The following is a 69,356-nucleotide window of genomic DNA, read 5'->3' as shown; positions in this document are numbered from 1 at the left end:
CTCAGTGCTCACTTTGGCAGCCCATATACTAAAACTGGAATGATACAGAGAAGATGAGCAGGGCCCCCACACAAGGATGACATGCAAATTCATGAGGCATTTCATATTTTTAAAGAAAGAAGAAGAGAACTGTGGCTACTAGAGGAGGGAAAGGGGAAGGGGGAGAGGGTAGTGAAAGGCTGGTTAACAGATACGAACAGCTAGATAGGAAAAATAAGTTCTACGGGTGTACAGTTGAGCTAGGCAGCTACAATTAATAATAGTTTACTGCATGGTATCAAATTGCTAGAAAAGAGAAAATCGAATATCCTCATCACAAAGAAATGATTACTTTGCAATAAATGTGCTAATTACCCTGATTTGATCATCACACATTGTAAACATGTATTGATATTCAACCCTATGCCTCACAAAAATGTATAATCAATATTCTTCAATAATTAAATAAAACACCTTTTAGAACTTTTCTAGGCCCAGATGGTTATACTGTCTAATTCTATCAAACATTTAAAGATAAAATGATACCAATTCTACACAAACACTTTCCAGAAAATAGAAGAGGAGGGACACTTACCAATACATTTTTATAAAACCAGCATTACCCTGATACCAGAGCCAGACAAAGATTTTACAAGAAAAGAAAACTACAGGCAAATATCTGTCATGAACATTGATACAAAAGTCCTCAGCGAGGGCCGGCCCGTGGCTCACTCGGGAGAGTGCGGTGCTGATAGCGCCAAGGCCCCGGGTTCGGATCCCATATACGGATGGCCGGTTCGCTCGCTGGCTGAGCGTGGTGCTGACAACGCCAAGTCAAGGGTTATGATCCCCTTACCGGTCAAAAAAAAAAAAAAAAAATCCTCAGTGAAATATTAACAAACTGAATCCAGCAGGATATTAAAAAAAAAAATTGTACACCACAATCAAGTGGGGTTTATTCTGAAAATGCAAAATTCAATATTCAAAAAAATCAATGAATATAATCCATATTAATAGACTGAAGAAATTATAACACCAAGGTAAAGAAGTTGGATCCCTATACCGGCCAGCCACCTCCCCGCCCCAAAAAAAGACTAAAGAAAAAAAAACTACATAATCATGTCAAATTACGCAGAAAAAGAATTTGACAGAATTTATCGTCTATTCAGATTTTTAAAATTCTCAGCAAACTAGGATAAAAGGGATCTTCCACAATCTCATAAAGTTCATGTACAAAAAGCCACCATCTAATATCATATTTAGTGGTGAAAAACTAAGTGCTTTCCCTCTAAGATCAGGAACAAGGTAAGGATGTCTTCTCTCACCATTGCTATTTGACATTATGCTGGAATTCCTACCCAGTGTAACAAGGCAAGAAGATAAAAGACATACATATTAGAAAAGAAGAAATAAAAATATCCCTACTTAGAGATGACACAATTGTCTACATAGAAACCCAAAGAACTCTTCTAGGACTGAGTTCAGGTCCCAGGACATAAGGTAAACACACAAAAATAATCTTACATCTGTTTCGTGTGTGTGTGTGTGTGTGTGTGTGTGTGTGTGTGTGTGTGTGTGTGTGTGTGTGTGTGTGTATGTATACCAGCAATGAATAACTAGAAAGTAATATTTTTTAAACAATACAATTTACAATTGCTCCAAAAATATTAAAATACTTAGGTATAAATTTAACAAAACACGGACAGAATGTGTATGCCGAAAACTACAAAACATTAATGAAAGAACTCAAAGAAGACCTACAGAAACGGAGAGATGTATCCTATTCAAGTACTAAAAGACTCAACTCCCTAAATTGATCTATAGATTTAATTCAGTTCCATTGAATATCCCAGCAGAATTTTTGTAGATATAGGCAAGCTGATTCTAAAATTAATAAAGAAACTTTAAAAACTAGAAAAGCCAAAATAAGTTTGAAAAAGAAGAATAAAGTTGAGGAATCACACTAACCAATTTTAAGTTGTACTATAAACCTAGATTAATCAAGACAGTGTGGTATTGGTGAAGGGACAGACACTAAGATAAATGGAACAGAATAAACAGCCTAGAAACAGACCCACACAAATATAACCAACTGATTTTTCACAAAGGTCCAAAGGATAATATAGCTCTGTACCCCCATACATATGTATAATTATTACATGTTAATTAAAAATAATAATAAAAAACTTTTTAAAGGGGATAGTCTTTTCAACAAATGCTGTTGTGCCAATTGGACATTCATAAACTAAAAATGGAACCTTAATCTTACACCTTATGCAAAAATTAACTCAAAATTTATCATAGATCTAAATGTTAAATCTACAACTATACAACTTTCGGAAGAAAACTTGAGAGAAAATATTCATGACCTGGGGCTAGGCAAAGAGTTCTTACAGGCACAAAAAGAAAAAAATTGATAAACTGAACTTTATCAACACTTAAAACTTTGCAAAAGACACTGGTAACAGAATAAAAAGACATTAAAGACTAGAAGAAAATATTTGCAAATCACATATCTGACAAAGGCCTTGTATATAGAATACATAAAGAATTCTCAAAACTCAGCAGTAAGAGAACAAACAGCCCAATATAAAAATGGGCAAAAGATGGGGGACAGGTAATTCAGTTGGTTAGGGTGTGGTGTTGTAACACCAAGGTCAAAGGGACCAAGGGGGTCAAGGGTTTGGATACCCATGCCATAGCCACCAAAAAATATTTTTTTAATAAAATACAAAAATAAAAATAAAAACAGGCAAAAGACTTGAACAGGTATTTCACCAAAGTGGGTAAGCGGATGGGAAATAAGCTCATTAAAAGATGTGAATATCATCTAGTCATTAGGGAAATGCCAATTAAAACCACAATGAGATGCCTAATAGAATAACAAATAAGAAGGAATAAAAATATATATATTAAAAAAAATTGATAATACCAAGTACTGGTGAGGATGAAGAATAAATAGAATGCTCATACATTCTCATAGAAATGCAAAATGATACAGCTACTGTGGAAAAGGGTTTGGCAGTTTCTTACAAAGTTAAAAATATCCTTGTCATATGGCCTAGCAATTTCACTCTTGGGTATCTACCCTAAGGAAATAAAAACCCTGTTCACACAAAAACCTGCACTCAAATGTTTATAGCTGCCTTCGTCACAATTACCCAAAACTGGAAACAACCCAAATGTCCTTCAATGAATGAATGGGTAAACTGTGGTATGTCTATTCAGTAGAATACTACTCAGCAATAAAAAGGAATGAGCTATTGATGTATGCAGCATCTTGGATCAACGTCAAAGGAATTACACTAGTAAAAGAGGCCAGTTTTGAAAGCTTACATATTAAGGTTCTGGCCAGTTAACTTGGTTGGTTAGAGCACAGATTGTAACACCAAGGTCAAGGGTTTGGACCACTGTACTGGCCAGCTGCCAAAAAAAACAAAACAAAATGCTTACGTACTATGTGATTTCATTTACATGACATTCTCAAAAAGACAAAAATATAGTGATGGAGAACAGATCAGTGGTTGCCACATGCTGGGGTGGAGGAGAGAGAGTAACTACAAAGGGGTAACTCAAGTGAGTTTTTTTGGAGCAATGGAACTGTTCTGTGTCTGATTGTGTTGGTGTTTATATGAATCTATTCTTGTATTAAAATTTGGGCTGTCCAGTTAACTCAGTTGGTTAGAGTACCACCTTGTAACATAAAGGACAAGGGTTTGAATCTCCATACCAGCCAGCTGCCAAAAAGAAATAAAATAAATTTTGTACATAGTCCATTTTAGTGTATGTTAATTAAAAAATAAAATTAAAATATAATGTATTACTATTTTAATATTTGAAAACAATTTTTATCAGAATAAGTACATATCAAAAGATCAAAATTCAGAGGCATTCATTAATTCCTTCTCAACTGTATAAACTGTATAGTTGAAATATAAAATGCAACATTATTAGAAATCTAGTCTTACTCCACTCATACTGCTTCACCTGACCCAGACTAAAAAAAAAAAAAAAAGGCTAGTCTTGCTTAGAATGGAGCTAGATATTGTTTTCAGTCAATATTTTGTATTCTTGTAAATCAAATTCATAATAACTGAAAAGATATTTTCTAATACTCTCTGTCATAAAGCTTAGAGGTTGTGGATCCAACAGTACTAATTCATCGTGCTTCTCCTGCTTTTAAGGAGCCATAACAGTACTTACAACAGAATTTTTTTAAAATGTTGATAGATTTGGGAACAGAGAATAATGAGTATGAACACAATCTCTGGAACTAGATGGCCGGTTCAAATCCTGACTCTACCACTTGCTATTTGACCTTGGACAAGTTGCTTAACTTCTCTGTGCCTCAGTTTTCCCATCTGAACAGTAAGTGCTACCTAGAGTTGTTAGGAGAATTAGGTGAGTTAATATATGGAAAGCACTTAGAATGGTAGCTGGCACATATTAAATGTTATACAAGTGTTTGTTAAATAAAATGTGTTAGGTTCTCTTCCATTTATCAGTCACATTACAGGTATGACACATGACACTGTAACTGATTAAATACCTAAATTATGTTTGCATGACTCACATGGAATTTTGCCAGTTTATTAATTAATATGATAAACATCTAATTTTAAGGTTCTGCACTTGAGTTGCTCCCTCAAAACTGCAACAGGTATAGAAGGTAGGACCCAAGCTTTGGCTACAGCTATAGAGAAGAAGATGAATAGGCTTTAATGAACAGCAAATTCAATAAGTATCAAAAGCATTGGCGCCAGCGAAAGGAAGCTAGTTTAATCCTAAATCGTGTTGATAAATCTATAGTATCCATACTGGCCACACCACTCAGAAGCATATACTACATTCTAGATTCACACTTAATCTAGCTACACAGAGTTAATCTGTGCAGCTCCGCTGGCAAGAATGAGAATAGTGGGGCCGGCCCCATGGCTCACTCGGTAGAGTGCGGCGCTGGTAGCCCTGAGGCCGCGGGTTCGGATCCTATATAGGGATGGCCGGTGTGCTAGCTGGCTGAGCGTGGTGCAGACCACACCGGGCCGAGGGCTGCGATACCCTTACTGGTCAAAAAAAAAAAAAAAAAAAGAATAGTGAATAAAAGTTTTAGGGGAAAAGATTTAGGCTCTGTAAAAAGAACTAACACTGAAGAGTCCTCTGAACATGGAATGGGCTACTTACTAGAGCATTTAGTGAATTCTATGTCACGGGAATGTAGATAAACTCCATGACCACTTGGTGGGACAATTGTGATCACAATGACCACAATCGTTTCCTAAATGCTTATTACATTTAAGTCTGTCCCACTTCCTTTACATACATTATACTCCATCCTGTCGTCAACCCTATAAGGCAGACAACTATCCCCATTTTATAGGTAAGGAATCTAGGGCTCAGAAAGTTTAAATAAATTGCCAAAAATGTACAGTTATTAGGGAGCAAGGCTGTGATTTGATCCAGGTCCTCTAATTCCATAGCATACATTCTTTCTACAATCCACACTGTCTTTGATTGAAGATTCAATGACATTTAATATTCCTTTCAATCCTGAGAGTCCGTGATTTGTTGAAATTATATTTGTCTAGATATATATCTAAAAAAAAAGTATATATCTAGATCTTCCCTATCCATTTCTATAACTCTGGAGCAGGTGTCTTTCTCAAGGGAAAAGATGGCATTTGTCTTACATTTATTTTGCTGTTGTTGTTCTGGTGTCTGGCTGGTATGGGAATCCAAACCCTTGACCTTGGTGTTGTCAGCACCACACTCTACAAACTGAGCTAACCAGCCAGCCCCATGTCTTACCTTTCTTAATGCTGGTTTGTTACTTCTATGAGAGAGATATGTTCCAAGCCAACACACCATTCAGTATATTAATAAACAATAGAATTAACAATAAATTGGACTATGCAGAATAGGTATGTAGTTTCTTACTCCTGGATTTATTTTCTAGAGAGTGAGATTTAAAAACAAACAAGCAAAAAAGAGGTAAATTTTTTTTTCTCTTGATAGAAGGAGTAAATGAACACATACATAGAAATCTCTCTCTACCTCTCTCTTCTTTCTCTTTAGCTAACTCAACTAAAACATGATTCATAAAAATTTATGTGAGTATTTTCAGGATTTGTTACAGTAATCTCTCACCAGCTGAGAGTGGAGATAGATACATTCCTGAAAAATGCCATGTTAGGTAAGACCTTCATTGGCATGTTCAAGAAAATAGGGAATTTACAAGAGAATAAAACAAGAAAATTTGTAATAAAGCAGAAAAGAATCTTCTCTCTCAGTTGTTCACAAGCTCATATTCTGAAAGCCATGATCCACTGTGAAAGATGGAGCTTATTTTATACTAATTACACTTCTTTAAAGTTTTTGATCCAGCCCTTATTATATTAATATTTAATGCTTCTTGCATTTGCTTTCTCACTGGTATCATTTTCACAAGCTGTGTTAGTCTCTGTTGCTTATAACAAAATACCTGGAACTGGGTAATTTATTTAATTTTTAGTAAATTTAGGAAATGAAATTTATTGCTTACAGTTTTGGAGGGTGGGAAGTCCAAAGTCCAGGGAACACATCTGGTGAAGGTTTTCTTTGGTGGTGGCGTCATAGCAACTCAGGGTGTCACATGGCAAGAATGGCGGAAAAGAGACAGAGAGACTCTCATGTGCTCTCCTTTTAAAGTCCTCAGAATCATGCCCTTGACCACCATTATTAATCCATTCATTAAAGCATGGTCCTCAGAATCTAATCAGTTCCTCAAGGCCCCACCTTTCAATTGCCATAATAGGATTTCCCACTCTCTAAACTGTCACAGTGGGGATCAAGCTTCTAGTACATAAAACTTGGGGGACACAATTTCACAAGTCTTGGTAACATTCTTAGTAGCTGGCTGGTCCTTCCACAAATGAAGGGCATGATTTTTCTAGGCCCAGTCTCCTACTGTTATTCTCTACTCATCATATGTGGAGGTTGGAGAATAACAGACATCCTCTCTCCACACCATCCCACCAATGTGACCATTGGACTAGGGGTAGGGAAGAGGGCAGGGATAACTGTAATTAAGGTCTTATAAATACTGTATAAATACTGAATAAAACAGTATTTCATTAATTAAATAAATCATTAAATATTTAGCATATAATAATATAATACAAAAGTATTATAATACATAATATCATGTTATAATATTTAGAAATAGTAAATAATATAATATATTAAACACTGAATAAAACAGCAGTAATCTGCATCTTGCATGCTTCAAACTATTTTGGCAGAGGCCTTATTTGTTCTTCCTCTTCCTGACACTCTGTGCTTGGTGATACTTTCCTGTGTTGGGTACAGAAAGAGAATTGGGAATGATCGTTGATCATTAAAATGAAGTGTCACACAAAGGCACCAAGCCTATTCACTGGGGAAGGCACTGCCTCTTCAGCAAATGGTGCTGGGATAACTGGATATACATATGTAGGAGAATGAAACTAGATCCACACCTCTCACCGTATACTAAAATCAACTCAAAATGGATTAAGGATTTAAATATACACCCTGAAACAATAAAACTTCTTAAAGAAAACATAGGAGAAACACTTCAGGAAATAGGACTGGGCACAGACTTCATGAATACGACCCCAAAAGCACGGGCAACCAAAGGAAAAATAAACAAATGGGATTATATCAAACTAAAAAGCTTCTGCACAGCAAAAGAAACAATTAACAGAGTTAAAAGACAAGCAACAGAGTGGGAGAAAATATTTGCAAAATATATATCTGACAAAGGATTAATATCCAGAATATATAAGGAACTCAAACAACTTTACAAGAAGAAAACAAGCAACCCAATTAAAAAATGGGCAGAAGAGCTAAGCAGGCATTTCTCTAAGGAAGATATACAAATGGCCAACAGACATATGAAAAAATGCTCAACATCACTCAGCATCCGGGAAATGCAAATCAAAACCACATTGAGATACCATCTAACCCCAGTTAGGATGGCTAAAATCCAAAAGACTCTGAACGATAAATGCTGGCGAGGCTGTGGAGAAAAAGGAACTCTCATACATTGTTGGTGGGACTGCAAAATGGTGCAGCCTCTATGGAAAATGGTATGGAGGTTCCTCAAACAATTGCAGATAGATCTACCATACTACCCAGCTATCCCACTGTTGGGAATATACCCAGAGGAATGGAAATCATCAAGTCGAAGGTATACCTGTTCCCCAATGTTCATCGCAGCACTCTTTACAATAGCCAAGAGTTGGAACCAGCCCAAATGTCCATCATCAGATGAGTGGATACGGAAAATGTGGTACATCTACACAATGGAATACTACTCAGCTATAAAAACGAATGAAACACTGCCATTTGCAACAACATGGATGGACCTTGAGAGAATTATATTAAGTGAAACGAGTCAGGCACAGAAAGAGAAATACCACATGTTCTCACTTATTGGTGGGAGCTAAAAATTAATATATAAATTCACACACACACACACACACACACACACACACACACACACACACACGGGGGGGGAGAAGATATAACAACCACAACTACTTGAAGTTGATACGACAAGCAAACAGAAAGGACATTATTGGGGGGGAGGGGGGAGGGAGGAGGGAGGGAGGTTTTGGTGATGGGGAGCAATAATCAGCCACAATGTATATCGATAAAATAAAAATTTTTTAAAAAAAAGAAAAAAAAAGTGTCACGGACCTCTCCTTCCTGTGAAATGAGTATATCCCTGCAGAGACCTTTGTCTTTTCTTTTTGGCCTATGAGTGTGGGTTCAAGTACTAAAAATTTTTATGATTCACTCAACTGAAGAAATGTGATTATTCATCAAAGTGAAAAACACAATCATTGTATTTCATGGCTTTAGACATGATTCGCTTAAAGTGTTTTTACCTGTTTATTTCCAAGAGTCCCAAGGAAGAGGTGGAGGAGGGAGGGAAGAGGCTTCTTGAATTCTAGCCTGTAAGGACACTATGATGACAGACTATGGAAAGCCAGTTTATCTAGCATAAGTAGGATTTAGTGATGGATGGGTTGGAATGTGGAAGGGGGACACAGCCCAGCTGTAAGCTCAAAGCTTTAGAATCATTAGCATCTCTTCAGCTTTTTATGAAACACCGTAGAGGAAGAAAACACTGTTGGAAAGTCAGCCTCTTTGTCTCCTCTCCTTTACCATCCCCTTTTCTGATCCCTCTATTAACCTGAGAACTCAAAACACACAAAGAAATGGGTGTGGGCATGTCTCTGGCATTGGGCATTCAAAGCTCTCAGAATGGTGCTCGTATTTAAACTTAATAAGCAGCAGGCTAGAAAGTAGAAAGGTTTATGAAACTCTATCAGGTATACTATTTTGAAGTTGAATGAGATTTTCAGCCCTGCCAATATAGTATACTTGTTTCCTGCTCTTCTGTAACTCAAGTCACAGGCTTTGCTTCCCCCCTCTCCCACCACCCCTCCCCCACCACCACTTTGTTTTGTTTTTCTGGTTCCAGAAACAATGATAATAAAGAGGGGGAGAGAGGTAATTTTAACATTGGCACTACTGCTGGGTCCCTCTGGGTAAAAGAAGAAGGCCTAGTAGATACTTAATTCTTAAACACCTAAAATCAGCTAGCTTTGCCCTTGCCTTTGCCTTTGGAAGAAGTACATTCAGTCTCTAGACAAGGTATATCACTTCTTTTGTTCAGTAAAGCTCCCTTGTTTGGGGGAATGTTTCTATGAGTTGCACACAGTAAATGTTTTTTTAAAAAATATGTTGTGCTCAAATGAATGAAACTTTATGTGAAGAACAACAGCTCTGATACTGATAGTCCCTGTGGGTAATAAGAAAGTTGTGGTTTGCAGAGCAAAGATAAGACATGCAAATTACTGATTTCTAAAATCTCAAGTCTAGTTCAGCATGTCACTTTCATCTACCAAACTAAATTCTCTTTCTTGTGCAAAACTCACTCTGCAACCTAAGTAAGGAAGTTTTCCCTAAGCAAAAATTGAATGGGGATGAAATATGGGACAAACCTCTAGCTTAAAAAAAAAAAAGCAAGAGCTCTATGAGGACTTACATTTTTATAAGATACCTTGGCCTTTGAACTCCATGACAGTAAGCACTGTATGCTCAATAAAGGGCTGTTATTAGACAGATGGGAATAACAGCCAACATTAATAATGGTCTTTAGTGAACTGAGAAGTATCCACACATTTATTTTCATGGATTAATATTTTAAACTTAATTATCTTGTAGTCATAAGGATGAAATCTTACAGGTTTGATATAACTATCATAAATGGTTTATAGACTACTGATAAGTAAGACTCAGTCAGAGGGGTGCATTAAAATTGGAAATGAGAACCAAGGGGTCAAAGGGACAGTGAGGCATGGCCTTTTTACAAATCAGAAAAAATAAACATTTCAGACAAGATGCCATGGTTGAAACTTGAGAGGTGAAATCCTCACGCAAACACAAAGGAGATATGAAAAAATCCTTGTACTTACAGACTTCTGGGAATGATGGAATATCATTTCATAGTATAATGAAAATATCATCTGAGGCATTACACCAGCATGTTTATGGAGCACTTGCTAAGTGCTAGGCACTGAGCTCAACACTTTACATGCATTGTTTAGTTTAATTCTCAATGTAAATCCATGGCATGTATACTGTTATTGTTCCCATATTAAATAAGAGGAGACTGAGGCTTGAGAGCCTAAGTAAATTGTCTAAAGTCATAGAGCTAGTAAATAGCAGATCTTAAATTCAAACCCGGGTCTGTAAAGTCCATGTTCTTAGCAGATATCAAGACTCACCCTGATTGGACTGGTTTCTGATGGACCCATCAGGAGTGAGGCAGGAAGCTAGATAGAAAGAAGAGCGGGAGAAGGAAAAACTGGTTATTTGCGAAGGGAACAAACCGGTTCCCTGAGCAGGCAAGCACATGCGCAGAAATGACCACCAGAGACAAAGACAATTCCAGACACGGAGCCACGCCCCCAACTTGGGTGCCATTCAGTTAGACCAATGAGTTCCCACCAGCTCGGTCATCAGTCTCTTTAACCAATATGACAGAGATTCCATTCAGGGCTCATCCAATTACCAAATGGCATAAATCCAGCTTAGAGGGCTTAAAACCCCCGGGAATGTAACGGTCGGCACTCTTGAGCACTCTTCTCTCTTGCTCGAGGCCACTCCATTTTCTCTGGAGTGTACTCTTCTCTCTTTCTTTCCTAAATAAAACTGCTTTTACTTTTCATTTATGGTGTGTCTCATCCAATTCTTTGTTCGAGACACCAAGAACTTGGATCTAGCCAGTAGGTCCTGGAATTTTCCCGTAACAGGAGCAGACAGGGCAATAATATAATTAATTATGGTCAGTAAAATGGTTTGTTCCACACGTCCTATCTTCGGACCGTTTGTCTTTTGTTGGGAAAACATAGGAAAATGGTCGGGGCCCCTCAGATGTTCAGAATCCTGCCAAGTATTCTTTGTCAACAGGTTGTGTATGGGTGGAATTAGTGTGCCGCGGCCGCTGCCTTGGCTGGAGTTTACCGCCTTGAGCGGTGGCGGTACAGAGCGCTCCTGCTTTTCCAACCTAAGGCTTCCAAAGACGTGTTGGCCGGTTACGTAGCTCATAGACCTGCGTGTGAGGGGCCTGGTGACCCATCCTGGCATGTGAGGGGTCTGGGACCCAGTCAGTGAACGGGCTTGAGGGGTGTGTGAGCTCCAGACCCAGCCCTAGCTGGACAATCAGCCCAATTGGTGCAGGATTGCCGGCAGGTAAAAGAGCCCGACAACTGGCCTGGTCGCCTAGCTTTACAATTGGCGTCACGAACAGGATTCTGACATTAGCCAGAGCAAACATCTTTCCTTCCTCTTTTTTCTCCCATGGTCAGGCTAAATCTATAGAAACGTGGCCTGAAGAGCACTATTAGATATGTCAGATTTGAAAAAAAAAAAAAAATCAATTAAATAAAACATTTGTTTAACCACTACTAAGTCCTAGGCATCCTCTTTTCTCAAGAAGTTCACATCTGATAGGAGAATACAGACCCAAACTATAATTTTGTGAACTGAGTACTATGCCAGTGCTAAGCACAGCGAATTACGGGAGCTAACAGAATGGACACAGATTTTAGTGTACTTGTGCTTAGGAAATAAAAGATCTCAAATTCTTCTTGTCCATTTTATTTTCACATATGCTTCAAGGTTATAAGTTACTCTGACTAATAGAGAAATGGGGGTGGGAGGGTCTATGAAATCTTAACTTTTAAGATGTTAAACACCAGTACATATTATTTCTCAAATACTTTCAAGGGCATTTTCCTAGAGTCAGGTAAATGAGAGCAAGCAAGTGACCTACTTAGAGCAAAAATTGCTCTGGGTTATAAAGGATGGGAAGCCAAGTGCATCCTGGAAACCACAGCATCTGGTCTTGTTTTATGCATTATCTATCAATCTGTTGTTACGAGAATTGAGAATTAACATTTCAACTGCTGTTTCTTCTGTTTTGGCTAATGAATTCATACCTTTGTTATTCCTACCCAATCCTTCCGGCCTCCTCCTCCTTTTAAAAAATCATATGGAGTGGCATTTATGAAGGTCCCAAATTAATCCTAGGGAGATCATTCTTTCATCTATGCCTTAAAACTTTTGCTAATAAGGCTATAGTAAGTTTAGACATCTTCTGAAGCAATTCTATTTTCCATCAATCCTGACTTTCCACAGATAGTATCATTTTAACAGTATATTTTCAGTACTCTGTTAAAGCTAAACAACAAAATAAAGTAGATTAAGTAAATATCTAAGCTCTAGAAAATGTTTTTTTGATAGCAGAAGCTGTAAAAAGTGTACAATTGGCAGTACTGCTTGAGACAAAGGGTTATATAGAAATGCAAAATTGTTTGTGGATTACTGATTACTGCTACCCTGATAACATGAGAAAATTACATATAACTCATTTTTGTATACCCTCATTTTAAATTATGTGTAAAGTTTAAAAATATAAAAGCATGGAAAGTAGATTTGCAACATGTTCTTCGGACTTTGCTGTTCTCTCTCTTTTAGTTCTCTTTGTTTTTTATAGAATAGAGCTACCAATTCATGCTTACACTTCTTCCAAACTGTTAAAATTTTAATTTTCCGTTATTTTTGCCTTGATTCCGTCTTATTCTTTCTATTGGAGCTTCAAGCACTTAATCTTGGTCTTTCTCAGTGACCTCATGGCTTCAGGTACAGCTTCATGTACTTGCTTTACTTTTCTTTCTCTACCCGTTCTATTTAATTTACCTTGTCAAAAATAATAATTAACATTAGAAAGAATATTAGAATAATTAGAAAGAATATTAATTCTTTTCTAATGAAATATTTTGAAAAGAACCAAGGATACCAAGTGACTATTAAACTGGAATAATTACTGCAATATAATTTTATCTATTTGTTGAATTCTGCTCTTTCTAAATCCCTGTCAAGTGAATTATTTCTAATGAGCAATGAATGGAGTCAGGTTTACCATGTTTACTTATCCAAAGATTTCAGATTTGTTTTTCCTTCCAAAGGGAAAAAAAAAAATTCCTTCCAAAGGAAAAAAATTCCGAATCGCATCATGAGGCTTCCTTGCCTTGATTTCTTGATGTATCCCAGCGGGCTTAATGGTTCAGATGACTAAATAGGCCTTTTTGGTGGGAGTGGTAGAGATTTTTGCAAAAATAAATCTGAAGTCTTTACTCACTAGGGCAGAGTTTCTTAAAGTGTGGTCCAAAACTACCTATATCCATATCATCTCAGATGTTTGTTTGTTTGTTGATTGTTTGATTGGCTTAAACACAAAAATTTATTTCTCACAGTTCTGGAGGCTGGGAATACCAAGATCAGGGTTCTGGCAGATTCTGGGTCTGGTGAGGGTCTGCTTCCCGGCTTGCAGACAGATATCTCATTGTATTCTCACATGGCAAAGAGCCCAAATGATTATTAAAAATGCAGATTCCAGGGTCAAAACCTAGACCAGTTGAATGGCAGCCTCTAAGGTTGGGAGCCTGTCCCGCGCAACCGTCTCGCCAGCAAGAACGACGCGCGGCACACACAGGATCCTTCTGCAGTAAAGCTTTAATGCGTCTTGAGAGGCAGAGCACAAGCTTATCGGGGCGGAGACCCCAAGTACAGAAACCCGTTCCCTTTTATAGAAAACTGTCCCTCGCCTAGGACGTGTCCCTCTCTGACTGGCGGTCGTGCATCAGCCCAGATGACGCCACGGGAGAGGCAGAGACTGGAGGTCGGGGAATTTCCCAGCACATGCGCTCTAGACTTGTTTTTGCCGATTGTCAGTGTCGGCCGGCGCCATCTTGTAATGGCGATTACGGTGTAACGTGGGCAGCTCCCCACAGGAGCCAGGAATTTGCATTTTGCCAAGTTGTCCAAGTGAATTTATACACAATAAAATTTGAAAACATCTAATCTAAAGAATCCCTCTCTCCCACAAGGTGTTCAGTGCATTGACCTTGGCTGCAGAGAATACTAACCACACCCTCATCCAATAACAAAAACAGAAAATTCAGTGCTATAGAGAAACTGCCATAACTGTTTTAAGAAGTATTGGTACAAAAAAGCACAAAACAAAGACAAAACCTTTCTATAATAAATATAAAAATTATTTTTAATATCTTGATTCTAACAAAGAGGGAAGGCCCAGAAAGTCTACAAAAAATCTGTTATAATTTCCTGAATATTATACATAATGAATTATCTACTCAGCTCCTACTGTGGGCCAAATATGGTATTTTGTGTTGCCAGGAATTATATAAAGCTATCCTGGGATGAAAAGCATATGTTCACTCAGCTCTGTTCTGGAAGAACCTAGTTGATTTAGTGATTGCTGAAAGTGAATGGGCTTGGTATTTGGGAAGGCAGTAATTTGATGTCTTAGGGCCTAGACTTAGGAGGTTTCCTAAAAAGATTTGCTAAATGAAATCATTAGGTCCAAAAGGTAACCACTGGGAAGGGAATGAGCAGCAGAATTTAGTTTGGAGCATATAGACTCTTTATGGTCAGCCTTGATTATTCCATCCAACAGTTTCCTTTCCTGTGCAATCATACCCCAGGTATTATTAGGCAGATAACTTGAGACTAGATTTAACAATAATGGGAACTCACCTCATTGTAGGATTTGTTTAGGATATGCTTAATAGGTGACCAATTCTTATGATTTGCCTGAGACTTTCTCTGTTTTAGCATTGAAAGTCCTACATCCCAGAAAACCCCCTAGTTTCAAGCATTAGGGTAGATTGGTCACCCTGGTTCTCAGACAAAGCAGATGAGGTTCTTAATTAAACCAATTCCACTCAGTAAATGATGGAAATCCATTACCATCTTGAATTTCTCAACTCGTTTTCCTTACTAGTAGGTATAATCACTCTAGAAGGCCACACAACATAAAGTTCTTTCCTTCAGTAACCTTGTCAAAACCACGTCCCCATGAACCTCCCAATGACTCAGTTCGGGATCATCCCAGGGACTCAGTGGAGAGTCTCTTCCAAGACTGCTGAACTGATGGCGTCTGTTTTTTTTTTTGTGAACATTGTCCTGGTCTCAATCTTCCTGTTCTTTTCAAAGTTCTATCTCCCTCCCTAAATAATCAGTCTAGTACTCCCAAACCTAACTTCAGTTTTATACAATAACATTATGAATGTAGACACCCACACACGAAGCCTTAAAGACATGGATGTAAAACATGAACCCCTTGTAGTATTAAATTCCATTCTGATAGTCAATGAACTTAATCATAGTTTTTAAACATTCACATATCCCTTTCATCCCATCTTTATCCTGTAAAGCCTTGGGATTAGGGCAAGGATGATGCCTAAAGCAGCAGCGCACGAACTGCCTTCCCTAGGAAGATAGGGAGGAGAACTGTCTCACTACTTCAGCCTCACCACTCCTAGCTAAAGGAAGTGATACTTCTTATATCTGGGGACCGCGTCTAATGTCATCTCGCCCCCGGCAGTCTGTATTCAGAAGGTGTTGCCTTTCAGGTTTGCTCCCTTGAGACCTCTTGTGTCGCATCGCTCATTCTGGAAAGGCGAAGGGGTAAAAGAAAAAAAGGAAGTCGCCAAAATGCAAAACCTGTTACCAGATGTCCTACTCCGTCCCAACTACCGGGCCTGCCTGCGTGGGCTGCTAAGTCGTTCCGCCGGAGGATTTTCAGGCGCCACCCCCAGGTGTTTGTCAGCACAGAGAACAGGAGAGGAGGATGAGCTCACCCTAGAAACTGAAGGGCAGATGGTGAGGGGTGCGGGGTGGCCATGTGCGTCTGCGCTTTGGCTGAAGTACAGACACAGCCACAGCGTGAGGGTTTCCACGGGGTGGTGGAGGAGAGTCAGCATCAAGCTGGACTCAGGGAAGAATTTCTTTGCTAGGAAAGCAGAGCAACTCTTTACATTCTCAAGAAGGCTCCCCGATTTGTCAGGGTTGCGCCAGGAGCCAGCGAGCAGTGCAAGGACTTTGTACGATAAGCGCCTTTCTCAATTCGGTCTCCGAGCCTGGACGAGTGCTCTTTAGACACAGGGGCTTCGCGGAAAGCCTCAGCCCAGCAGGTTAAGTATCTTGCGCACTGACTCGCTCCCGCCAGTCCATCAGCCATTTCTAAGACGCCGGACGCCCCCCCGCCCCCCAGCCCGCGGCCACGGCCGCGCATGCTCGGTGCGAGGGGCGGGCCACGGCTCCGGCCGGAAGCGTTCGCTACCAGGCCGCATTTCCTTCCTGTGCGAGGCGAGCTGAAGGCTCCGGCTGCCGCGGTTTCTGCCCGGGGTGAGTAGCGGCTTCCCGCGGGGCCTCGTGGGACGGATCCTGCTGAGCTCCATGAGGGACCGGCTTGGATCTGGGAAGCCCAGCCGATAAAGTTACCTCGCCCTCCTTCCATGCCCCACCTCAGTGCCGCCCCCCAGCGCTCCGCAGCCCTTAGTATCGAGCGGATTAACCTCCAAGGGCGTTCTGGGCCTCGCTTTGGCTTCCGGCCCGGCCTAGGCCCATAGGTCTTCGTTGGCGCTGTCCCCGAGACTTGTGCCATTCCCGAAGGAAATTCTATAGGCAGCGTGGTCACTGTGCTGGGGCTTGGAGTTGTCCCAGGCGACCTCAGAACCAGGCTCCTAGGTGAAGGCAACTGCAATGAACTTGGTCTGATTGTCGCACAGGCGCTGCTACCACCTTGTGCAAAAGCGGAGGTGGTTCTTCAGGGCTGAAAATGCTTTCTCCGAGGATGGTGATGTTAATAATAACCTGTCCTCTATGTGAAGGTTGGCAGGCCTTCATTGTTATAGGCTGTATTCGTAGGGCCTTGCTGTCCGCAAAACTGGAACTTTGAGTTTGAGAAGCCCTTTGTAAAACACTTCATTGAGTTAGAGAAATACCACCCTGTGAAAGCTATACTCTCGGCCCTTAACCTTTCAATAAATTGCTCACAAACGAGGTAGAACGATTTCAAAGTTTTCCACCCTGCAATGGAGAACTGAAAATGAAACCATCTGGTATTATGTTTGCCGAACAAATAACTCTGCATTTCAGTGTTTTGCGATATTTCTTAGTTGTACATAATGCTACTTATGTATATGTATTTGTATATTCATTTTTTGAACCTAGTATTTAAGATTGAAGTATATTCCCTCCTGTTGTATGCACATGCAGCTGTTATTGTATATTCTGCAGTAATGGTATTGTTACTTTAATGGTTCTACAAATTGTAGGCGGATCAGTGACATATGAATGGTAAATGCGTTTACAATAAATTATATATAGTAAGTTTCAGTTTCATTTCAGAATTTTGAAGTCATTTCAAAAGATGGACTACTGTTTTAAAAGTGGCCTTAGTAAACCTAAGTCTGTACTGTATTACAGTTAATAATTTTAGAATAGCAAAATATATAAACAGGGGTTTTGTGTCTTGACATTGTTTACAGGATTAAAAAAATGTTACCATCTTGATTACTGGGATGTGCTAATAATAGCCCTAATTTGTTCATATAGTTCAGTGAACATCCAGTAGATGGCAGTTTTATCACTACCAGCTCAAACTTTACAGAAATGAAAACGCTGTTGGAATGTCACCACTTCCACAGATTAAGTTCATAAAATCCTTATTTTGCCTATTGGGTTTTTTTCGTCTATGAATAATACCCTGCATAATGATGCCACACATTTCAGCTGCATTTTCAACTTTACTGTGTTGGAATAAAGACTAGAAAAGGCAGTTTTACACTTATGAGAAGTGGAATATTGTGTACCCATTTTTTGGAATCCATGCTGATGGAAGAAAGCACACTTTGTTATATGAAGAGAGAGATAGTTAGGTGGCTTCTCCCTTCTAATTCCTTTTTTTTCCCCTTAACTAGTATAATAACTGGACAGTATGTTCCTCGAGTAAAGTGTTTGTATCTTAGTAATTATTGTATATCCAGTATGTAGTAGGTGTTATATATAGATGTTCAATAAGTGCCTATTGAATGAATTAAATCACTTAACATCCCTAGGCCGAAGTTTCTTCATCCAAAATGAAGGCTTTCAATTATTTAGTTAAGTTTAAATTAATGTAATTATTGTGAAGTGTATGACTCCTAGTAATGGAAAGTGTGTAACCTTGACTTTTGGAAATCCTTCAGCAGTCTGGTAATGACTTTCTGTTGGAATGATTGAATGGGAGGTTTTCGTCAGTTGCAGTTTATTTGTTGAATAGATCATTTTTTAATAGCCCTTGTTTTTTGTGTGACAATTATAAAGATGCTTAAGATATAAATCCTATTTATAAGGATTTAAACTCCAGTTGAGTAGAATAGATATCTCATATGTTCAGTAATGGTTGAAAAACAAGGCATTTCTTAAGATAGTGTAATAGGGCCAAATGAATATATAGAGGATTAATGTGATCTGAAAAAGCTTCATGGAGCAGATAAAGTTGGTTTTTGAAGTTTGTACAGAATTTGACTAATTCTAGATGAATAAGGGGAAGTGGCCTATCCAGAGTACCAGGCAAATATGCTGAAGGGAAAATACATATAGCATTTTTAGATGCCAATGACTCCAGCTATTGAGAGTTTCTGTTGAGAAGTTGTGAGAGATAAATGTTTAAAAGTGATTCTTTGGAACTAGATTAGAATACTCTTGGATGCTTGAGAATCCTGTAAAGGGAAAGCTTTGAGGTCTTTTGATTAGGAAGAAGAATATTATATACTTTCAAATGGCAGGAAAGTGCATGAGTTGAATTAAAAAATTGCTGGAGCTATTCCAGAGGGAAGAAGGTGAAGAGGATCATTAATTTAGTAGTAGTAAGAAGGTAAATAATTTTAGAGTTGGAAGGACCATGGATATTAATCTATGCAGTACCTATTTTTTCACCTGTCACTGGGCTGTCTTTACAAATTCTGATTTGTTCCTTTTCATGAATGCAAAAAATATATTCTCTTTTTCTTATATATCCCATAGCAGTACTGTCCTGAGAGTTCAATGGCATTATTTGAAGCTGAGATCCTGTCTCTCAAGATATGATAGTCATATCATCCCCAACAGGTTTACTTATTCTGGTTGGTTGTTGTCTTTGATAGGGGAGTGATGCCTCCTCTAAGCCTAGCTGTGACTGATGTAGCAGCTGAGGTAAATATGTAAAAGTAGGCACATTGCCTCCTTTTTTCCTCTGTCTTGGGTGAGTGCTGTGTTTGTTTTCTTTTTTTTTTTTTGTCTTTTTCGTGACCGGCCATTCCTATATAGGATCCGAACCCGCGGCGGAAGCGCCGCCGCACTCCCAGTGCTGCACTCTCCCGAGTGCGCCACGGGCTCAGCCCAGTGTTTGTTTTCTTGATTCAAAATTTTTGGAAGTTCTTTTGCTTCATATTTAGATAGGAACAATAGGATGGTTCAAAAAATTTAAAGTCACTTATTAATTGAGGAAATGGCATGTTTAAATTTACGCTGGCTTGAAAACCTTTAAAAGTAGGTACGAGGAAAAGGTGAGTGAGTTCAAAGTTTGAATTTCACCCTCAAAAATTACCTGGAATGCATAACACTTAATAGAAGAAATTCTTTACATTAGTAAAATATTGTTAGGTTTCGTTTCTTCAGTTGGATTAGTGTTATAGTCGTTATTTTTCTACACTCTGTGAAATAGTTATTTTAAAGCTGTTTGGAAGAGTACATACCTTTAGATATTTACTGTTTTTTTCAAATAGAATTATTAAATAAACCTCAGTTTCCAATCTACTTCACTTTCCAAGAGGAGCTTTTTTTTAATCATTAGTGAAACAATCGATTATACATATTTGTGGGGTATAGAGTTGACTATTAGTATTTGTGCACAATATGTGATGATCAAATCAGGATAGTTGGCATGTTTGTCATTATGAAATGTACTCATTCTTTGTGTGCATTAACCAGTTTCTCCCTACCTCCCTCTTCCCCCGCCAGTAACCACAGTTCTGTTCTCTCTTTCTGTAAGTTCAACATATTATTGTGTCCGTTCCTCCTTTTTACCCTCCCTCCTTCTTTCCCTCCCTTGTTCCTTCCTGTCTCCCTCCCTCCCTCTTTCTCTCTTTGTTTCTCTCTCTCTCTCTCTTTTTTAATGTATTTGTTTACTTAACCTTTAAAAATCCATTTCTCCTTAAAATGAAGCTTTTTAAAAAAATAGATAACGTTTGAATTTGACTAGAAGTTAGTTTTTCTTGCTTAGTTTGAGCTACTTTATTAGTCTCCCAATTTAAATGAATGTAGTTATTACCTAGTGACACTTCTGTTTGTTTTTTAAGGTTAACAATCAAGATGGTACATGCTGAAGCCTTTTCTCGTCCTTTGAGTCGGAATGAAGTTGTTGGTTTAATTTTCCGTTTGACAATATTTGGTGCAGTAACATACTTTACTATCAAATGGATGGTAGATGCAATTGATCCAACCAGAAAGCAAAAAGTAGAAGCTCAGAAACAGGTACGATTGAAATGTTTGAAGATCGTTTTTCTTGTGGCTAGCAAATATATTTCCTCAAAACTAAGAATGTAATAGAATTATAAATTAATGAGAAGTTCTGTAAGACCCATATGAAAATGTGTTGGTGTACATATTTAATTTTATTATAAAAAAGTATTCGTTTTTCAAGTTATTTTTTTACTATATAAACAACTTAGAAGAAAAATGATGAATAAAAATACAGTATATTGTTGTGAGCATCCTCATTAGAATAGTTTTTTCACCTTATAAAGGAAGGAGTCTAGGTATAATTTTTCAACAGACTAAAATATATTTATCTTTAGCAATGATATATGTTTTGCTTTTATGACATTTGAAATGGTAGATAATATTGACAAACTGTCAGTCTTAGTCTTACAAACTACACTAAAATCTAATTAAAGAATTGCTTTCAAAAAAATTTATTGGTTATAAATATAAATTATAGATTTTATTTTTTTACCTGCTGCCTCCTGTGGTCATTTTTCTATTTAGATGATATATTTGCTTGATTTCTGTTTGTCCTCAAAAAGTAGAAGCCTTAAAGGAGTCTTTCAGATTTTTCTTGCTGTTCGAGGGCAAGATATTCATATTCATAGATTTTAATATTTGTCCTGTGGGTTGCAATTCTGATTCATTCAGTAAACATTTATTGAGTTCCTAGCAAATGCTTAGTACCAGTGAAAAAAGGTGAATCTTGTTCTTTCAAAATGCTACAGGCTAGTGTGGGATATAGGGATATAAATAAACGGATGCTTTACAGTGTTAAGAATAGCTCCTAAATCAGTAAAAAATGAAAACCACAGTTTCATAAAAACTGTAGTAAGCAAATATCTGAAAAGCATTTTGGACAATTATGAATTTATTCCCTGAATTTGATTATACAATAGTTGACTCAGGGTCTAGATTATATCATCAGCCTTTTTCATAACTCTAGGAAGTCTGACTAGGGTAAGATTTTTTAAAAATATAATTTGATTATGTATATCCATTTCAACCTGAGTGTAGCTTTTTTTTCTCACCTGAATTATTAAAGTCAATTTAAGTCTGAGGTGGAAATATTGATAAGTTATATTGTTTTCAGCATTTTTAAAAGCAGAGGTGTGACTTTTTTTTTTTTTTTTTTTAAGATGACTAGTAAGGGGATCTTAACCCTTGACTTGGTGTTGTCAGCACCATGCTCTCCCAAGTGAGCTAACTGGCCATCCCTATATGGGATCCGAACCCGTGGCCTTGGTGTTATCAGCACCACACTCTCCCGAGTGAGCCACAGGCTGGCCCAGAGGTGTGACTTTTAAACAAGGAGAATTTTGTCATTTTTCTTTTTTTTTTTTGGCTTCTAGGAACTCCTGGAATACATATGTAGAAGACAGATAGAAAGCCAAATATACATATTAAATACTACACGAATGAACCATCATCATTAAGCCTTTATTGAAAACTGTGTGTATAGTATTGTTCTAAATATCAGGTATATGAAGTATTAGATACTATTTCCATCTTCCTAGTGCTCATGGTAGGGAGAAAACACTTGTTCATGATAATACAAGAGTACTTTAAAAAGTTCATGGAAAGTTCATATTATCTTCTATTTTTCCACGAACTTTTTTGAAGTACCCTCATAGTAGCACATGCTAGTTGCCTAATGAGTATTATAGACAGAAATTATGGCTTGTAGAGAAAAATCACCAGTGATTGAGGCAGTTGAGGATGGCTTCATGAAAGAGCTTAGCCTCTAGGATAGACAAAGAGAATTTTAAGTAGAAAGAACATGAACAGAATCGTGGTGGGTATACGCATAACAAGCCCTGTTAAAGAAACAATAAGTAGACTAGTGGGGTTGGAGAGGAGGGTTTACGTAACTAGTAGAACCTGCAGGGAAGAGTGAGGAAAACATGATAAAGCGTCCTGAATATAAAGTCAGGAAACTACTTTTTCCTTCCTCGGTCCTTTTAATTTTTTGATGGGTGGACTAAGACTGATTAGAAACTGCCACAGCATTTTAGAAGCCCATCATCAACTGAGAATGTGGCATGCTTTTTGCTTCTAGTGTTATCCCATTCCACAGTACCTTACCAGCTCTTAAAACATTCAGGATGAAAAGATTGTTGTGGGATTTGCATGGCCAAGAGGTATACTTCTCTTTTATCCTTCCTTTTTTTCTCCCTGTGTCCCTCAAGTGTGATTTTGAATCATATGATACTCATATTCAATATAACTATTGAAATATGATTTTGACCAGTTGAAGACTTCTGTATAGGCAGTAGTAAGCCATTAAATATATTTGAGTAGGTGGGGGATATGTAAAGCAATGTTTTAAGGATGATTCACCTTACAGTAGTATATAGGAAGAATTGGAGTCAGGAGAGACTAGGAGGAAGATCTGTTGGTTATAAACTGCAAGAGTCCTGGCAAAGACCTAGATAAGGGGGTAACTAAGGGAATGGAATGGGAGAAATAGACTAAAAAGAATGAAGGCATGAAGGACTTCGTGATGATTTGGGAAAACTAAAAGGACATCTTACAAATGGATCAAAGATTTGTCTGGATTTCTCAAAGTCTCATAGTATCTTTTATAGAGGTTTGGAAATTGGTAGATAGGGCAAGTTTATGGGAAGATGACATTTGATTTGGGCATATTGAGTTTGTGTTGGTGGTAGGAATTCAGGGAGAAATATTCATACAGCAATTGAAGTTGTAGGTCTTAATCTCAGAAAAAAAGGTCAGCCCTAGAGGTATGTTTCGTTTTGGATGCCCGTAAGCAGTTGGAGTCATTAGCCCAGTGCATCTCAACTGAGATGGAGTAGGCCACAAGTTTATTTTTATGTATGCATGTTATCATTTGTAGGGCTTTGCCCAAACCACTCCCCCCATCTTGCCCCATCACCATTAAGATTTATGTATTCATATATTCGCTGAGAGCTTCTGATGTAAATTATCACTGTAATAAATGCTAATGACTATACTGAGAGTGATGAGGTCTCCAAAGGAGATGTTATAAAGCAACATAAATATCAGGCTGAAGAGTAAGCCTTGATTCCCTTCATTTAGGCAATGGGAAGATAATATGAAGCCAGTGGAGAATGAATAGGTCAGTATGGGTCGCAAGGTACTTGGACTGACCCTTCTGCTGAAAACAATTAAATAAGCTAGATATATATTTTTTAATCTTCTTAAAGGCATTTGTTCAGAAGCTATCAAGAAAGTAAAGAATGCAGGTAAAAAACTTTAGGCAAAACTTCAGAAAGGTAAGCTGAACTTGATGGCCACCTTTCTTTTCTTTCTTTCTTTTTTTTAAAAGATGACCGGTAAGGGGATCTTAACCCCCGACTTGGTGTTGTCAGCACCACGCTCAGCCAGTGAGCAACCGGCCATCCCTATATGGGATCCGAACCCGTGGCCTTGGGGTTATCAGCACCACACTCTCCCGAGTGAGCCACGGGCCGGCCCATGGCCACCTTTCACCTTGAGGGAATATGCTGAACCTACTGAATTTGAGTGTCTGTTTTTATGACCCAAAGGATCTCAGGATACCAGGCACAAGGCCCATCCAAGGTAGGGAGTCTCATAGATGATACCCCTATAAATCAAGTCCCCAAATGGCTTTTTTCTCTGTAGTATTTCAGCTACAGAGAAAGATGTAAGAATAGTTTAAAGAGAAAACTTTAAGTCATACAAAAACTTTGTCATAGATAAAGTGACACATCTAAAATGTAGACACAGAAAAATTGAAAGTAAAAAGATGGAAAATGAATATACCACATAAGTACAGAAAGCTGGTTGATAAAAAGAAAGGGAAAGATGTTAAGGCAGAGATATTATTGGAGAAAATAAGGTTCACTACATAATGGTGAGAGATTCAATTCACCAGTAAATATAACATTTCTATATTTGTAATATGCACCTATTAATGAGGCCTCAAATATATAAAGAAAAAAATAGAACTACAAGAGAAATGGGCATATCTGTCATCGTGGTGAGAGATTTTAACATTTCTTTGATAGATCAAACAGATTTCTTAAAAATCAGTAAAGATGTAAAAGATTTAAGCAAAAAGTTTTATTGAGTGGATGTGTATGGTATATTGTACCCAAGCAAATGAGAGTATGTATCTCAAGCACACATGTAAGATTTGTGAAAATTAACTAGGTACTAGATTATGAAGCAAATCCCAAGTTTCATAGTACTGGTAGCATATTTATTCCATTCCTTGGTTATAGTGTAGTACAGTAAAAATTATTAGAAAAATCAAATAAGTTTAGAAAGTAGGAAATATTTCAAAATAACTCATAGGTAAAAGAAAACATATTGACAGTGAAATGAATGGAAATAAAATAAGTAAATGAAATAGAAAATGAATAAACGATAAAGTCAATAAAACCAAAAAAAATTTTTTTAAAGATAATAAAATTGAGACTTTTGTCAAACGAATCAAGTGAAAAATGAAATCACCGATAAAGGAGACATGACAGGTGCTATAGACATTAAAAATAAGGACTATTAGGGCTGGCCTTTTAGCTCAGTTGACAGAGCACAGTGCTGATAACACCAAGGTCAAGGGACCAAATCCCTGTACAGGCCAGCTGCCAAAAAAAAAAAAAGGGGGGCCTATTAATAACCATGTTGATAAATTTAAAAACTTAAGATACGAACAGACTCTTAGAAAAATAAGTACTAAAACTGAGTGAAGAAGAAATAGAATACATGAATAGTTAGTCCCATAACTATGAATACATTAATATTGAAAATATCTTTCTATAAAAAAAAAAATCCAGGCCCATAGAACTTTGCTAGCAAATTCTACCAACACTTCAGGCAGGAACAAATTAATAACAAATTTATACAAACTTCCAGAGTATAGAAAAAGAGGGAACACTCACTAAACCTTTTTATGAGGCTAGCATAACCACAATTTCAAAATCTGTAATAGCCTGTAGTTTCTCTATTTCACTTATAAACAGATTAAAATTCTTAAATATTGAATTGAAATATTAAATAGCAAGTTGAATTCAGCATGTATAAAAATTATAATATGACCATTTGGATTTATCCCAAAAGTTTAGTGCTGGCTTCTTTTGAGGGAAAAAGAAAAAAAAAAAAAAAAATCAATATAATTTGTAACATAAACAGGTCAAAGAACAAAAACTATATGATTATCTCAGTAAATGCAGAAAAAGCCTTTTTAAAAATTAAACATTTATTCATGACTTTTGGAATAGCTCTTAGTAAAATAGGAACAGAAGATAATGTCTTTAACCTGATAAAATGAGTTTACTACAAGAAACATACTTTATGGTGAAAAATTGAAGTATTTTCTTTATAAGTAGGAGCAAGTCAAGGGAGCCTGTTGTCATCATTTCTGTTTACATTTTACTAATTGCATAAGTCAAGAAAAGAGATAGGAAGTAGAAGGATTGGAAAAAAAGAAACTATGTAGTCATTATTCACAGATAATATGATAATCTACATAGAAAGCCAGAGGAAAAAAATTACAGATAAACTCTCATTAACCCCAATAGTTTTATTTCTGGGCATATACCCTAGAACCAGGAGATGACATACAAGGATGCTCCCGGCATCCCTGCTTGTAATAGAAAAAAGCAGGAACCAGTTCAAATATTTGGGTAAATGTTGATTCATGTATGTATACGAGAGGAAAAATAATTTTCCCTCTCCTCTTTTGAATTCTTGATTGGGTCTCTATAACAAAAGACAGATTAACAAGAGAAAAACAAATAGAATTTTATTATCATGCGAATCAAGCTCGTAACACATGGGTGTACCCATAGATGAGTAACTGAAAGGTTTGGTTAGAACTTGAATTTATATAGTTTATATAATATCTTAGCAAAGGAACAATACGTTTTTAGAGATGTGACCAGACCAAAAGAAAAAGGGGGCCTTGAATCTCTAGGGGCAGCAAATTGTTGGAGGGCAAATATATGGGAAAATAATGATAGATAAAGACAAGTTAGTAAAGTTTGTTATGTAGGTTCCTCTGGTGATAAGTGTCTAAAGTTGTTTCCTGTGATTAACTGTTGTACTTCCTTGTAGAGGGAGGAAGGACACTTTGTAAATTTATGTCCTACTTTTAGGCAAGTAGTGGGTAGGGCAGAGCGGTTTTCTTTTGTTTCTTCTGAATTGCCCTCAACTCAAAATAATCCGTATGCAAAAGTGGCATATCTTGTATTCCATTCTTCTACACATGCTGGAGCATAATGTTCAGCCAAGAAAAATGAATGAATTACAGCTGCTCATCAGCCACGTGGATGACTCTCAAAAATACAATATTGAGTGAAAATAAAAAGTCACAGAAGAGTCCATAGAGTGTGATCCTATATATGTAAAATTATGAAACATGGAAAAGTACAACTTAGGGAACCAAACATGGATGGTTAAATTATAAAGAAAAGCAAGAAATGATTTAAATTTAGGATTGTGATTACCTGTGAGAGCTGAGAAGGTCTGTGTGTCGAGAGGGGCTTGCAGAAGGACTTGAAAGATAATGATAATGTTTTTTTTCTTAAACTTTGATGGGTATTGGTTATATTGTGGTTCTTTATACCTTATCTAAATATTCTAAAGATAGCCTTTTATCTGCCTAATTATTAATGAAAGCACTTAAAAAGCTATAAAAAGAATGACCAGAGAAATAGGAATAAAACCAAGACTGTAAGGTACCAGGTTATAGTCTTTTTTACCCAAACACAACTAAAGTATACAAAACACTGCAGTCTATAATAGCGATTTACTGTAGCAGTGATTCTCAACTGAAATGCCTTTGTTGTAGGAAGACATATCAGGATTTGGGAAAGTTTGTGGAGTGGAGAATAAAATTTTTAACGGCCTCGGAGGTTATTTGGTTATACCCCTCCTTACCTTCTCTCCCACTCTCTGGAGAATAACATATAAAGTCACCATAGCTAAAGGAGGAGAAGGTTGCAGAAGAGAATTGGTTGTAAATGTGGTATAAAATGGTCAAGGAGAAAAGGAGCTCATAAGGAATATTACTGAGAAAGTGATCAGTAAATTTAGTGAAATCATTGAACTTGGAGAGAATAATTTCCATTCAGTGAGGGTGGCAACTACAATTTGAGGTGAAAGAACATGGTCATTCCAGAGTTTGGGGAAATGAAGGGAAAAAAACGAAAGGGCTAGTAGGGAAGGAGGAGGAGGAGAGAGGCTGCCAAAGAGGATGTGTAAAGTGGATGGAGGTATCCCAGAAGAACCAGGAGTAATTACTGGAACATTTTAAGGTGGAGTTGTTTTCTTCTCAGTAATGGGAAGGGAGTGGAGAGATTGTGACTAAATGTAAATGAGAGTGGAGGAGGTTGGGGGCCTGCTGAGGTAAATATGTGACCTGTGTTTAATGAGATAAATCATTGTGGATTGTGGAACATTAGGGCATAGTTGAAGAAAGCATGAGTTTACTGAGAACTCAATTGTTATGTTTTTATTCTCAAGCATTACTCAGCAGCTTGGTGGCAGGTAGAGTAAATGGCAGTGCTGAACCAGCATTGGGAATGAGGTTCACTAGTATAAAAAGAAGTGTGAGGAAGGGGTTCTAAGGAGGGTGTCATTGAAATGATGACCCTGTGGTCCGGATCATTTTAGAAGTCAAGTATTTCCAGATGAGGGATAATTTAGTCGGAGAATAGAAAAGGGTTAAAGAATTGAGTGTACATTGAAGGCAAGGATCAGATGTGAATGTGGGACTAAGAAGGTATGACTTATATGGTTAGAAGGGGGGAGCATCCAATCTAAACGCTTAGATATAGGACACTTTGAGGTTACCAGATAATCAGTGGAGCTCATGTGATTTTAAAGGCAATAGTTTTGAGACGAAAGGTAAAAGATGACATAGTTGCATATACGTCAGGAACAATAACCTGGGAATGGTTTTATGTTGGGTTAAAGAGGATATTTGTGAATAGTATATAGCACGAAGCCAGGAAAACCTTCAGCTTTGTCAGAAGTGGGGCATTTAATTGGTAATGAGAGAGGAGGTGGTTTCAGGAAAGTGTTATACAGGGACAGGAATTTTCTGGGAACATGCTGCTGCTTGGATCATATTTAGATGTAGTAAAAGTTTTGATAGGTATATCTGTGATGAAAGGGTAGGTTAGGTTAGTTGAGATGTGTACTCTAAGTGCTTCAGGTGCAGGATGAATAGTTTAAGCTTGGTCTGTTCTGAGCATTTATAAATACATTACAGTCATGAGCTGCATAATGACGGTCAACGCTTGACTGCATGTATGGTGGTAGTCCTGTAAGATTATAATACCATATTTTTACGTACCTTTTCTGTGTTTGGATATGTCTAGATACACAAGTAGTTACCATTACATTGCAGTTGCCTACAGTATTCAGTACAGTAACATGCTGTACAGGTTTGTAGCGTAGGAGCAATAGGCTATACCATATAGCCTCAATGTGCAGTAGGCTATACCATCTAGGTTTGTGTAAGTACACTCTATGATGTTCACACAATGAAATCTTCTAAACATTTGTCAGTATCTTTATTGTTAAGCGGTGCATGACTGTATTTTGTTTAGCATGTTAATTAGACTATATAATTTTCTTGAGATTGTTGTTTAGGAGTCAATGGCCAGGAAAGAGTCAATACCCAGAATTCTTCATACACGTGAAGGTCACATACTGTGACCTTAGTTATTTAACTTAATATCTTCCTATTTTTACTCTTATCATTACACCATAGTCTTCAAAACTTCATTTCCGTTATTTTGAAGATATAATAGCTGAAATATTTTGTGAAGGATGGTATACTGAAATCTTAAACCTGGAACTCTCAACTGCCAATTTTTGGGGTTTTTTTGTTGGCTGGCCGATACGGGGATCTGAAACTGTGATCTTGTCAGCACCACGCTCACCCAGTGAGCAACCGGCCATCCCTATATGGGATCCGAACCCGTGGCCTTGGTGTTATCAGCACCTCACTCTCCCGAGTGAGCCACGAACCGGCCCTGAAACTGTGATTTTGGTGTAATAAGGCTATGCTCTAATTAACTGTGCTAACTGGCTAGCCTGCCAGGGATTTTTTAAGAGCAGTCATCACCAGAATGCCAATTTGAAAGAGCTAATGTTTGTTAACACCAGAAAGCCATTGTGAACTTCATTGCCAATCAAGTGACTTATGTATTTATTTATTTATTTTTTTTTCAAGTGACATTTAAAGTTATGGTTTACTGGAGCTGAATCTTAGAAGACTGAGTAGCTGAAGTAAATAAGGAAATTGAGATAGGAAATCAGTAAGAAACAAGCAGTTAGTGTTGCCTGGGTAAGCAAGGGAGTATATAGAAGTGATGAGGAAAGAAAAGCAACAAGAAAGGAAAACTAGAAGAGAAAAATCTCAGTGTAGTATTACATTTTATACTCAAGTATGGTAGAAGAGCACCATAGTACAAAGTCATGTTACCCAGGAACTCTTAGAATACATATGGTAAAATCTACAAATACTGATAGTCAACTCTGTATCCCACAAATGTGTATAATCAATTATATTTCACTAAAAAAGTAATATATATGGTAAAGTGAGAGGAAAGAGATAAAAGTGCACTAACCCTAAAAGAGAAACTAGCTGTCTGCACATGTCTAGAAAAAGGTGTTTTCTAGAGTTTAATGTAAGTTTCTGATAAGGGGTTATACCTAATATATCAAGATAATTACTTAAATTCTTTGCTAGTTCCTATTTAAATGCATTTTTTAAAAGTATTGTTAGCAGTGATTTCCTCTATTTATACTTTATTGGAGCATTTTAGCTGTGATCCCACTAAAAGGATTAGAGGTTGCCCTTGTTTCTGACAAGTTTAATTAGTTCATCTCTGTTTTTTCACTCTTAAATTGTTAATGCCATGTTTAGTTTTCTAAAGTTATTCTTCCAAAAGGACAGTAAGTTTTGTGACTCTTTTAGAACCTGAATGAAGTGAGTGTTACCTCGTAATATTTTCTTTTCTGCTCCTTTTCTCCATTTCCTCCTTCCCCATTTCAGGCAAAAGTATTAGTTCACTATTTCCTACCCTACTTCTTAAATTTTTTTGAAAAATAATACTTCGTGTGGAGAAAAAAATGAAATAGTGTGAAAGGGTAGAGATAGTATGAAACAGCTAAAAAGATAGGTATACAGTAAGAAGTAAATTTTCCTTCTGTCTTTGGCCACTCTCCCCACACAAATTTTATCTTCAGGTTATATTCATAATACACCATTTTCCCTCTACAAAGAGAACCACTTGGAGAGATAGATCCCCTTTAAAAAACAAACAAAGGCTGGTGACTAGAAAATATAATTGTCACTAAGCTGTAAACAGTAAAGCATTGTATGTAAACATAAGCCATTTTTAAAGTAGTACAATCTTAATTTTGTTTTTCTGGTTAAAACATTTTAGAAATAGAGGATCACTGAAAGGTGTCAAAAGTAGACAATTGGATAACTTGTTTCTGGGACATAGTTAGTCCAGTGGTGGTTATGATGTGTTTTTTTGGTGCTTTCTTTTCATTTATGTGTTAGGCATGTTCTGCTCTCTCATATTAGGGATATTAGTGTTTCAGTAAAACATGGGCTTTGAAATTAGACAAATCAGGTTTTGAACTGTGGTAATGCCACTTCCTAGCTGTGTTATCTTGGCAGTTCCTTAAATTTCTCTGACCCTTGAGTTTCTCATCTGAAAAATGATAATAATAGCTACTTCTCAGGTTGGTTTTAAGGGTTGATTGTAAAGTACCCAGCACAATGCCAGCTGAGAGAAAGGTGCTCAATAAACGTTAAATCTTTTTCTCTTTTCTGTCAATGCTGTATTATGAATACAACCTGAAGATATTGTTGGTACTGCTGTTGTAGGAAAGAGACCTTAGGTAAACTTGACAATGCAGCATTTTTTATCACTGTATAAATTAAACGGTATCATTTATCATTTTTATTTAAGAAACACCAGATAAAAATAAAGTCTATTATTTAATCAAGAGGCAGTTGTGGCATAGAGTAAAATTTTCAGTGTGACTAGCTAATAGGGGTAGAAGCAGGGTTTCTTAACTTGGGCATTGTTGACATTTTGGGCCTGATAATTCTTTGGGACGAGGGAGGGGGCTTTCCTGTGCTTTGTAGAATGTTTATCAGTGTCCCTGCCTCTACTGACTAGATGTTGTTGCACCCTCTCTCCCACCCCCAAGTGTGACAACCAAAAGTATTTCCACCCTTTGCCAAATGTCCCCTGTGGGGCAAAATGACCCCAACACATTTATAGCAGCATAATAAAAAAGAAAAGTGAATTAACATTATTCAGATGCTATTAGAATACCTTTCCTAGCTGACATGTAAAAGACTTAAAGGCAGTGAAAGAGAAGGTATTTACAAGAGATAAAGGAACCTGGAAAAGACTACTTTATCCAATGATTCAGTGATGTTACAGGGGGTAGATAAATAGGAGATTTATCCTATGTGGTTATCCAATGTGGTTCATAGCACTTTCTAAAAAAAGCCATTAAACATACATTTGTCATCATCCTCTAACCATTTTGTAACTATAATACTGTGTGATACAAATTTTCTTTTAGAGCATCCATACCCCTGATAAACAGCAAGATCCTATATAATCAAAAGCATTTTCGAAAAATGTAACAACAAAAATTTAGGTAAACATGATTTACCAGAGTATTTTTATTTCTAAAATATTCATTTAATTGAAATTTGAATATGTTATGTGTAGATTTTCAAAGACCCTAGTGGTCACAACCCTCATCTTAAAATTAGAGAAACCAAAGCAAATTCATATTATCTTTCAATTCTATTTCTCCATGAACTTTTTGAAGTATCCTCTTATGTGTGATGGTTAGAGTATGGGCTCTGGAGTTGGACTCCGTGGATTCATATCTTGCCTCTTCCATTTGCTAACTTTCAACCTAAGGCAAATTACTTAATCATGCTAAATTGTAGTTTCTTTTTCTGTGATAGGGTAAAAATCATACCTACCTTATAGGATCGTTCTGAGGATTCAGTGAGTTAATCCTTTTACTGTATTTTGTCATAATATTTGGCATACTCAGTAAACATTTATCATCTTTTATTTTAGTTGAAAGCTTTGTTGTATTGCTAGAATTCGTAGGTTTAATGCTAGTTGTGCCTTACTTTGAGAATATATGCAAATATACGAGGGTACTTCAAAAAGTTCATGGAAACAGAATTGAAGGATAATACAAATCTTTCACGAACTTTTTGAAGTACCCTCGTACTTATAATTTAGAATTATTTTTATTATCTCTGGTTGCCTAGCCCCAGAAATTGATTTTAACTAAAAAGGACAGCATCTTAGAACAATTAAAAATTTGATATGTATGGACAACTGTTGTAAGATACCCAGGTAACTTGAAGGAAGTTGGACATCTGTTTCAGATACTCTGTTAATTTAAGAAAAGAAACTCCAGTTGTACATTTCTTGGTATACATAACTCCTTGGTCTTTCATATGGAGGTTTCTACCTGTACCTGTCATGAGAGTCTTACTAGGAAAGAGAAACCAAAATGTACTCTGGAGTCTCATAGAAACAGTGGGAGGCCCTATTGGAAGGTATATGATCTCTTCAATTGTGTACCCTGTTTTCTCATTTCCTCTCATTTCCCCAGGGCTAGTTAAATTGACCTGGTTTCTGTGGTGTGGAGCCTCAAGTTTTTTCTTTACCTAGGGGCTCACAGTGGGGAAGGATAAGATCAAGAGACCTTGAATATCCGTGGAAAATTCTTACATGCCTATTCATTGCTCTTTAGATTTCACATATGTCTTATTTTGAAGTACCAACATTTAAAAATCAAACCAAAGGAGGTTGCTGTTTTTTTCTTTCTAGGCAGAAAAACTAATGAAGCAAATTGGTGTGAAAAATGTGAAACTTTCAGAATATGAAATGAGTATTGCTGCTCATCTAGTAGACCCTCTTAACATGCACGTATGTATCTTTAATCTTATTTAAGATTTATTATTTATTTTTTTTGTCTAGTGTTTTGTGTCAAGGGTCCTAAAGACCATAACTGGGTTCGGTGATTCTCTAGGAAGACTCACAGGACTCAGCATATAGTCGTACTCATGGATATGATTTATTATACCGATATAAGGCAAAATCAGCAAAGAGAAAAGGGCATGGGGTGAAGTCTGTAGGAAGCCAGGCCCAAGCTTCTGAGTCCTCTCCAAGTGGAGTGACACAGGACGTGCTTAATTACTACATTAGCAAATTGTGACAACACATGTGCAATGCTGTCTACCAGGGAAGCTCACTAGGGACTGAATCCCCAGGGGTTTTTATTGGGGGCCAGTCATGTAGATTCCTTTTTTCTTACATGTACCAAAATTCTAGACTCCCAAGAGGAAATCAGGTGTTCACCATAAACCATATTGTTTTTGCACAAACAGTTTAGGCACAGTAAGCTATTCTTCTCCTGAAATGGTGGGAACTCTCCTGAAGTCTAAGTTCCCAGAGGCCAGGGAAGTGGCAGCCTTGTCAGTAGGACTTTCTAAGAGGAGTAGTCTCAAGCCTACTATGTTAAGTTGTTTTCTACACACATTGGTTTAGTAAAACTTGTACTTTTATATATTTGCCTGTGTGGTATGTCAAGTGTGCTGCTTTAAGTCATGTGGCTGTTTGATTTATGGAGTTTAAATCTAGATTTTTATGATATGGTGTGATAGATGACATGGGATTCCGAATGTCAGTTTTTCCATTCACAGCCTTGCATATGATTTCCTCTTTGAGTCTCAGTTCCCTCATGTATAATCCAGAGATAATATAATAATACCTGCTCTACCTACTTCATAAGGATTATTTTGAGGATCAGATTAATGTAATTTATAAACTCTAAGGTCCTGTATGAATATTTTGTAACAGGTATAAATATATTTGAATATATTTATCTAATATATTAATGTTATATTGATATAAGTTGATTAAAATATGATATTCCCATCTCCAAATCTAGAAAATAAAAATCTACAATGTCTTTTAATATCTGTGTATACAGAGACATACACACACCCTAAAACTAAGCCTCCATGTGAATGTGATTTATAAATTTACAGTGACACCTTCTTGGGGTCCTACCTGTATTCATTTCTGAGTGAGTCTTTACTAACAGACATGGTGTTTTGTTGTAGCTACAATGAAAGTTATAATTTTAAGTCCCTTTCAGTTAATTCCCCCCCCCCAAATTTAAGTTGAGTCAAAAGTTTTTCCTTGTCTATTTTGAAAATATGTATACCCTATTTACTGTTTATAAAGACACCTCATAAGTTTTGATGTAGTTTTGCTTTTGATGAATAAAATTCAGAAATCCAGTTTGGTGGATATAGACCTTATTTCTAAAATTAATTCTTATTATGTTTGACAGCATCCTGGGTGAAATAGGTGCATTCCCGGTGAGTTCTTTCCGAGCAGCCAGTGCTAAATTATCTGTTTGAACTGATTCTGTCTTCTGTGACAGAGTATTTCCTCCTCATAAATGAAATGAATTCAGCTTATTAGATTCCTGCAAATTCTTGAGTTCCTGACTTAGTGTTTTTTTTAAAATAGTAGGTAGTTGACTGTTAAATTCCTTTTCCCGTTTCAGAGCAGTTTATTAATTTCATTATTGCTGTGAAGTCTTTACTCATGTTAATATATAATTTTAACCTTTTGTTATTTATATATTATTATCAGATTAAGGTTTACCATTTTGGGTGGATTTTTTTTTAGATTGGTGAATGTACATTAGTAGGAAAATTCATGTTGACCTTGACTTTTACCAGGTTACTTGGGGTGACATAGCAGGTTTAGAGGATGTCATTACGGATCTGAAAGACACAGTCATCTTACCTATCAAAAAGAAGCATTTGTTTGAGAATTCCAGACTTCTGCAGCCTCCAAAAGGTATTATAGAAGTTTGTATTTGCCTAAAGCATTAAAAGTCTAGAAAACATTGAAACTTTCTGCCATTATAGAACTGGTTTTTGTGAAATTAGATTCTCAAAAGAATGCTGAGATCTAGTGAACTGTTCAGCTTCCAGAATTTAAATAAATGTTTTTCTCTGTAGTTACATGTCAAAATATATGTTTCTTTATTTTCTGAAACAAGGCTGCTTATATTTTTTTCCTCTAACAAAATACATTTACTTTATTGTGAATTTTTTTTCTCCAAAGAAAATTTTGAATGATTAGCTGAGCCCAGATCAAAAGGTTAAGGTAAAAGGGCTGGCCCATGGTTCACTTGGGAGAGTGTGGTGCTGATAACACCAGGGCCATGGATTCGGATCCCTATATAGGGATGGCCAGTTAACTCACTTGAGAGCATGGTGCTGACAACACCAAGTCAAGGGTTAAGATCCCCTTACCGGTCATTTTTTACCAAAAAAAAAAAAAAAAAAAGGGTAAGGTAAAAGGTGAATTATTTAGTGAAGTTATTTACTACTTTCTTCCAGGTTATTTGTAGTTTGAACAAAAAAACATTTAAAAGTTTACAGCAGTTAAAATTCCATGTGAACACCATATGGCTCCTTCTATAAACTTTCTCATTGAGTAATTGTTATTTTGGCACGTAAGTTTTATATATGTGAATCTTATCATATTCCATGTTTTGATGCATTATTTAAAATGTGGATAATCTAAGAAAAATACATTTTGAAAAATTGATTTTCTTTGGCCATAAAGGTCTACATTTTGCTCAGTACTTTAGTAAACTGCTCAATTGATAACACTAATTATGATCCATGAAGAGAAATAATTGAAAAAACTTAATGCTGCTAAGAAGTACCAAAACTAAACTACTAGGAATAAATATTCAAAGTAATAAAAGAATAGTATGAAACAAATATGACATTCCACAAGCATTCCTCAGCTTTAAATTAAATAGCTTTAGATTACTCTTCTTTATTGTATTACATGAGCCATCCAAAAGAAAAGTATCAGTAGAAAATTCAACTTATAACTGACTTAACTAAATTTTAAGCACCTCAATGGACTTAATTAAAAATTGCAAACACTGCTTGAAAATACTAACATGTTTTAGCAAAGCTTAGAGATTTAAATTTGAAAGTCAGCTTTTAAAAAGTTTAAAAGAATTAAGCTTGGGTTAATCAGTTTTATAACTTGAATCTTAAAATGCTTGAGAAAGAGTTTGAAAGTTATTTTGAAGTGCTTGGTGTGAAAAATTTTGTTAGGTTTATGGAATCAAGTGCAAGTTTTTCATTTAAAAAAATTAGATTTGAGGGGAAATTTTATTTTTTACTTTCATTTATTTTTTTGAGCAGTTTAAATATTTTATTAATAGCAGTGGGGATGTGAGTCTGCTTTTTCATTACCCAGATAAATAAAAGCTCGTGGCTTTTATTCCTCCAAGGCATTTATTTTATTTTATTTTGTTTTGTTTTGTTTTGTTTTAATTTATCAACGTACAACGTAAATGATTTTTTGGTGTCTGTTTACCAATTCCTCCTTTTTGGTAGGAAATTTTATACAAAATATTTTTCTTCTTGTATTTTGAATTTTATTTGTATTATATAAGAAGAAAATTTTGAGTACCTCCAAATCCCCTCCAGTTTACCCTAGCATGCCCTTCTCTATAGATATTGTCATTCTGTAAGTGAGAAAAGTTGGGCTTTGAATCTAGCAAATATTTTGAGAGGTGTGCAGTTTATAATTTTTGTTAGGCCTGTCTGTAGATGACTTATTTATAAACAGGGCAATAATTTTAGTATTTTATTAATTTAGAAAATGCTACTTTAGTTGAGAAACAGTTGGTGATAATTCCCAAAGTGTTTAAGACACCAGCCTGTTTAGATCATTTACTCAGTTAGGTTAAAAGTATTACCTTAAATTGTATTTAGCAGCAAACTGCTGTCAATGGAGACTATAGGTTTTATTAATACATTTTATTCTTTGGAAATTAAAACAGGGGTGACTGATAATATCTGTTCCTTTTAAGAAAAGATTATTATCTGTTTGGAAAAGGCACATGTGCTTTGGCTAAAACTTAAGTCTGAACAACAGCAAAGCAATGTTTGCCGCAATCTGTTTTGAAATTGTCTACTTTCTCTGGACTGTTAAAGTGCTATCGTGCTGTGTCAGCTTGTGAAGGTGGAAGATGTAAGATTTTATTTGTCAACCATTGATAGAGTGGTGTGAGTTTGGATGTCCATGTGATAGTCTTTAGTATCCTGAACTCTAGACCTTTTCATGAAGAGAGGAGGCACAAGGATGCTGTAATCCCCCAATATGAGTACTTCAAAAAGTTCATGGAAAAATAAAATTGAAAGATAATACTAATCTTTTCGTGAACCTTTTGAAGTACCTATGTACAAGTATGTGTCATCACTGACATTGAACTTAGAACGTGGTGTCTTTTTCTCTGCTGCCTTTTCAACTGCAAAAAAGAATAATAGCAGAACCATGCTAGGAAGATTTTAGTGTGGGAAGAATTAATGTTATATTGATTATTGCCTAAAATAAAGCAAGTATCTTATTTTCTTAAAGGTAACAATGAAATATATTAATTTCCAGGTGTTCTTCTCTATGGGCCTCCAGGCTGTGGTAAAACTTTGATTGCCAAGGCTACAGCCAAAGAAGCAGGCTGTCGATTTATTAACCTTCAGCCTTCAACACTGACTGATAAGTGGTACGGAGAATCTCAGAAATTGGCTGCTGCCGTTTTCTCCCTTGCTATAAAGCTACAGCCTTCCATCATCTTTATAGATGAAATAGGTATGCTATGTTTTTTCTGTGTGAGTATTTTAAAAAGCCATTTTTAAAGGTGATATTTAAATAATCAGTTTAGTTTTTTTAACATTTATTAGGCCGTATTAATAAAGCAAAAGACATAATCAGCATTCTAATATGCTATGTATATTTCCCATATTATAGAATGAACCACAGTCTTCATTTCCCTATTTAATGGATAGGTTTTTGTATCTCTTCTCTATTACAAACATTACGTAGTGGACATCCACACGTTTTCTCATGCGTATAGGTTTGCCCAGGATAGATACTTAGAAGTTGATCTATTAGGTTTTGTGATGTGTCTTTTCAACCTTACTAAGGTTACCAGTTATTCAACATAGTTATACCTATATTCAGTCCCACCAGAGTATAGTTTCTATTTTCCTACATACCCTCTAACATTTATTTTTTCAGAAATTTTCATTAATTTTTGCTAATTTAAAGAGCATGGATTATCTCATCGTTGTTTTTGTGTATGTTTTCCTGCTTACCAGTAAATTTGAGCATCTTTTAACATGTTTATTAGTCATTTGGGTTTCCTTGCTTGTAAATTGCCAGTTTTTTGTTGGAGTTACTTGCCTTTTTCTTGGTAATTCTTTGTTGATGTTTATCATCATTACAAATATTTTCTAGATTGCTTATCTTTTCATTTTGTTAATGATAGTTTCTTTTACAGTGATTACAGTTAGATTATAGTCACTTTTGTCAGTGTTTTTCCTCCATTATTTATGCTTTTTTTTATCTGGCTTACAAATTCCTTCACTATCCCCATAGATATTCTCCTTTTAAAATTATTTTTATATATAGCATGAGGTAGGAATCTAATTTATTCTTTCCCAAAAGGATAGCCAACTTCTAAAATAGACTACTTTTCCCTGCATGTCATGAGTTTTATATTAGTGGGCTCTTTATTTTATAGATCAATATTTTTGTTCTGTTCCTGGTACAATAAGTTATATTTTTATATATAAATATATATAGCTTTATTACTATAGCTTTATATATTTAGCTTTAATTATTATAGCTTGGAATTATATATTATTATAATTATATGTAGTATGATAGGCTATTTAAAAATATAGGGAAAGGTAGATATAGATATATAGCTTAGTTCTGTTTTGGTTGCTTTTTTTGCCTTATGTGTCTTTTCCCATCAATTTATTCCTTTAATTATTTTGGGATTTTGGTGTGTATCTTGAACAAAAGAGCCTTTAGCTAGATTTTTGAAAAAAATTAAAGACTCTAATTACCTGGAAAGGGTAGTTAGTTTGCCTTTATTATGATAGCTGACATATTCAGATTTATTTCCACTATGTTATTTTTTGCATTTTATTTACAAATCTAGTGGACTTTTTTTTTTTTTTTTGCTTTATCTATTCTTTTTGCTGTTATAGATTTAGAAGTTATACATTCTTTTTCTTTTAGTGAAACATTTAGCATACTTGCTTATCTTAAAAGTCAAATGTAATCATTGTCTCTGCTTCCCTCCCAGACAGTAGAGACCTTAGAACTCTTACATACTAGTAATTCTTCTCATCTGTTACATGTTGGTGTTATCCAAAATTTTATTTTTCTTGTTTTACACTTGTGATATTAGTTGTTACTTTATACTGGCGTGGCTTGTTTAGATAGCCACATGTTCGCGAATTTTTGCTCACCATTGCTTCTGGAATCCTGCCTTTTCTGGATTTAATTTTCTTCTTACCAAAGTCTCTTTGAAGTATTTTCAGCAAAGGTTGTAAAGAATGAATTCTTTGTGTGAAAATTTGTAATTTCTATCTTTTCTCTTAAATGATACAAACTTTCTTTCTGTCCCTCAGAATTTTGAAGTTACAACTCCATTGTCTTCCATTCTTTATTGTTGGTTTTGAGAATTCTGCTTATTGGCTAATATTTCTTTCTAAATAATGTATCTTTTCTCTCAAGTTACTATTAGATTTTTATGTTATTCTGCTTTTTGACTATGTTTTTTCTAGGTCTGCATTTTTTGTACTTATCCTGCTAAGCCTCACTGTGGTTTTTAATCTGAGGGCTCATGGCTTTTGTTAATTCTGGAAAATATCTCAGCCATTGTATATCTTTGAATGTTGTGATGCTCCCATTTGGAAAAAAATTCTTCATTTCTCTACTTAATTTTTAGTCATTTTCACAGTTGTCATCTAGTTCTCTACCATGTTTCATCAGTTGTAAGACATACTATTTTGTTGTTTGTTTTTTTAAACTGTAACATCCCTGAAATTAGTATTGTATGTTATAATTTAACTGGCAGAATTTTTCTTCTTTTAACATCATAGTTTCATAGGCAGCATTTTAAACTTCTTGTTGGTGTGTAAAATAGTGGTGCAACACAAAAACCACTCAATCTTTGAGTAGGTTATGAAAAGCAATTCTTTTCTTGGCTGCATTTAATTTTCCAGCCATTGGGTTTTTGTTCTGTTCATTATATTTGAACTTTAGAAGTTCTCTTTGTTTCTTTTTAAAGTTTATCCTTTTTTCATTGTAGCTTGCTTTTTATTTTAGAATTTCAACCTCTTTTATGTCTTTAAATTTTTATTTTATTTTATTTATTTTTAAGCAGAGACTTTTCTGTAGATTTGAAAATTTTCAAAATAAGTTGGGACAGGAGAGCAAGGTTCACCTTCCCCACAAGGCCTTTGTATTGCTATTCCTATCTGCTCTTTTAGACTTTTCCAAGGCTAGCTCACCAGTTGATTTCAGCTTAGGTGTTATCCTAAGCCCCTCTCTCACTGTCAGGTTATTCTGGTTTTCATAGTATTAACCACTGCCTGAAAATTCCTTTCTGTTAGTATGTTTCAGAGAGGACAAGTGTCCTCCTAGATCAGATTGGCACTTTTTCCTACATATTAATGTCAGAAATCAGAATGCTTGAAGTTACTGTCAGCTTGACTGTACTTTCCAGTGTTTGGGTTTGCTTTCACCAGTCAACAGGGGGGCACTGTTAACCCGATTAGTATCTGACTCAGATTTTAGACCACACTATGCACTTTGAAGTCACTAGGGCAAATTCCAGATTGCTAAATCACTGGATTCACATGTCAGAATGCACCAAATGAAGTCACTGGCTTGCTTTTAATTAGTTTAACCTTTAAGCTTTTAAAGGTATAATCAACCAGGTAAAGCCGATAGGGAATATTTCCCAACATTTCTTACGTAAATTCAAATTTTGGGTTCTTCTTTGAAGTAAAACAGGCTCTTCATTGTTTTCCCAAGTTGCAGAAATTCTCTCTCCGTCTTTTCCCACAGTATTCCTTTGTTCAATCTTGGCTGCCACAATCAGGCAGACAGAAAGCATAAGTAAATTTTTATTGTATCTTGTAATGGAAACCTTAGCAGCAGACTGTAAGATTTTAAGCATATTATTTTTATTTAGTTTTGTAATTGCTCTGTTGTTTGAAATTCTAATTCTCCTTTATTGTTGTTGACTCTTTCTCATAGTGGTTTGTTTCCTTGTGTCATTTATAACATTAGATAGCTTTACACTTGTTTTTACATGATAATTCTCCTTTGCCTACAAAGATCCGGAGTATTTTCATACCTTCTGCTTAGAGCTTCAGGAATCTGATCACTCAGCACCAACTTTTATGATAATTTCTCAGCTTGAGTGTTCCTAGACTGAATGGTAGTACAGATTTAGACTTCATACCTAAGAAAGACTCCCCATGGTCCTGGTTTTTTATTTGTCAGGGGGGACATATTTTCCCCTAGAGCCCAGTCGAAGAGAGACAAGCTTCCTTGTAACACCCTATAGTGATGAGCAGAACTTTTTTTCTTGTCTACACTTCTGTGAGTGTTCATCTTTTCAAGCATCTTGGCTTCAGCCTTATCCATATTAGCAATAAAGTGGAACCTTTTGATGCTAGTGCTATACGTGGGTACCTGTTATGTATGTACACACACACACACACACACACACACACACGCACGCACGCACGCACGCACGCGCGCACCCACACACGCACGTGCGCACCCACACACGCAGGTATAATCACCTCAAGTTCTCTCCCTTCTTATTTCCAGTTCCCTTTTTTCTTGAACTTTGGGTTTCTTTCTTTCTTACAGTCTCAGATCTTCATTAACTTTTTTTTTTATTGATTTTATTTTTTTTTAGAAAAGTTTTAAATTTACAGAAAAACTGATCAGAAAGTGTGAAGTTCCCATATTAACCCCTTACACACACGCGCGCGCGCGCTCACTCGTCCCCCTATTGTTAATACTTTGGGGCTGGCTGGGTAGCTCAATTGGTTAGAGCGAGGTGTTATAACACCAAGGTCAAGAGTTTGGATTCCCATACATGCCAGCTGCCAAAAAAACCCAAAAAACAAAAAGCAAACCTTTGCATTAGTGTGATATGTGGTAAAATTAATAAACCGATATTGATAAATTATTAACTAAAGTACATAGTTTACATTAAAGTTCATTCTTTGTGCTGAACAGTTTATAGACTTTGACAAATGCATAATATCCTGTGTCTACCATTACAGTATCTTATAGAATAGTTTCAGTGCCATAAGAATCCCGTGTTCCACCTGTTTGTCCTCCCCTCCTTCCGCCCAAACTCCTGGTACCCATGGTCTCTATAATTTTGCTTTTTGCAGAATGTCACAGCTGGAATCATATAATATGTAGTTTTTTCAGAGGCTTCTTTCTTAGCAATATGTATTTAAGTTTTCTCTATGTCTTTTTGTAGCTTGATGGCTTACTTCTTTTTACCGTTAAATAATATTTCATTGTATGGATGTTTCATTCATCTATTGAAGTACATCCTCTTTTGGGCAGTTATGAATAAAACTTCTAACAACATTCATGTGCAGGTTTTGTGTAGACATAATGTTCAACTCAACTGGGTAAATACCTAGGAGCACAATTACTGGATCAGTGATAAAACTATGTTTAGCTTTGTAAGAAACTACCAAACTGTCTTCCAAAGTGACTGTACCATTTTGCATTCCCACTGTAAATAAATGAGAGTTCCTGTTGCTCTGCATCTTCTCTAGCATTTGTTATTATCAATTTTTTGGATTTTAGCCATCATAGTAGATATGCTGTTGTTTTTTTATATCTCATTTTTTTAAAATTTGCATTTTCCTAATGACATATGATGTTGAGCATCTATTCATATGCTTATTTGCCATCTCTATATTATCTTTGGTGAAGTGTCTGTTCAGATCTTTTCCCCTTTCTTTGATTAGGTTGTTTGTTACCTTATTGTTGAATTTTAAGAATTCTCTGTATTTTGGATATAAGTCCATTATCAGATATGTGTTTTACAAATATTTTTTACCAGTCTGTTGTTTGTCCTTTCATTCTGCTGACAGTGTCTTTCACAGAGCAGGATTTTAAATTTTGATAAAGTCCAACTTATCCATTTTTTCTTTGATGTATCATGCTTTTGTTGTTATGTATAAAAACTCATCACCAAACCCAAGTCACGTAGATTTTCTCCTCCACAGGCATACCTCAGAGATATTGCAGGTTTGGTTCCAGACCACTGCAGTAAAGTGACTATCACAACAAAGTGAGTCACACAAATTTTTTGGCTTCCCAATGCGTATAACAGTTATGTTTACCCTATACTGTAATCAATTAAGTGTACAATAATAGCATTGTCTAAAAAAAAAGTACATACCTTAATTAATACTTTATTGCTAAAAAAAATTGATAATAATCATCTCAGACTTCAGTGAGTTGTAATCTTTTTGATGGTGCAAGGTCTTCCCTCAGTGTTGATGGCTGCTGTCTGATCAGTGTGGTGGTTTCTGAAAGTTGGTGTGGCTGTGGCAATTTCTTCAAATAAGACAATAATGAAATTCACTGCGTTGATCACCTCTTCCTTTCACAAAAGATTTCTCTGTAGCTTGTGATGCTGTTTGATAGCATTGTACCCACGGTAGAATTTCTTTCAAAATAGAGGTCAGTCCTCTCCAGCCCTGCTGCTTTATCAACTAAGTTTATGTAATATTTTAAATCTTTGTTGTCATTTCAGCAGTGTTCACAGCATCTTTACCAGGAGTAGAATTCATCATGAAAAAACACTTTGCTAATCCATAAGAAACAACTCTTCATCTGTTAAAGTTTTATCATGAGATTATAGCAATTCATTTACATCTTCAGGTTGTACTTCTAATTTTAGTTCTCTTGCTGTTTCCACCACATCTTCAGTTACTTCCTCCACTGATATCTTGAACCCCTCCAGTTACCCATGGGGGTTTAAATCAACTTCTTCCAAATTCTTCTTCATGTTGATATTTTGACCTCCTCCCATGAATCATGAATGTTCTTAATGGCATCTAGAATGTTGAGTCCTTTTTAGAAGGTTTTCAATTGCCTTTGCCCAGATCCATCAGAGGAATCACTATCTATTTTAGCTATATAGCCTTATGAAATGTATTTCTTAAAAATAATACGACGTAAAAATTGAAATGACTCCTTCATCCATGGGCTGCAGAATGGATGTTGTGTTTGCAGGCACAAAAACAACATTAATCTCTTTGTATATCTCCATCAGAACCCTGAGTAACCAGGCTCATAGTCAATGAGCAGTAATATTTTGAAAGGAATCTTTTTTTCTGAGCAATAGTTCTCAACAGTGGGCTAAAAATATTCAGTAAACCATGCTGTAAAGAGATATGCTGTCATGCAGGATTTGTTGTTTCGTATATAGAGTACAAGCAGAGTAGATTTATCATAATTCTTAAGGGCTGCAGGATTTTCAGGATGGTAAATGAGCATTGGCTTCCACGTCAAGTCACCAGCTGCATTAGCCCCCAATGAGAGAGTCAGCCTGTCTTTTGAAGCTTTGAAGCCAGGCAATGACTTTTCCTCTCTAGCTATTAAAGTCCTAGATGGCATCTTCTTCTAATGTAGCGCTGTTTTGTCTACATTGAAAATCTGTTGTTTAGAGTAGCCACCTTCATCAGTGATCCAAGCTAGGTCTTCTGGATAACTTGCCGCAGCTTCTACACAGCACTTGCTGCTTCACTTTGCACTGTTATGTTGTGAAGATGGCTTCTTTCCTTAAACCTCATGAACCAACTTCTGCTTGCTTCAAACTTTTCTTCTGCAACTTTCTCACCTCTTTCAGCCTTCATAGAATTGAAGAGAGTTAGGGCCTTGCTCTGGATTAGGCTTTGGGCTAAGGGAATGTTGCAGCTGGTTTGTTCCTCAGTCCAGATCACTAAAACTTTCTCCATATCAGCAAAAAGTGTGTTTGGCTTTCTTATCATTCGTGTGTTCACTGGAGTAGTACTTTTAATTTCCTTCAAGAACTTTTTCTTTGCATTCACAGTTTGTCTGACTGGTGCAGGAGGCCTAGCTTTTGGCTGTCTTGGCTTTCATCATGGCTTCAACACTAAATAATTTCTAGCTTTTGATTTGATATGAGAGATGAGGGCTGGCTGGTTAGCTCAGTTGGTTAGTATGGTGCTGGTAACACCGAGGTGCAGAGTTTGATCCCTGTACTGGCCAGCCACCAAAAAAAAAAAGAAGAAGAATATAAAGTGTGAGAGGAATTTGATTCCTCCTTTCACTTGCACACAGAGACCATGGTAGGATTCTTTATTGGCTCAGTTTCAATATTGTGTCTCAGGCAATAGGGAGGTCCAAAAAGAGGGAAAGAGATGGATGGCCAGTTGGTAGAGCAGTCAGAACACACACACACAACACTTAGATGGGCATAGCTCGTGGTGCCCCAAAACAATTACAATAATAACATCAAAGATCACAGATCACTATAACAGATATATAATAATGAAAAAGTTTGAAATATTGCAAGAATTACCAAAATATGACATAAAGTGAGCACATGCTGTTGAAAAACTGACATAGATATAGACTTGCTTGATGTAGGGTTGCTGCAAACCTTCCATTTGTAAAAACAAACAAGCAAGAAAACACGGTATCTGCCAAGCACAATAAAATGAAGTATGCCTGTATTATCTTCTAGAAGTTTTATAGTTTTGTATTTTACATTTAGATCTGTGATCCATTTTGAGTTAATTTTTGTGCAAGTTATAAGGTCTGTGTCTAGAGATTCATTTTTTGCATGTGAATGTCCAGTTGTTCCAGCACCATTTGTTAGATATGCATTAACTTTTAAAAAAAATATTTGATCTAAATTGTTTTTAGTGTTTACATGTATCTTTTTCCTTTTATGATGTTGAGCCCTTACGTTTAAAGTGTCTCTCTTGTAAATAGTATACAGTTTGGTTTTTTTTAACCCAGTCTAATATCTTAATCATGGTTCTAGTCCATTCACTTTTAATGAGATTACTGATAGTTCTTTTTACTTATTCAGCATTTTATTTTTTTTTTATATTATTTTAAGCAGCCATCTTGCCAAAATCACTTCTTGGTAGTGAAGATAATTTAGGAAGTTTAAGTAGGCAGGTGAATTTACAAAATTTTATCTTTAAAAATTAAGCAATTTTAAAATGACTGGATTTTCTATATCTAGAATAGATGAGTTAGTTTGATTCATAGTCTAATGATAGGACAGATTATACAAAGTTGAAACTATATAAGAAAATCCAGGACATATGTTTGTCATTGCAGGGCTCTACCATGTCATGGTGATATGTTTTTGTTGGAATTGCTTTTTTAAAAAGTACGTGGTGCTGATAACACCAAAGTCAAGGGTTCAGTTCCCCACACTGGCCATCCACCACTTGCCCCCCGCCCCCCAAATTGTTCACTTCCTAAAAAAATATTTTTTGAAGTTTGGCATGTTACAAAGCATTTTTGTGCCACTCGTATGTATGACAAATTCTGAGTTGTAGTTTCAATGCTAAAATGTCACAGTTACTCAGAAATGCTAACGATTTATATGGATATAAGACAAAACGTTTGAAATGGCATTGTACTAGAAAATCCAAGATTTATTTTTACTGTATTTTTTTTTTCATTCTTAGTATAGTATGTACCATCTTTTATTCTTTTTATGTTCTAAAAGGAACATGTTTCCCGCTATTCAAAAGTATTTTATGTTCATTGTAGGCAATTTGGAAGACAGAAAATAACTTAAAGGAGAAAGTTAAGAGTGTCCTTAAGTCCGTCCCTGAGCTATAACCAAAGTTATTAGAATTTTGGCATATTTCCTTAAAGACTTTATAACTGTGTTTATTTAACTTACAAATATATGTGCATGCTAGCATGCTTGTTTTGAACTGTTTTCTGTCTTACGTTTTCCCATGTCATTTTTATTACCAGGAAGGTACATGAGGGAAAAGGATGTGACCACATAATTGAGAGTGCAAAGGATTCAGATAACTAGGAAAGTTAGGGGCAAAGCATACATTCTTTCCTCCAAGATTCTACTTTCCAGCCTCTCAGTACCAGATTCTTATTTCCCTTATATATATTGGCATGAACGTATTTTTAGTAAAGAAATGAAGATTATTGATAGTTTTAATTTGCCTAATAATTCACCAACATTATTATATCAGAATGATGTCTGAAAAGGCATAGTTAACCCTCTTTCTTTGTAATCTTTCATAAAGTTATCAGCTATTAATTAGATGACTTGAAATTATATAAATAATAATAAATAATACATTATTAATGTCTAAGGTAAAGGACCTTTTCCTTCTAGATTCCTTTCTACGAAACCGTTCAAGTTCTGATCATGAAGCTACAGCCATGATGAAAGCTCAGTTTATGAGTCTCTGGGATGGATTGGATACTGATCACAGCTGCCAGGTATTTGAACAAATCTGCCCTCAACTTGTGGTGTTTTTATTGTTAATAGAAATTTGGTGGGCTACTTACACCTTTGTACAAAAGTTTATTTCATAATTATTTATACATATCATTAAGTGATGAGTATCTAAAAGAATATATTTTGTACAAATCTCATCCATTTTGAGGGCTTCATGTTTAACAAAATGTTAATAGATTGCCTAAGTGCCTGAAACAGATTCAATGGGAGAGTGAAAACCAGGGTAAAACCTCTCCTTGTAATTTTCTGAACCTCTCTGCCAAGGAAGAGGAAGTGGCTTGTGGCTGTGAGGTATGGTGTGCCTGTTTCTTTTTTGTTATTCTTTCTGTTTTACTTGACTCTTACTTTTGACTCTTACCATAATTCCTTACAGCTTTTACTCATTCTATTATCACTTATCTTATTTTCATTTTACTGTGTTAATTAGTTGTTGAAACTCATGTACTCTCTCACTGTCACACGTGCTTTCTTTTAGATCCCAATTTTATAGTAGACAGTCTTCTATCTTACGCTTTGTCTCTTCCCCTTACATGGCTGTAAAAACCACAGCTAAGTTCCCTTGTTATGCTTCCAAAGGAAAAACCAGCTTTATTACTTTATCTTTCAGTTTTTCTTTTTGGGTTCTCAGTTTCACTGGTTTTTGGCCTCTGAATATTTCATACTTTCTTTTAAGCTCAATGATGTAAACTTTTATTAATTTTAAAAGAAAGTTAAATTTTTTTTTATCTAGCATGTTTGTTTTTTCTGCCATATAGCTGGAAATGGAAGTCCTACAACCATTTTTTCAGGTTTTTTTTTTTTTTTTTTTTTTTTTTTTTTTAATGAATCACCTACTTATATCTCATGGAAAAGTTAACAGTGTTCTTTTGTTTTTTTAACTTCAGTGTAGGCATTTTCTGTTTTGTAATCTGTTTTACCTATTCAAAAAACATTATACTCAGAATCTCACCTTTCAATCACTTCTTAAAAATTTGACTGTTTTTTCTTCAGTTATTGTTTCTTCTCCATTCCCCATGTTCTATCTCCTAGAATGGCAATATGATGTATGTAGGATCTTACTTATATTCTGTCTTTTAACTTGTCTTTCAAATTTTCTGTCTCTTTGTGCTACATTCTGGGTAATTTCTTTGCCTCTTCCAGTTTGATAATTCTAGGTTCAGTTGGAGCTCTTCTCCTATTTAACCCTTATATTGAGCTTATTATTTCAGTTATTATGTTTTTCAGTTCTAGAAATTCTTATAGATTGTGTTTCAAGTCTACCAGGTCAATTTTGATAGGTTCTTTCCGGTTACTGATGTTTGCAATTGCATTAAAAAAACAGAGCCCTGGCATCAACTAGCTGTGTGACTGACCTTGGTCAAATTTTGTAATCAGTCTGTTTTTATATATATAGTGGGAATAATATCTGTAAAAAGGGAAGAATAGTATCCATCTCAGAATTGTAAGGGATTACTCTGGGTAAAGAGCTTATAACAGTGCCTAGCATATACTTATTACGTAAGGATTTGCTATATGGTTTCTTGATTTCATATTCCTTTAAATATTTTACATAGTAATTTCATAGTCTGTTTTCAGTAATTCTAACATATAACTGTATATAAGGTTCTGTCATTTGTTATTTGAGTTTATAGGGTATGTTTTGTGATTTAGTGGGAAACTCATATTTGGTAGAACTTTGTATGTGAATTCTTTGGAATCTAGGTTGAAGGTTTATTGCTCTAAGGAGATTTTATATTTGCCTTCTGCCAGATTTTTTTTTTCCCCGCAACACAAATTCAATATCCATGTTAGCTGGCCATAAGCCATGGGTGTGTGTGTGTGTGTGTGATGGTGTGTGATGGTGTGTGATGGTGTGTGTGTGTGTGTGTGTCTATTCAAGAGCCACCACTTTTTTTCACGGTATAGTAATTCATGAGTCCTGGCTTTATTTTGAGTGAACTCTTATCAGGCTCTCTGTCCTATAAGGTGTGCAATGCACAAATTCAATATCCATGTTAGCTGGCCATAAGCCATGGTGGGTGGGTGGGTGGGTGGGTGTGTGTGTGTGTGTGTGTGTGTGTGTGTATTCAAGAGCCACCACTTTTTTCACGGTATAGTAATTCATGAGTCCTGGCTTTATTTTGAGTGAACGCTTATCAGGCTCTCTGTCCTATAAGGTGTGTAGTGCACACCCACTCTCTAGCGTCTGCACATGTCCATATGTATGTGGTTAACTTCTACCCTTCCTTACCTCTCTTATCCATAGGCTTTACCCTCAGCCTTAACTTAGATCCTTTAGTTTTTTGCAGACTTGTAGATTAATTTATTTGAGATTTTATTACCATTTTATTTTTTAATTTATTTTATTTATTTTTTATTTTATTTTATTTATTTATTTATTTGTTTATTTATATAGGGAGCTGGCCTGTAAGGGGATCTGAACCTGTGATTTTGGTATTATAAGGCTGTGCTCTAACCATATGAGCTAACCAGCCAGGTCTATTTGACTTTTTAAAATACTTTATTAATTTTATATGTTTTATAGCCAGAGGGTTTAAGGGTCTCTTAAGTCCACCACATTACCATAAATCAGAAGTCTGAACCACAACATTCTCAAGAAGATAATTAAGCCACATGTCTTCCTTCTACATTACCTTTATGAAAGTATAGTTTTATTAAGAGGGAAACAGCCATTAGCTTTTGTTGAATGGTGAGAGAAAAAGCACAACACACATAAATTTAGGTGACATTAATAGAAACATTTTCTGTTAATAATTAGTTTTAATAAATGTGTGGGATTTATCACTGGAAGTCATTTACAGATTGCCAAAAACTAATTATCCTCCTAAGCAATGGTATTTACAATACTTAGACAATTGGATAGTCTGTGTAAGAGAAAATATTTTAATAGTATACCCTATCAAAGTATAGTGTTCAGCTGTTTAAAGCAAAGGACATAAAGGAAATTGGATGAAGTATTCTACAGAGCCACTTCATTCAGAGCTCCACAGCATGCTTCTGGTACAGCACAACTTAAAACTGAGTTTTCAGATGTGTAATTTCCTACTACACTAATAGCAATTACTGTTTTCATTATGATGAGTTGATTTGATCGAGAAAATGGAGATGTTGCTTTTTTATTAAACACTAGTAACTTTTTTTTTTAGCCTTTATTGTGTGTTGAGGGGATTAAAACTAATATTATTTATTTTCATTTTTTTGGCAACTGTCCGGTACAGGGATCTAAACCCTTGACCTTGATGTTATTAGCACCACACTCTAACCAAGCCAGCCTCCAATATTATTAATTTTGAAAAATAGTTTTAGATATGTTCTACTTCCATATGAGCCAGTTAGCTTTTCTCTAGAATTTTCTTTTCTGTGACTAGAGCCTAGAGCCTTAGCTAGCTTTCTTGTTAGTGTGATATGGTCACAAAAGGAACAAAAATAGTGAATGACCCAATGAAACCCATCACTGTTAACTGGAAACCTTAGTAACTGGTGACATATTCTTCATCTTAAGAGACATGAAACATAAAAGATAACACTGTTTTTAGGCTATTTATTGACAGAGTTAAAGTTCTGAGGCATAAATTTAGATCTGATTATTTTAAATATGAAATGATAAAAAAAATTATCTTTTTAAATACAGTCTTGTGTTTGGGTTAAATGGTCCTATAATCAAAATATTAATGTTTGTAAAGCATTACATAAAGATTTTAAAAAGGTTTAACAACTACTACCTAAAAAGAGCATTGAGTTTGTTGCTTAAGTACTAAAAAATTACTGTTGCTTCCCACTTTGAATTTTAGCTCATTTGTACTAAATAGATTTAATATATGTGTAAAGGTGCTCTGTTTTTGCCCCTTAAAATTACTCCTTAAAATTTGCTTTTTTTTAAGTGAAATTACAAATGATTTCACTTACTCTGGCTTTTTTCATCATGAATGTCTGTTGTTTCCCTGTACAGGCTCATTAGACCATGTTGTGCTAGATTTACTTGGATTCTTTGATTCTGTTTTCTAGCATTTCATCTTCCATACTGAGTTTTTTATTGCAGTTTGTTTTGTTTTAGGCTATTTGTTTACCTGGAATGTTTCTGGAAATGCACCTTGTTTTTTATTTTGTTTTCAAGTATTGCCTCAATCACAGTGCCTTTTGTGATTCCTTACAACTGGATATAATCAGACTTCCACAAGCTTCCATATCACTTTGAATTTATTTTTTTTAAAAAAATTTATAAAGAAAAGAGGTTTATTTGGCTTACGATTCTGGGACAGCTGCATCTGGCATGGGCCTCAGGCTGCTTCTATTCATGGTGGAAAATGGCAGGCAGCCGGCTGGTACAAGCAGATCACATGGCAAGAGGAAAGCAAGATCTGAATCTCTTTTAACACTTAATATACTCAGTATCAAAATGTCCTTACTTACACTTATCCATTATCTTCTGCAGTTAGTTCATTTGATCACTTTTAAGGCTCGTTTTCTATTTGGTAAAATTTTTCCTATTTTTATTAATTTTATCAAGTTAGAGAAAATAAAGAAAAACAGGTACGAGCATTAATATTTTGATTATAGGGCCACTTAACCCAAATGCAAGATTGCATTATATTGTAGAACTAACATTTCTCAAATTTAAGTTTGCATTTATATTTTCTTCCTCTAGGTGGCGAACTGTCACAGTTAATTGAAAGTAATTTGGGTCTGAGGCTCTGAAATACCATTAAATGCAAAGAGTAGAAGTAGAATGCAAGATTTGGTGGATATTTTAACATGTTTTGGAGTTAAATTTTAGATTATTTCAAAATCTAAACTCTATTAGGCAGAAATGAAATAGGCGTTAGAGAAATATGTTTCCGTAGAATACTAGTAAATTTTATTTTGGTTAGCAGATATGTGCTGTTACTGAGTTATGTTCAATTATCTAGAGTAATGGTAATATTGACGTCCTTCAGAATTAACTTCTGTGTATCTTTGCCTTTATTCATGTTGATTTTTAAAGTTGACTTTTTGTTACTCTCTGTATTGTTTATAAATAAGCAACATAGACCCAGAAGTTGGCAGAACCACCAGCATTTCTTTTTTTAAAAAATTCTGTCCAGCATTTTGATGTTTGCTTTTACTCTGTTGCCTTTGTTTAAAGTTGTATTCCCATACCAGCAAGCCAAAAAATGAATGAATAAATAAATAAATAAATAAATAAGGTTGATTGCTTGAGGTTTTATTTAGCATTGAGAAGATACCACCTATAGTGCTGATAGTGCCATGAGATAATGATGTGAAATCTAGAGAAAAAGTACATACTATCTATTATTATTAACCAGAATCCTTAGACTTAAGCAGAAAGGATTCTCTTAATGACATTTTTAAAGTACTGGAAGTATCCCCCCATAATACTCCCAAACTATAACATAAATGGCTTTCAGTCATTCAACATGTATTCATTAAGCAACCATATTTTGCAAAATGCAGTAGTTTTTTAAAACAAATCTTTATGATTCTTCAATAAAGGTACTTTCAACTAAATAGTACATATTTTAGTTACTACAAAGAAGTCCAGTGAAATGCATTAGTCTTTCCAGTTTTGCTATTATTTGGTCTATCTAGAAGTAACATCTATTTGTATCTATAAATATTTGAGTAGTACCAATTAAAATCAGATTTCTTATAAAGGATTTAGTTTAAACACTACTTAATTTTCTATATCATCTAAGCCCTAGTAATAATGACCTCAAAGGAGTACTATTGCTAGATTTAATACCTTGTGTTTTTTTGTGTTTTGTTTTAATTTATATTTAGGTCATAGTGATGGGAGCTACTAATCGTCCTCAGGACCTTGACTCGGCTATAATGAGAAGAATGCCTACAAGATTTCACATCAACCAGCCTGTAGGTGATCTTGATTGATATTATGAACAGTTAAATATTCAGCTTTTTATGGATCTTCACCTGTGATTTTAAGAAGGGAATATTTTGTTTAATAGTATTTATGAAGGCAGGAAGGAATTGGCAGGAAATCCCACAGCTGCATCTTTGTCCTTTCCACTCTCTTCCTTGCTTTTTTCTTATTTCTGTCCTAATATTAGTGTTAGTTGCTTCTCTTCAATATATGTAGTTACCTCAAGTTTGCCTTGCTGCTTTAGTGATTTACTTTAGGACATAGCAGGTTATCTGTGGAGGAAGATACATAAGGAAATCTAAATTATCGTTTTGGTTTAGCATAGAATAAAATTGGGAGAATTGTGGCTGTAAACATGGTCTCCCCAAAATTGATGGTTGTGACCTCTATAAAATTACTCTGATCACCTGTTTGCTACAGCTACAACCTCTTGTTCCTCTGAGGATATTCACATACTTAGCCACTCTATTAGAAAATTTACCTGGTAATGAAGAGATTTTTTATGGCCTTTTCTTTTTTGGATGTTGGCTAATACTGGGATCTAAACCCTTGACCTTGGTGTTACAAGGCAGCACTCTAACCAACTGAGCTCACTGGCCAGCCCAATGAAGAGATTTTTTAACTTAATGTAGGAGATGATAAAATTTACTTAGTATGACTAATATTTATTTAGCATTAATATGTGTCAGATACCTGCTAGGCTTTGGTGAAGGGAACATGGCCCTTGTCCTCAAGGAACTCTGTGTTGCAAGGGAGGTGGACACATAAATAAATAATGTAAAATCTGCTTTATAAAAGTATGTTTAAAGAACTGTGAGAGCCTGAGATGATGTTGAAAACTAATAATTCTGTCTGGGGAGTTGATGGAATTTATAGAATCCAGCTGGGCCTTGAAGGATGGTAGAAATTTGAAAGGCAGATGAAATAATGAAGGGCTTTCCTACTGGAAGGAACACAGACAAGAAGATGTGGAAGCAGGGTTAAATGTGAGTTCTAGAGATAGTTCAGTTAGAACATCAAGGAAAGTAGGTCGAGATGAAGCTGGAAAGGTAGACTGCTACCAGTTTAGATGAACTTTGTATGCCTTGCACAAGAATTTTGATTTTATTTTGTAAGCAAGACATCAGAGCATTTTAAAAGAAAATTAGTTTATCTCAGTGGTTCAGAAGACAAAGATTATTGATAGAATCCCTATCAGTAATCCAACTGTAGTCCAGTAGACAAGTAAGGTTTTTGATGTACAATAGAATAGAACATAGGATGCAACATGGAAAGTAGCCTTTATTAAAGTTGTAAATTTATTATATTGTGTGAGTTATCAAAATGGATTATAACAGGTTTCATCAAATTTGTTATAAATTTGTATACTGTTTATGTAGAAATGAATTTTCTAACCCCTTTTATTCTCCTTTTAGTGAATACACACATTGTAATTTTTTTCTTGTGTAACTATGATGTGAGAGGATATGGTTAACCTTACTTTAAAACTCCTCTCCAAGTTAAATGGTTATTAACAAAAAGTAGTTATTGCTGATCTTACACCAAGTTAACTTTCCTTCTTAACACACTTGAATTACAGAAACAGCAGGGTTTGGTTGTAACCAGCTCTGTTTGGTAGATGGTTGTGGAAATAGAGAAGAGTTCAGCCATAATAATTTTGTTTTTATTTTATTATTATGTTTTTGGTGGTTGGCCAGTATGGGGATTGAACCCTGGACCTTCGTGTTATCAGCACCACACTCTAACCAACTGAGCTAACTGGCCAACCCATACCATGATAATTTTGAAAAGCATTTGTATTTACTGCGATGTATATAAGGTATTCTATAAAAGGAATAAAATGTTAAATGTGGTTTCTAGTCTCTGGTATAATAATATGAGACATCACTGGGGGAAAAAGCATATATGCATATAAACAAATATATCATTAACACTAAATAAAAATTCACTAATATAAATTTATGAACACGGAAGTTATATATTGAAATAGAGGAACTGAGGGAGTATTGTCATCTCTTCTAATTATTGGTAGAATATTTTATGGCATTGGTGAGTTTTTGTAAGTTTTCTAAATAAAGGAAAAAAATGAAGATTGCAGAGCTATAGAGGAAAGACATTGTGGTCATAGGTACTCGTTTACTCACTCAGTAAAAATTAAGGGCATGTTATTTCCCAGACATTGTAGTAGACCCTGGGGACACAGAATAAGAAGAAATAGTTTAGTAGGACAGCCGTAGGTCATTACTCCAGTGTCTTGAATATAGACCCTGCTTCAACCTCTATCAGAGTTCCTGTCATTTCCTACAGGTATTGTCAGGTAGTTTACAAGAGAAGAAATAGTAGAAAAACTAGTTGATCCTTATTTTTTAAAAAAATGCTAACTGGAAATTATCCTGGTTTTAGGCTCTAAAACAGAGAGAAGCAATCCTGAAACTCATCTTGAAAAATGAAAATGTAAGTAGATAATTGCAATTTTTCCCCATCCTATAAATAAATATGTTTACGTTCATAAAGTCATTTAAGAGAGAAATGAAGAAGGAATATGAGAATAATGTAGCCTTGAGCTTGACCTAAATTACTGTAAAACTCTTGGTCACTCATGTAACTCAGTAACTATGGTATATTTGAACAAATTAAAAATAATTTAAGTTTTTAAAAAGTTGTGTGTTCTCGTATCCGTACATTAAAATACTTTTTAATATTTTCAGAATGTTCTCTAGTTATATAAGATACATTTATTTTTGTACAGAAGTTTTGTTTGCAGTTTTGTTTTTTACTTAATTGCAATATATATATATATATTTTTTTTTGGCAGCTGGCCGGTAACAGGGATTGAACCCTGGACCTGGTGTTATCACCACTATGCTCTAACCAACTGAGCTAACCGGCCAGCCCCTGCAATATTTTTTGAAGTTGGAATTTAGGTTTAAGAAGGTATGATAATTAAAATCTTATAATTTTTGCGTTTAAGGTTTTATTTATTAATAGATAATAGAGTTACATGATTCAAAAATTAAAATATGTATTTTAAATGGTGTTTGGGAAAAAGTCTCCTCCCCTCCCCTGTATTTCTTTTGTATCCTTTGACATTGGCATTTTGCTTACACAAACAAGTTAGCATAAACTATTCTCTCTCCTTTTTTTTTTTTTGCATAAACTATATTAATAAGCCATGCACACTGTTCTGTGCATTGCTTTTTTCACTTATCTTTGAGATCGTTTCATATCGCATATTGTTTTCTTATTTTATTCTCTCTTTTTTCTTTTCTTTTTTTTGCACTTCATAGGATTCCCTTGTACAGGGGTAATTCATTTAATCAATGCCATATTGAAGGACATTTGGGTTGATTCTGTTCTTTTACTATTATAAAAATGCTACATTGAATAACCTTGTTTGTATGTCATTTCACACTTGTGCAGGGATATTAGTAGGATGAATTTTCCAGAAGAAGAATTGCTAGGTCAAAGGGTGGGATATTTGTAATTTTGGTAGCTATTGCCAAATTGTCCATGTTAGTTTACTCATTTACTGGCAATGTTAGAGTGGCTCTTTCCCTATAGCCTTGCCACCAGAACGTTATGGAATTTGTGCCAACATGATAGGTAGAAAAAAGTTATCTCATTAGAGTTTTCATTTGCATTCTTTAGGGATGAATGATTCTTCATATTTTTAAAAGATGTTTCAATTTTTTTTCTGTGAAGTGTGTGTTTATATTCTTTGCCCATTTTTCTATTGCAGTATTCTTTTTCTTACGGATTTGTAAGAACTCTATTGGTATTACAAAGATTTGCCCTATGTATGATATGAAAATATTTTTTCAGTTTGTCTTTTGATTTGAGGGATTATTTTTTACCCCTTTTATGGCTTCTGGGATTTGAAACAAGTTAAAAAGGCATTTTCCACTCTCAAGTTTATAAAATAATTTTCTTCATTTTCCAAGATCTTGCTACTTGCTTTTCCAAAACTCTGTAACTGAATATATTTGGATAACGTGGTATTCCTCTATATCCCAAACTTGAATATCTAAACTCCCTATTTGAACTCACCAAATGTATTTCTCACTATGGGAATCTCTGTATTTCTATGGTTTCCTTCCTTGAACCACCCACCATCAATCCCATATTTAATTCTGTTCCATTCATACTTCCACACATCCCATGTTTTCCCATCATATCTTATCTGTAAGTATTTTAGTTATATTTCTAAAAGAAAAGGATTCTTGTTTTAAACCTAACTTGATTGCTGTATTACACCTAATAAAAAATTGACAGTAAGTCATTATTATGATCTCCTAAATGTCTTTTGTTTTTTTAATCATGTGTTTGACTCAGGATCCATATAAAGTTCATAATTTGTAATTGATAGTTTTTAAGTTTCTCTTAATCTATAGGCTATAGGTTCTTCCTTCATCTTTCTTCATTTTTTTTCCCCTTTGAAATTATTTATTGAAGAAACTAGGTTGGGTTTGTCCAGATTTTGCCACAATCCAAATTTTGCTGATTGCACTAGGAATTAGTTATTTTCCTAAAATTGGTAGCTGGGTCAAGAAACTGAATGAGATTCAGGTTCAGGTTGTCAGAGCAGGGAGATAGGACAGGAAAGCTTCTTAGGTAGAATTATATTCTTCCATCAGGAAACACATAATAATCTGGGTGGCTTTTATGGGTTTTTTTGTTGTTTGTTTTTTTGTTTGTTGATGGCTGGCTGGTATAGGTGTACAAAGCTGTGACCTTGGTGTTATATGGCTGTGCTCTAACCAGCTGAGCTAACCAGCTAGCTGCTTTTATGTTTTAAATCTTTGATATATTTGGAATTTATCCAGGTAGATGATATGTAATATGAACCCAATTTTGCTTTTGTTTTTCTAGATGGACACCCAGTTGTTCCAGTATCATTTATCAAATAGAGCATCTTTTTCTCACTAGACATGCCACTTTTATCAAATTCTCATATGTATTGGCTTTGCCTGGACTTTGAATTTAGGTCGTTGGTCTTCTGTGTCTTTAATGTACTAGCACCACACTGTTTTAATTATTGAGCTTTGTAAGGTTTACTGTCTAGTAGTGCTAGATACCCCTTGCTGTCCCCTAGCCCAAAGGTTATTTTTACTCATTTTTCTGTGTGAATTTTAGAATCAATTTTTTTCATATAGGAAAAAATAACAGTATTTTTGGTGGATCACCATTCAAGAGAATTAAGATCTTTCTGATGTTGAATCTTTCTGCCAAAAAATTTATGACTTTCTGGTTGTTTAGGTCTTCCTTTGTAGCTTTCAGTAATGTTCTAGTGATTTATTTCTTTAAAATATATCAAAATAACATATACTGTATGTAAAAGTTTGAAGAACCTAACAAATTACAAAGATTATTAGGTCATTGTTTATTAATCTTGAGGTAAAAGCTATGTAGCCTTTCTTAAGAAAACTATATATGTGCCTGAAATATTTTTTGCAGTTTCAGGGAAATTTCTAAAATCCTTCATATATTCTAAGTAAAGAACTCTGGTCCTAGATGAGAAATCAGCAAACTACATTTTGTCTTTTAATTGAATATTTTGATAACTGCTTTCAAAAAAAAATTGCATAATTGTTTAAAAGTTAAAACACACAATTGGTAAACCTTTAACAAGCATAGGCATCAGTGAAAAGTTTAGAGAAGAAAACAGAAGGAATAGTTAACAAGTTCTTTTGAATTAGGATGGCTACAGAGTGGCTAGAAATTTAACAGATATTAGGAGGTAGTTGCTGACAGTTTCGCAAACTTCAAGTTCACCAATACAGTTATTTAATTTAAAAAAAAATTATGAAGGATTGTATTGTATAACTGGAAGTTTATAATGTTTTTTTGTTGTTGTTTTGGCGGCTGGCCAGAATGGGGATCCAAACTCTTGACCTTGGTGTTAGCAGCACCGCACTCTAACCTGGAAGTTTATAACAATTTTGAATAACACATATGTGATCTAGTGTAGATACAGATGATTTATGTATAGATGATAAATATAAATGATGAAATTTAAGCTCTTTGTCTCATAAGATAGCCATACTGTACACAAGCTATTAAGTTTTCTTATTTAAACTTAAGAAATTACTCATGATCTCAACATTCTGTTTTTTTTTTTAACAGTGGTGTCTGGAAATTATATTTGTCATGGGTACAGGGAATTTTTAGCATTCCGTTTCTTATTCATGAAAGCAAAAAGGATTAGTCTCTTAGTTTTATGATGCAAAATATGAATGCTCTGGAAAACTTCTGACATGGGAACATCTCTTCTTACTAGCTGGTATTTATATGCTGAAGGCACATTGCTATTTCAATAAAAACTGAAAGAAATTTATTTTATTTTGTTGAAAGATGCCTCAAATCAGCACACACATTTATTTAATAAAATAAGTGCTATCATGCTTATACATTGCTGAGCAGAATAAGGGTTTTTTTTTTTGATACAAATAAACTACTAGACTATTATGAATTTTTCTTCTCTGAAGAAGACTGAAGTTTTTAAAAAGATACTGTGTTCCACCCTTTTACAATTATTTATTGATAGGTAGTCCTTAACATGATTTGCTTATTTTAAAAAGATTGTATGTGATTTGGGCTTGAAGTTTTAAGTATGAATAGAATAGGCACTAATAAGATTTATACCCTATGAAAATATCATGTCTGACTCTGGAAGTAAGTATGTAGCTTTTTCCCCCCTATACTAACTTACCTGAATTTATATATTTTATATAACATAGCAGGAATAATTAATAGATAATGGGCTTTGTAGACAGATCTGATGAGGGTCTCCCACATGCTGACATGACCATTCCTTGCTGTGTGACCTTGAGTAAATATTGTTTAGTATCTCCGTGTCTCATTTTTCTCACTTGGAAATTGGATGCCAACAATCTCAAAGAATCCTTTTGTGAATTTAAATAAAATTATATCACCCTCGTTAGACTGGCTATTATAAAAAAGAAAGACTAACAAATGCTGGCAAGGATGTGGAGAAAGGGGAACCCCTCTACACTGTTGGTGGGACTGTAAAATAGTACAGCCATTATGGAAAACAGTGTGGAGGTTTCGCAAACTGCAGATAGAACGTATGATCCAGCAATCCCACTACTGGGTATACACTCAAAGGAATGGAAATCATCTTGTCAGAGGGATACCTGCACTCCCATGTTCATCGCAGCTCTGTTTACAATAGGCAAGATATGGAACCAACCTAAATGTCCATTGACAAATGACTGGATAAGGAAAATGGAATACTAATATTACCTACTATTAACTCAGTTTTACATTGAGGTTCCCTCTTTGTAATGTATAGTTAGTTCTGTGGGTTTTGCCAAATGCATATGTCATATATTCACCATTAGAGTATCATACAGAATAGGTTTGCTGCTGTAAAAATCCTTTGTACTCCAGCTATTCATCCCTGACAACCAGTGATTTTTTTTCCCCCATTACCTCAAACATTTATCATTTCTTTATGCTGGGAGCATTCAAAAATCCTCTCTTCTAGCTAATTGAAAATATGCAATAAATTGTTGTTAATTGTAGTCACCCTTCAATGCTATGGAACACTAGATATTATTCCTCCTGTCTTCCTGTAATTTTGTACCCATTAACCAATCTCTCACTGTCTCTCCTCCCTCCTTCCCTTTCCAGTCTCTGATAGCTGCCTTTTTACTCTACTTCTATGTGATCAACTTTCTTAGCTTCCACACATGAGTGAGAACATGCAGTATTTCTCTTTCTCCTCCTGGTTTACTTCACGTAATATAATGTCCTCCAAGCTCATCCATGTTTCCACAGATGACAGGATTTCATTCTTTTTTATGGCTGAATAGTAGTCCACTGTGTATATATTCCACATTTTCATTATCTGCTCATCTGTTGATGAACATGTAGGTTGGTTCCAAATTTTGACTGTTGTGAATAGAGCTGCGGTAAATGTTGGAGTGCAGGTATCCCTTTGACCTGTTGATTTCTTTTCCTTTGGATATATACCCAGTGATGGGATTGCTGAATTGTATGGTAGTTCTGTCTATAGCTGTTTGAGGAACACTCAGACTGTATTCCATAATGACTGTACTAATTTACATTCCCACCAACAATGCTGACGAGTTCTCTTTTCTCTGTATCCTCACCAGCATTTGCTATTTTCTATCTTTTTAGTAATAGCCATTTTACCTCAAGTGAGATGGTACCTCAGTGTGGTTTTGATTTGCATTTCCCTAATGATTAGTTATGTTGAGCATTTTTTTCATTTGTGCATTCTCTCTCTGTTCCACTGGTCTGTGTGTCTGTTTTTATGTCAGTACCATGCTGTTTTGCTTACTATAGTTTTGTAGTATATTTTGAAGTCTGGTAGTGTGATGCCTTCAACTTTGTTCTTTTTGCTCAGGGCTGCTCTGGCTATTCAGGGTCTTTTGTCATTCTATATGAATTTTAGAATTTTTTTTTTCTATTTCTATAAAGAATCTCATTGGTATTTTGATAGGGATTGCATTGAATCTGTAGATCAGTTTTGGTAGTATGGTCATTTTTTAGCTCTTCCAATCCATGAACATGGGGTGTCTTTCCATTTGTTTGTGTCCTCTTCAATTTTTTCATTAGTATTTTATAGTTTTCATTATAGAGATCTCTCACCTCCTTGGTTAAATTAATTACTAGGTTCTGTGTGTGTGTGTGTGGCTATTGTAATGGATTGCTTTATTGATTTCTTTTTCATCTTGCTTGTTATTGGTGTATAGAAACGTTAGTGATTTCTGTATGTTGATTTTGTATCCTGCAACTTTTATCAGTTCTACAAGTTCTTTGGTGGAACTTTTAGGGTTTTCTATATAAATGAAGGTACTTCAGAAAGTTCATGGAAAGATTCATATTATGTTTCAATTCTATTTTTTCCACAAACTTTTGGAATTACCTCTGTCTTACCATGTTGTCTGCAAACAGGGACAATTTGACTTCCTCCTTTCCAATTTGGATGCCGATTATTTCTTCTCTTGCCTAATTGCTTTGGCTAGGATTATTCCTGTATTCATTATGCCCTTTTTCTCCCTTTCTCTACTAGTTTGGAAGTTACATGTTCTCTTTCTGTTCTTTAGTGGTACCTTTAAAATTTTTTGACATATATACATAAAGTCTAAGTTAATAGTAACTGTGTCTGTGCCCTCTTTCCAATACTATAATTGTAAGACCTTAGAAAGCCTTGATAGAGATGTCCTGTCTGTCTTACTTTTTCTTATTGTCTAGCATTTTAGTTTCACTTTGTTTCTGTATCACAAATTAAATGATGACTACTACTATTTGTATAACTAAATCTTGTTCAGATTTGTGTTTGCCGTTTTCTTTGCTTATCATTGCAGCTTGCACCACTGCTACCTTCTGGGTTCAGTTTTCTTTTTATCAAAATGTATGATTTCTCTTCACTTAACCCCCACATTTAGGAATAAGAGCACTGTCATATGAGGTCACAGTTGCAGAGCTAGCAATGGACCCCATGATGTCTCACCTCCAAGTCACCTGTCCTTGTGTGAAGTTGCTTTTTCACTTAAACACTGAGCCTTACACAAATACAAATGGGAATTTAGTAACTAACAATGGTGGTATTGCAAATCAATGAGGGAAAGTAAATGTTGTTACTACAGGTGGTTAGCTATATGGGGGAAAAATACAGCTGGACCTCTACTATATTTATTCAAATCCTAACTCTGTGACTTGTTAACCTTTCCTTGTCTCTCAATTCTTACCTGAAAATGAAAATGATAATACATACCTGACAGAATTAAATGAGAGAAAAAGATAAGAAAAAAAAATTTTTTTAAAGAATTAAATGAGAATAATACATGTAAAGTGCTTAGCACAGTAAATGAGATGTAAGAATCACTTAATGAAAAATAGATGGCAGTCATAAATTTTTTTCTTGCTCATTTTCTCTTCTTAATCTGCACATTAGTATGATGATTACATTCTCCCAATCCGGTTATGGGATAGGACAGTCACTTAAATGGCTTGACTATAAGATTAGGTTGGGGAATAAAACTATAGGTGCTGAATTAGTGTTGAGGTAGTAAAATACCAAAGCATTACAGTTAAAAGGAATGTTAAGTGAAGTATTTTCTATAATGGACTGTGGACTTAATGATGCTGGCTTTATTTGCCAAATATGTTGAATATATTAAAGTGTCAGCTTGGTACCTTCTTGAGAGGCACCAAGGTGAATCCAGCAGTGTTTGAATGCCTTTTCTTCCCCACCAATTCACAAGGTATCTAGTAAGACTTATTTCTGTCTTGGTCTTAGAGACAAATAATGAAAAATTTCTAATATTTTATGGTTAAAAAAAAACTTTTAGAAACTGAAAATACTTTTTAATGTTTCTCCTTCCATGCTGTTACAGTATGCTTAACTTTCTTTAACTCTAAGACTGATGGTTGGAAGTGTCCTTTGCAGTGTATTTTATATTTGTTTTGAAGCATGTTTTATATTTGTTTAAGGTGGATAGACATGTAGACCTGCTAGAAGTTGCCCAGGAAACTGATGGGTTTTCAGGAAGTGACCTAAAAGAGATGTGTCGAGATGCTGCCCTCCTCTGTGTCAGGGAATATGTTAATTCTACATCAGAAGAAAGGTATGTGTGCTTAGAATTAATTTCTAATATTTGCCAAAACATTTTAGAGCTTTTAGGTTAGTTTCTTTTATTTTGCTTTATAATAGCAACCACACTTAAGGTAAATTTGAATTAGCAACCCCCCCAACTTTATTTACTTTTATTTTTCTAAAGGGGAATTCTGAAAATGAATGGGGGAGGGATTGTGGGAAGGATCTAAACTAAAGGGAAAAAAGGCTGAATTTCTACTGATAATCTTTGGAATGGGTCACAGGAAGCTTATAGAAACCTAGGTTTGCTTATCTCTGTTAGGAAAACAGGGCTCTTGAGCACCCCTAGATTGCTTCTGCATCCTAAATTCTGTTTTATGTTAGAAATGTGTGCCTTGTCTTCCAGAAATTTCACATGAAAATGTGGGAGGGAGTGTGGGGGTGCCGAAGACTAGACTTCGGCTTGTTAACAATAATGTATTTACTAAACAAAGAAACCATTTGTCACTGCAGCGAATTTTACTTGAAACTAGTTTCAAGTATAGTGAGCTTGAGAAACCAAATTTGTACTAGCCTTATTCCAGCAAAGGTACTAGTGAACTGGAATAATTCAGCCCTGATGAACCATGTCCTTTAAGGAGATTTCCCAAAAGGCCACTTGCTCTGGACCAGTATTTCTTTTCAAAATGTCAACCTTCTAATGAAGAATTTCTGTGACTCTTAGTTAACCAGGGTACTTGAAGGGGTTGTGTTGAATGAGGTCTCCAACTCTTGCCCCATTGTTTCTTGGTCTCCCATCCTTAACTCCCTGGAGTTATCACTTCAAGTGACCCTGATTTGCCTATGATATTCACGTATTTAATTACAGTGTATTGCTGTAGCAAGCTTCACCCCGCAAAAATGTGCTTTTTTTTTCGTATGGAAAGGTATGCGTGAAAGCTACCCTGTCAGCCAGTAGCTATGTTGTGCACTGGTTCTGGACCCATTATTAGTGCTCCTTCAGACCCCATCATGGAGAGGTTCACTCAATTTATTTGTTGCCAGGTTAATCTAGTTACTTTAGCAAGTTGGGAAAACTTTTGAGCTCTGTAGCCAAGAATCGACCCTCCAAAGATTTTTATTCTTGTATATAAGATTAAGAGGAAAAGTAACCAACCTATAAATAAATTTTGCTTAAGTAAATTATATTAATAATGAAAGACCTGTTTTTCTGCTGCCTCAAAGCCCTGAAATTTTTATATTTCAGTGTGAAAAATCTGGCTAATTTAGTATTTCATATTGAATTTCATATTTTGTTATTTTATATTTCAATATGAAAAATCTGAATAGACTTGGGTTATCATACCTTTTTCCATGAATGTTTTTCTCTGAGTGTCTATAAATTACAAAGTATGTATAATGTACTGGATTTTGTTTTTCTTATTATTAAAGTGGGGAGGACTTGGATTAATTTTTTTTAATTGATAACAAAAAATTTTACTTTCAATTCATAAAAAGCTAAATGTGGACATGAGTATATACCTAGGAATGCTGCTTTTTAATTCCAGTTTTCATGGGAATAACTTAATTTCTTGATTGGATTATGTTCCCATTTGGACGAACTGACACACCTTTATACAACATTTTTAACTTTATGGTTATATTTTGTACTTATATTCTTGGTGCGAAGTATTTGATTTTAGCCAACCATTTTAGCTTCCTACCTTTTAGCAGTCAGTACTTTTAAAAAATCTCTTATGACTTGTATATGCATAGATAATTCCTGGAAGAATTATCATGAAGCTGTTAACTGTGGTCGTCTTTGGGATCTTGAATGGGAAAGACACTTCATTGTTACACCCATTCATACAGTTAAAAATGAATTTATTTTCAACACATGCTTTTTAAAAAAAATCTTGGTAAAATATTTTAGGGAGGTGTATTCTAAAATTATTTGAATATTTGTTGGTTTTGCTTGCTTTTTAGCCATGATGAAGATGAAATTCGGCCTGTGCAACAGCAGGACCTGCATCGGGCAATTGAAAAGATGAAGAAATCAAAGGATGCAGCATTTCAGAATGTTTTAACACATGTTTGTTTAGATTAAGAGTAAAGATCATTTGTACAGTTCAGTGATCTAGTTTGGTGTGCCCTCTTAACAGTTCGTGGAAATAGAATGGAAGGAGTTCTCCTAAACAGTGAGTTCAATGTTTATGGTTTTATACGCTGAATTCTAAGTTATTGAGACAGAGTTCTTATATAAACAGCATTACTACTTGTCAGAAATCATGAGGAGGAACAATTTAATCCAGCCTGAGTGTGGGTGCTTGTGTTTGACCTCTTTAGCCATATGTTGTTACAGCCTTATAGAATCTAAGCTGGTCTTAAAGTAATAAATGATTCATTGGGTCACAAGTGAGAAATGGAGATATGGTTAGGTGCGTGAGCGTGTGTGTGTGTGTGTGTGTGTGTGTGTGTGCGCGCGTGTGCGTGAGCGTGTGTGTGTGTGTGTGTGTGTGTGTGTATGAAATGTATATATCCACACATTTTATATTGACATTCTGTAGATATGTTTGAATATAGAAACTTTTTTTTTACCCCAACTACTGAATCCAAAAGTACCAAACAGTATATAGCAAAACTAAGATTTAAGGTTGTGTCTAAAAGGTACAGTGATTCAGCCATTTCCAGTTGTTGTTTGTTTAAGCCTTTTTTTTTTTTTTTTTCTGACCGGCAAGGGGATTGCAACCCTTGGCATGGCTTTCTGCACCACGCTCAGCCAGTGAGCTCACCGACCATCCCTATATAGGATCCGAACCCGCGGCCTCGGCGCTGGGAGCCACGGGGCAGGCCCTGTTTAAGCCTTTTTTTAAGTTGAGTGTTCTCTGCAGTTGATTAGTTGGATCAGCCACATCACTTATGCATGTGACTCAGTTATTATGGTTGTCAGCCTAATCAGACATAAGTACCTGTTCAGGGATCAGCACTGAATGGTGGTTAGGCAGTCATGTGATCAACACTGATTTCACCTCTTTTCTGCAATCACACTGAGTAGACATTTTTCTGAATTTTAAATTGATTCACATGAAGATAAATACTTTTCAAAAGAGTGGGTGTGAGAAACCTCAGTGCCCTTCAGTACATGTACATGACTTTCCTTTCCTTGTTTAATGTAACAGATAGTTCTGTAACCATGTTTTTTTAATGTTATTTTAAAGTTATGTGTTCTTTAATTATGGTCAAATATAATTTGGTCACCAAAAGTAAAATGATAGTTTAAAGCAAGTAGTTGCTACTAAATGTGCTAAAAATACTCATTTTGTAACTTTGATTTTTTAAGTTTTCTTGGCATATTATAAATTGTGCCCTAGTTAAGTACAAGTATACATGTCAGAATTCCCATTTTGTATCTGTACTCATTTGATGGTATGTGTGTAAACTACATATGAAACATTTTTTTGTTCAGAATTCCACTAACGAGAATTCTGTTATGGTACCTAAAATAGCATGAGGAAAATGGCACAACCAATTTTGAGGTGCCTTCTGAGTCATCAGAAAGGTTAAATTATGCTTCATATGTTTCTGTTTTTATTGTATTTCTTTGAAAACTCTCAATCTTTATTCATGAGTTACTGGATTAATTTAATTTCTCTGATAATGTCTCTCATGAGAACCTATTGGATGGTTTATTCTTCACTTGTACTTTGAGTGGTGGGGTAGAAGTTTCTGGAGAACATTTATACAACAAAAAGCAAGTTATGAAAGATTATGAAGATGATGGAAAATTGAACACAAAATACAAGATACCAAAAATAAAAAAATTAATCCCATTTTTAATAACTATGTTATATTATTATTTTTTAAATGTATAATAAAGGGGTTCCTGTTTATTGATTTTTCTTCACTTAATTCTTGTTTTTTTTCAGTTATTTTAAATTTTCTGGGTTTTTTTTTTTTCTGGTTTATGAAACTTGTGTTTGGACTGTTTTTATCTTGCTATGGAGCTTTCACACTTTTATAGCATAGGATTCTACTATCTAATCATTCTGTTTTAATGTGAGTTTCAGTAATCATTTAATTTTAATCTCATAGCATATTGATTGAAAATAAGGGGTGATGTATCCCTCCTCATATCCAGAAGTTTTTTTAGCAGAAATTGGTGAATAATGTTGCTTTTATTCCTGCATTGGATTAAATGAACTCCAACTGTTTAAATTGCCCATTATAGATTCAGAGTCCTGGCAGTGAGTGTGCAAAACCAGGTCAAAAATCACCCCTAACAGACTTGGAGCTTTGAGAGAAGGACTTTCCAGGACCTCCTTTGGCTAAAGTGGTTTGAGACAAAGTATATCAGCTCATCAAGACTAAATGCTCAAGGAGAGAGTTGATTCATTCAAAGGAAATTATATTGTGGGAAGGGTGCTCGACAAACAAAAAATGACAAATTGCCAGCTGGTCACAGGAAGCCATAGATATATGCTA

The 69,356-nt window shown here is 35.3% G+C and overlaps 1 protein-coding gene and 1 non-coding gene across 3 annotated transcripts; both read left to right on the top strand.

Moving 5' to 3' along the window:
- Window positions 1-4: 4 nt before the first annotated feature.
- On the top strand, window positions 5-111 carry LOC134382831 (U6 spliceosomal RNA). The gene has a single exon (XR_010024100.1). It is a non-coding gene; the product is annotated as a U6 spliceosomal RNA (small nuclear RNA).
- Window positions 112-16,687: 16,576 nt separating this feature from the next.
- On the top strand, window positions 16,688-68,763 carry ATAD1 (ATPase family AAA domain containing 1). 2 transcript variants are annotated; one of them, XR_010024050.1, is made up of 11 exons: window positions 16,712-16,785; window positions 20,763-20,937; window positions 33,807-33,905; window positions 35,735-35,855; window positions 38,481-38,681; window positions 48,304-48,410; window positions 54,208-54,297; window positions 56,711-56,761; window positions 64,793-64,926; window positions 66,861-67,072; window positions 67,613-68,763. XR_010024050.1 is itself a non-coding variant. In XM_063102441.1 (10 exons), exons 2-10 carry the CDS (start codon window positions 20,776-20,778, stop codon window positions 66,979-66,981), a joined length of 1,086 nt encoding a protein of 361 aa, XP_062958511.1. In that variant the 5' UTR covers window positions 16,688-16,785; window positions 20,763-20,775; the 3' UTR covers window positions 66,982-68,763. The 2 variants fall into 2 exon arrangements, 1 of the variants encoding a protein (XP_062958511.1); XM_063102441.1 differs by having other exon boundaries at window positions 16,688-16,785; window positions 66,861-68,763.
- Window positions 68,764-69,356: the final 593 nt, after the last annotated feature.

The sequence above is a fragment of the Cynocephalus volans genome, chromosome 7 (genome assembly GCF_027409185.1).
Source record: "Cynocephalus volans isolate mCynVol1 chromosome 7, mCynVol1.pri, whole genome shotgun sequence".
Taxonomy (NCBI): Eukaryota; Metazoa; Chordata; class Mammalia; order Dermoptera; family Cynocephalidae; genus Cynocephalus; species Cynocephalus volans.
Note: the sequence above shows the minus strand (reverse complement) of the source record. Positions and strands in the feature narration are given on the sequence as shown.

Coding starts and splice junctions, on each gene's coding strand:
- ATAD1 (XM_063102441.1), top strand. CDS start 20,776: ATGGTACATGCTGAAGCCTTTTCTCGTCCTTTGAGTCGGAATGAAGTT. Junction 54,298..56,710: donor GATTTCACATCAACCAGCCT/GTAGGTGATCTT, acceptor TCCTGGTTTTAG/GCTCTAAAACAGAGAGAAGC. Junction 56,762..64,792: donor TCATCTTGAAAAATGAAAAT/GTAAGTAGATAA, acceptor TATTTGTTTAAG/GTGGATAGACATGTAGACCT.